Raw genomic sequence first — 72,089 nt, 5'->3', positions numbered from 1 at the left:
CTTCACCCATTTGCATTAATCTTTGTATCATTAGAAACCTGGTAGTATTTTTGAGTGGTCGTGCATCCACCCTCATTTTCCCCTGAGATGAGAAATCTTTGTATTTCTAAGTCTCAAAAGGAAGGAGCTTCCAGTGACGCAAAATTACGATTTTTGCGTCACTGGAAGCTGTTGTGGTTAGCGGGGTGAAACTACAACGCTAGTTCCTCATATTTTAGACCAGAATTTAAACTTAATGTCCACCATATTGCTTGGAAGCTATGCTAACAGGCTCTATGGAGAAAGCTGATAATGGAGAAAAAATATAAATATAGCGGCGAGACAGTTGCTGCCGACAGGCCAGTCTTGTGACTTGGCTGCTGAGGACGAGGAGCCGGGGCCGGCTCGAGCTGGGGCGGACTGGTAGTGTCGGTGCTCTCACTGTTTGTCTATGGACACAGACATAGAGTCTGTTTTCTGTCAGGAATTTCCAAGATCAATTCTGGAAGAAATCTCTGAATCAGTTGAGGAAACGGTCTTATGTATTGAAGTAAATATGTCTGTAAATGTTTTTATTTCTATATTTCTACTGCTATACTGTATATTTTGGAGAAACTGTATCGATCGAATTTTCCTCTGGGATTAATGAAGTATTTCTGATTCTGAACTAGAGGACCTTAGTGGGAGTGGCCTGCGGTACTGTGCATTCTGGGATTTGGTGTCTTTCATCAACATAAGCCAAAAAGACACTTTCTGCCTTTTCACGGCCAAGAAGGCACCAACTTCAAAATGTATTTCACATTTCTACATATATGACCCAATGTCAATACAGATTCATGTGTCAACAGGTGAAGTATCCCTTTAACTTGAGACTTTGTATTGGTAATTGGTAATTGGTAAGTGGGGTGGCTGTGGCTCAATTGGTAGAGTCATCACCTCTCACCCAGAAGGATGAGGGTTCGATCCCTAGCTGAGCAGCGTGTCCGATATGTCCTTGGACAAGACACTTAACCCTGCTCCCCCATAAATGATTGAGTGTATAAATGTATGAATGGATTAGTGTTGTACTTACTCTCTGATGTACGTTGAAACATTGGTAACTACAGGTGTTGTACAGTTAACTGTTAAACCTTCAGTGATTTGTAGTATCCCTATTGAACCATTTCTCATCATTTTGTTGAGAATATGTTGCACTACCTCCTGTAAGTGAAATTTGAAACACAAACATTCTAACATGCCAGTGAAGAGGTAGTAATCCTCTGCTTATGCAAGACTAAAATTTGCCAAATTCAAAACAGAGTCCTGACATCTAATACTGGTGATCAGCCTGGGAAACTGGTCATAAAGGAGAGAGAGAGAGCGAGAGAGAGAGATAGAGAGAGTTTAACCCTCCAAAGACTGAAAACTGAGAAGAGCAGCTGTAGCAAAGAACTCAAGAGTCTGAACATCAAAGCCAGGCAGCACGGTGGTAAGACGCACAAAGATGTCTTTTGTTTCCTGCTCTCTACTGACTGACAAAAAAAGATTGTCCACATCAACACGCTGGAACAAAAAGATGACAGCAAAATTGGAGGCTGGCAGAGAATAAGAGGAGAAACACACGGAGTAAACAGACTTAAAAGAGCAGACGAGGGAAGTGACATCACTGGGCGCTAACACCAGACAGAAGGACGTCTTAAATGTCTTTGTTTAAGCACGATGACCAAAACTGAGCTTCCATTGAAACTTGAAGATTGCTATATCACAAAACGGAAACTTCCTTGAATTGAGAATTGCCTTCACATATTTTGAAAAGCATGGACCAATCACATATGAAAGAAAAACAGTCTGTATGGAGAGCAAAATCTGGCGAATGAAATATGACATCCTGGCTCCTTTTGCAATAATCTGACAACTTTTGTCACTTTTTCTTTCGCCATTCCCTGCACATAATATCTAATTCCCTGCATAGTTAATTTCATCATTCATTTTGTACTTGTATATACCCCCTACGCCCAAATTTCCCCTCTGGGGATCAATAAAGTATTATCCTATCCTATCCTATACTACCTTATAATTTATCTCTATAAACAGTTGTACGTGTGTACAGCTGTCTAACAAACCTGTTTTTGATCAAACTTCTCGGCTTGACACTGTGCAGCAGAAATTGTTCCTGAGTTCCTAGAATTCATCAGAAATGATCGATCAGACCTCCATTGAAAAAAAAACCCATTGTATTATTGTTTTCTTCTCTACTTGAGGACAGAGCTGACGAAGCAAAGCTCGACTTTTACGTCGTAAAAAATATGCATCATGTTGAAGTTATTTCGGCGATAAGTTCTGTTCTCTGTTAATTTCAACAAAATCACTCCAAAAAAAGTTGAAGCCAGCCCTTCAATATAGCATGTATCCTTAATGATGATAGGGTTATTATATCATATTATTTAGTAGATATCTTAAATATTGAACCTTTATCAAAATAAATTGGATAATTGACAATCCAGGTCTACACTCCCTCCCGCCCACTACGCTCTGCCAATGAAAGGCGTCTGATCCAACCTTCACAACAGGGTCCTAAGATGCTAACTAGACCCTTCTCCTCTGTCGCCCCCCGGTGGTGGAATGAACTTCCACACTCCATTGGATCTGCAGAGTCCCTCTGCACCTTTAAGGAAAAGCTAAAGACACATGAATACCTACTAACTTAATGATGATGGGCTCCATATTATTATTGATGATGATGATGGTAATGACGATGGTTTTTGTTTGATAACGATAACTTATAAGATGGTTTCTATGCTGATTAGAGCTCTCAAGAACTGCCCTCAATGTTGTGCTTTGCCTCTGGTCACTTCCTGTCAGCACCTGTGTGTCCAATCAGACTCAAAGCTGATCGTTTGCTCTTACTGACATTGTTCCCTTTTTTCTAGATCCTTGCTTGTGTTGTTCTTACTCTCTCATGTACGTCACTTTGGTATTATGGTATTATTACATATATGCTAAGGTTCACATAAATATTATTATTATTATTATTATTATATTATTATATTTAGAGTGTGTAAGTGAAGCTGCTGTGTGTCAGGCTGTGGCCCAATCTCAATGTAAATGGTAAATGGACTTTTCTAGTCTTCCAACTACTCAAAGCACTTTTACACTGCATTGCACACCTACCCATTCACACACTGATGGTAGTGGTTGCTATGTAGTATCATCCAACAGAAGTAACTTATTCAATTCATACACCACCACCAACGCAGCAGCGTTGAGAGGTGACGACTCTACCAACAGTCCACCCTCAGTGACTTTGATTAGCGTGAGGGTATTACCCATAGTTCATAGCATTGTGCCATGAAACATATTATTCCCAGGGGAAGCCACGCTCCATTTACAGTCTACCAAAAAAGTATATTTAGAAACTGCAGCCAGTTCAGAACTCTACTGCAAGAATGTTAACATAACAAGAGAGAATAATAAAAATAGAAATACCTAAGGCCACATGAAATCATGCTGTCATGGTTACAGAGAACTCACAAAGTGCTGTCCCCTTGGTTTCAAACCATTAGAGCCCTCGCAGCCTCGTGCACTCAATCATTTTCCAGGTGACGTCAATAAAGTCTGTAAGGGCTCAGAGTCCAGGGAGGAAATCGAGATTTAGCCCCTGTGTCTGTTCAGCACATCACACATGACTTCCCACCACCTTGTCACTTCTTTGTTTTGTGGAGTTGGCCTTTGACCCTCAGGGGGGGCAATATGTCTCCCCCAGATCCCCGCTCTTCACTGAGGCCAAACTGATACCCAGACGCTCTCTGACCGCTGCAGTCCATCATGACCCATCAGCTCCTCACAGGGAATCTGCCACACATGTTCAGCAGCGACCACATCCTCCTCATAAGTCATCGCCTGCTCTGTAATTCTGTTGCGGGGAGAGAAAAAAAAACAGTGGATTTATAGCCGCCGCATGCCTGTCTGATAAGAAATTAATGAGGGTGATAAAGTAACTGTAGGCCTGCATACTTCCTGAGCGATCAAAGCAGCGAGAGATGACTGCTCGGGTGACTCAGAGAGAGCCTTCATCCTCTCTGCGCAGCACACTCAGCATTTCCAGGAGGCTGTCAGCCGTGCTTTTCATATTTCGGGGGAATATGTTGCATTAAAAAAAATGCTTAAGAGGAGTCTCAGAACAAAGTACTTCAGCATAGTTTAGAAGAGTCTCCCTATTTTTATACAACTAATTACATCCCTCTCTAAACATATTTTACATCAGGTCAGGTTCCACACTTACATTCTGTACACACACGTTGCGACAATGTGGCACCCAGCCGTCTGCACCCTGTGCTGCGAGTCGTGGGGGGGGGGAGGGGTGTAGGCTGTGGGAGAGGACGCCTGCTGTCCACATGTTTTACAACTCCAGCTGACAGTAACAGTAAACACAGTCACACACACTCTGCTGCTGTTTTTTTATGGAGTCTGAGACACAGTTGAAATAAGAACCAGTCAGGTTGGTTTCTGTGTCTTTTACTTTCTCGCTTGTTTCATCTTCACTTCAGGAATGCAATCAGTGAGAAGCTCTGAAGTTCTGCTAGCCACTGACATCACAAACCTGTCGTGTATCTGCTGGGGCAACATGCTCCAACTCAGCAGATCGGTTAGCGGCCCCTGAAATATGGCCACTTAGCTTTGCCTGCAGCATCCGTTTCTACACGTGCACAGGCTCCCAGGACAAGTGTGCAATGATAAATATGTAAACTGCAGTGATAGCAATGTTACGTAAGGCTTCAAAATTCGAAAAATTAGTTTTTGATGTGGAGCAAATATAACAGGGATAGCCTTCCTGCCATCTAAAGTCTCAGAGAAGCAGCTTATTTTATATTTTCATAAAAGGCTCCTCATGTGGTTTTTAAAATAAAAACACTAAAACAGTACATCATGCTTTTTCTGGAGCCTGTTCTCAGACGCAGATCAATACTAAGTGCTCGGTAAGTATTGTGAACACGGTGTGTGTGTGGGATGGCTTCAAAGTAAGGAACAGTGTGTGCTCATGGTAATGGACAAGCACAACACGGTTTTCTTTTTACGTAATGGAATGTATATTTGGACAACAATAGAGCTCTATGTCACAGAGGAATTAAGATATACGAGTCTATAAGCACAATGTTTGTTTCAGTACATTCACACAGGGTTTCAGATCAATGTTTAAAGCAGGGTATGCAAATCATTTCAACAGAAATGATTGTAGTGGCTGCAAATCCACAACTCTCATGTATACAGAAACACATAAAGAACTCTTAAAAAACAAAAACAAATGAGTGACACTAAAGGACAATGATGACAACGAAATATTCCACCAGTAGTCAAGTGAGGCATCTTCAGTTGTTTGAGATAAGCTAAGGCAGTTAGCTCGATTTCAAAAATAAAAATATCAATTTCACTACTTTCATGAGATTTGACCAACCCCACTTTAAATGTACAGGAATATATTGCTGTGGATCAGTGGACCTCAAATCTCTCTTTTAACCCTTAAGATAAGCAGGTTTTGCACTTTTCCTAAGCTCTTAAGACTCATTACCTCCGGCCATCCTCTTTATGTGGTACTTCTGCTTCCCATGGTTGTGACTGAAAAGTCTTTTTTTTAATTGCTCTGTTTGCTTTTTACAAGGAAGAAAACTGAAATAATTGAAGAAAAAGTGTCCTTGTTTTAGCAGTGGCTCTAGACCTGGAAATTGTACCTTTGCAAATACAAGTCCGACTTAATGAGGTAACCCTTATGGAGATTTTTCCTTCATGACATCACAAAGGGCAGTAACCCCTCCCCCAGATGGGTGACACTCCCACAGCTAGGTGTTTGTTCTGCCCTCTGAGTCTGCCTTCTCACTGTAAACAATAGGACATGGAGCCAGAAAGACCGAGACACTCAAGCCCTTCCAGAGAGGGGGCGTGGTCAGACGCCGCTCATTTACATATTTAAAGGTATAGACACAGAAACAGTCTGTTCTGAGCAGGGCTGAAATAGAGGGCTTTATAGACATGATCAAATACAGGATCAGAGTGGATTTAGAACAAGAAACTTCATACACATGTTTTGGGAGCTCTGAGACTTATTTAAACTGGTTGAAGAGGAGGAGAATATGTGACCTTTAAATCTTAATTCTAAAAACCTGTCCCCTTTTGATTTATAGAAGTACTTAGATGACTTTTCTGTTTCAACAGACATGAATATAGCAGGTGGGTGGGTTGCACAAAGTAGTCTTATTACGAGAATATTTGATGTTTCAAGTAAAACCAGGTGCTACTGCTGTGCTCCACTCCTCTCATCTCCAGCTCAGTCAAAGAGCACAGGACTGATTCTGCTCACAACTGACAAAAGCGAAGAAGAAAGAGTGAACAAGCTGCTTCTTTATTACAGGACCCGGCACTTTGCTTCATGGCCGACTGTGGAGAAATATTGATCAGCGCTCGGCCTCTGCTGACCGCTGCACAGATAACAGTAACTAAATGATGGATCTTTCAATAGGATCCCTGAAGAGAGCCTTTGGAACAGATCTCTGCTGTCTTCCAGCCAGAACTAAGTGCCGGCAGTCACCCGAGGGATGTTAACTCTTATCTATGATGTATCAGGCTGTGTTCGTGACTGTTAGCAAAGCGCTATAGGCTGTGTTCCAGCGCCCGGGGTTATAATCTCAATGACTGTTCAGGCTGCGGACGGCTTCCTCAGATCTGCCTCCTCTCTACCTGTCAAAACGCCACGCTTCCAGCCAACACAAACGCCTGGTTGGTGCTGATGGACAGAGACAGCTGCTTGTGGAAATACAAAACGTTTGAGTGAGCAAACAGCAGACTGTTTAAAGAGGCTGAAACCAGAGCTGCAGCCCAGATTAATGACTTCACGTCCCAATTAGCCCACTCAGCAAGAGAGGAAATGATCTGACTGGCCTTCTGCTTCCTTTCTACTCTGGGTGGGTGTGTGTGTGTGTGTGTGTGTGTGTGTGTGTGTGTGTGTGTGTGTGTGTGTGTGTGTGTGTGTGTGTGTTTCAACACAAGTAGGAGTGTGTGTGTCGGCTCTCTCTGATCTGATTCTAAAGAGTTCAGCGCTGCTCCCCGACAGCTGCCCACTAGCTGTCACATGTTGCCACATCCTGTTCATGTTGAAACTCCTCAGAGGTCTGGAGAACTCCAGGGGGGTTTGGAAGTGTGTGTATACCCGCTTACACACAATGTAATCCAAAAGAACTTTTGAACTCTCAGGGTGTTTTAGTGAAGGCGTTTGGCGTTAGGGCTGCACAATAAATGGTGATATTGAGAGTTATGGCATTATGAGCTTTCTCAATAAACACATCGCAGGGGTCTGGATTTATGGATTTAAGTATTTTATGCAAAGAAGCACTGATTTCTCACTCTGCATGAGTACATCTTAAACGTGCTCACATAATTTTCATATACACTCAATAAACTACACACTACACTGCACAGCGATCACAAGTTGATTTTACGACCCGGTAACTGCAGTTGTTGTTTCTTGTGTTTTGAAGAATAAAGGACTAAAGCATCTTGGATCTGGAAGTCATTCACTGTGATGCATGACAACACTATTTTCTTTAGTCTTTTCTTTTTTTGACGACCTGCTAATGCCAGTGTAGCCGCTATATTAGGGTTCTTTCTCTCAACAGATTCCTTGTATGTATAAATGTACTTGGCTATAAACCCCGATTCTGACTCTGATTCTGATATCAACCAAACCATTCCACTTCTGAACAACTTGCATTTTTGCACACAAAAACGTACTCTCTCTCTCTCTATAACTTCTGTATCTAGATACATTTCTTTTTTGCACTACGTATAATAAATGTATACTTTGTATACTGTATATGCTAACTGCACTTCATAAGTCCATGTACAGTAGATCAGTTGATGATGATTTCCACTTCACCTCTTTTAGACGCTTTAAATTGTTGTTTCTCGTTTAACTGTTTTTACATCCACAAAGCTTTTTTTAACTAATTTAACAATGTATAGCCGCATTCCTGTCACTGCATCTAATCTCATATTCCAACCTGTTAAATTTTGAATTCTCTATTGTCTTATGTAGCATCACAGTCGTAGAGGAACAACATTTTATCTCCGTGTATTTTGTATATGGTTGAATTGACAGTAAAGAAAACTTGACTTTAATGCAGTCAGATGAAACTCAAGCTTGCTATCAGCTCCCCTCACTGTTATTGTATCAGTCTCACTATATCAGATTTGGTATTGTGCATCACATTTTTAGTGCTGGCCTAAGATACAAAAGTCTAAAAGTTCAAAACAATTAAATGATGATTTTAAGATTCAAAGGTAAATTGGACATATTTAAAACTATAAAGACTCACTTGATTTACTTCCTGTTCTCTTTTCATAAACACAATATATATTGCAGGAAGGAAAGATATCGTAATGAGACTTTTTTTCAAATATGCTTCAGCCATATTAGGTGTATTTAAATCTTATGTTGTCATGTATTTCAAAAACACCCGTTTTCAATATGGATATTTTTCTATGAGGTCACTTTTTAAGTTTGTTCTGTTTCTAATTTCTACCCGTCAGTAAATCATGTTCCCACATGACTTGTAATAAAGTAGCTAGCTATGATAGCTCGAGCAGAACACGCAAAAAAATCTAAAAAGAGAGAGAGAGAGAGAGAGAGAGAGAGACTCACTTCCCTGCTGTTTGTGCATTGATTGTGTGCGGCCTCTTCTGTTCTGTATGGACATGCTTGCTGCTGTTTAAAAAGCTTTAAGTGCATCTGGTCGGTCCTGTTTTATTCAGTAACACGTTTTGTTTGTTTGGCTCTATTTTAGATGCACTGCATCAACAACAACAACAAGCCTCCTCCACATTGGACTCACCGGTTATGAGAAGTGAATCTCAGGTGAAATCATCAGAAACAGAAAGAACACCAGTTCTAACATGAGGACACTTCACATCCGTCATGGGAAAGGCATCAGCCGTTTAGCAGTTGTGTGTCTTAGGAAATCAGTTAACCATGACTTCCACCCCTATTGAGAAAACATTGATTAAATGCACACTCTCATGGCACTTGTGAAATGATCTGTGAATATTGGCACACACTGAGTTAACAGTGTCATATGCACTGAGAACTAAAACTCAAGTCTTTTTGATGATGATCCTTTATGATGCTGCAGAACAAGCCTTTTAGCAGTACTTGCATCGACAGGGAACAAAAGGCTCCTCTGCCTATTAGATGCCACAGACTCAGATCTCAAATAATTGTCTTATGTAAAAGCGTACATCTTGCAGGTTGCTCTCGTTATCTACTTCAGAATAAAATCCACTCCAGGAGTCACCTGACTGAGGTTGGTTTGATAACTCAGCAGATGGACAGGTGTTATACCCAGTAGAGTTCAATTGAGTTTACATTTTATGTTTAGCATCTGGACTCGTATCATCAAGGGGAAAAATCCTCGGGGACTCTCCTTATATGAGAAATGTAAGTTGTTCACGGACTATATTTCACTCTATAAAAAACTATAATTCAACCATAAAAAAAAAAGTTTGAAGAAAAATATTATTAATGTAGAGACTTACAACAAATAAACACGACAGTGAGTAGACAAATACTGTCACTTGCAGATAAACTGTCTAGGATTTCTCACTTGCATCCTTCGTGCATTTCAGGACAACTCCACTGAACACATCAACAATTTAACTATGAACTATCGGCCAGTCCCGGGGAGAAAATCTAACTCCATCACTATTTTTTGTTCAACTCCCAATTTTTCCACTCTAGAAATTTGCTGTGTGGAACTATCCTATCCGAGGCCCAAAAAGTACCTTTCAAAATAAAAGTCCAAGTGCATAAGGACAAAGCCCTTCAACATTACGATAGATTGGGATATCCTTCAGAGATGCAGAAACATATCTCATAGTCTGAACCTTCAGTATTGTAATGACTAGAATATGGCCCCTGCACACATGAATGTCTACAATCACTATTATAAATATGTTATTAATCGGCCAGCCAATAATATCGGTCAATATTAGCTTTTCCAGTGATTATCGGCTAATTTTATTGCAGATATACACCGACATTATTAGATTTATTCACTAGTTGAATAGCATTTGATTTGGGTTGCATTGTATTCTAGTTACTTTCCCTTTGAGTGATCATCTTGTCTTCATTATATATCTATCTTTTCCACAAGGGTTTGATCACTGCATTTGAGGAATGAATGCAATACATGTGTTTATATATAATTATCTTTATCTACAGATCGAAGAGAGATCAAATAAAGATATCAGACAATATATCTGTATTAGATTCTTTCTATCCCTTACAATGATATCGGTCAAAAAAAAAATCCCATATCTCCTGGGCCTTCGTCTGCTTCCCAATAATACAACCCATGGAGCTAATCACACAATCTTTAACAATGCAAAAACTTAACCATGAACAGTGTACGGTAGCACTGAAACTGCACAAAAACACCAACGTACTGAGGTGAATGGAAAAAAAGTCTTATCATTTGTAGAAATGAGCGAAGTTTAAAAGTCATAAAAGATTTTAGACATGACATAAAGCTGTCAGCCCGCTCCTGATTCACTGGAACAACCTGTAACTCCAGTAACACATGCTTAAATAACCTGAAACCATACAATACAAGGAAGACTTGATAATTTAATTCAGAATCTAAAGTTTAAAATGACTACGTTGTGCTCATTAATTATCAAAACGGAATCCTTTTAAGTTGACGGGCTCTGTAGTCGTCAGACTCCCTCCCTCCCTGGGATAATGAATAAATGACAACGTAGAGAAAGAGTTCAGAGAAGTCAAAGTGAGTGTAAGAGCCGAAGCTATCTGAGCCATCGATTTTCCTACAGACAAATCTGTAGGTGGGATTGCTCTTAAAGTACACGATCAATCTAAATATACCCCCAAGTAACCATGTAAAAAGAACTAATGTGTCTTCCTGTATGTTTTTTTTTCCTGGAGTGTAAACTGAACGTTTTTGCAGAAGCTTGATGGAGCTCAGAATAAATCCTGAATCTTTGCAGTTCTGTTTCTGTTGAACTCTCATGAGGTTCCCAGCCGCCCTGTGCAGTCTGTCTGACAGCGCTCTGTCAAGCCCCGGCCTCGTCTTCATCCCCCCCTCCCCCCCTTTTGTTGCCATAGAAACCGTCAGCCTTGTAAAAGTACAGGCGAGTGGATAGTCTTGGAGAAGGACAGTGAGGGGTAGCGATGGTCGGGCCACACCACGCTGTGAGAGCTGCAAAAACAAAGACAAAAGTAATTGGCTTTGAGGATGTTTGTGTAGTCTGAGAGACCAAAGGCAATGTTTCACGCTGCTGAGGTCGGGTTTATGGGACGGTGTCACATCCTGATATTTCTGGTGATTTGAGAAGTTTGAAGCATGAACTAATTAGAGGGGGGTAAAGTAGATTCATTAGTCATGCAACCTCCCCAAAGTCAGCAACAATAAAAACAACCACGACCACAAGAGATCCAGGAAGTGAAGCGTCTTCAAAGGACAGAGACTGCATGTGCATTTGAAAAGTTCACATCCATGCTTGTTTGAGTCACTTCACTGTGGACTGGGAAGGATAATGAGTAGGATGATTCTCATAACAAAGAGATTCTTGATGATGTATGTGCCCCCCCAAAAAATGATGTTTTCTGTTCTCCAGTATGTTGTTCTCTGCTCTTTTGTTGATAGTGCGGGACAAATATTGTCATTATAGCGTTGCATAGTGAACTGTATTGCATTGTCACGTCTTGCCTCAGGAGACCTCCAGCCCCCCTCTCATCAGACAAGGAAAGTGTTCAACTGTGAGGTGCATGTGTGAACGACAAGATCAGGAGAGTTTCAGGGGCAGTCCTCCTGAAATTCTCCATCTTGAGTTGTGATATATTTTATTTGTATGTGTAATCATTGAAATGCAACATTTTCATGATGAGTGTTTGGGTGTTTGCAATGTTGAAATACATGTTCAATTGTCATCATGGTCATGCAACACCTCGTCCCTGTAAAAGTGCCAAATGACACTTTCACTTTGACATGGGGAGCGAGTGCAAACATGTAGTTTCAACTTTCAGATCGTTCATAAAGAGGTTTCAAACGGTTGACATCACACAGTCATGCCTTTATCCTCACGCTGCAGGCATTCAGGTTCTTAAGGAGGCCTGCAGTTAAACTGAAGCTTTAGTATTTAGCAACCTGTCATTTATCTGAGTGAAAAACAAGGATTTATTTTATACTCCGCCGACATTTTTTCAAATAAATGCAAAGTAAGTTCAGCGTTCATGGAGCGAGAATGAAAGTGAATTTCTAATGTGCACAAACTGAAAGTTCTGGTTTATAAATCAGATTTTTCTGCAAAATTGAGCAGCAGGTTTAAATAATAAAACAATAAACACCCCAATAATAAGCTAATGAAGCTGAAACTTCTACTACTATACTAGCCAATAATAATAATAATAATATAATAGCCAATCTGTTTGTTTGTTAACAGAAAGTCAGCAGGATGACAGGCTGATCAGTGTTGCATGTCGCTCTCATTCATAAAAAACACTTATGAATAGCTCACAAGCTACACATTTGTTATGCAACCACACAAAGTCTATTTAGGCCATCTTCACAGGGATTTTTATCATCAATAATGAATGTCTCGCCCCTGTTCCAGAGTGGGCTGGGTGTAATCTTTATCACACGTTCACAGGAAGCAGCGCGGCTGTAGCCCGAGAGCTAATTTACCAAACATTAAAGAGGCACTGTGTATAGAGCAGCTCTGCAGAGCGTACACAAGCTGTTCCCTTTGGAGCTTCATGCTCGACCGTGTGAGGGTGTGATCTCACCGTCAGCTGCCACAGATTTTATAATGAGCATCTCCATTCTGAACTTCTATTTGGGTTAATAATACAGGCTTGTTCTACTCTCTAAGACTTAGAGAGAGGGGTTTCCAAACTCCAAAATACTCAAACTGTCTTATTCACAAACAATGGCGCTAATGGCCACAAGCAGAGTGAACATTTTACCGCCTGCTGCGAGTTGGTGGTAAACGGTGCTGCTGTATTTATAACCAGTGAAATGCGCAAACTCGAAAGTGATCATGAAAACAATTCTGCCTCTGTGGGAGCTCAAAATAAATGATCTGTAAATAAAGATACTGGCAACCCCACCGGCAAATATGAGCACACTTTAACAGGTTTTTAAAGTCGTTTTTTGTTTTGTTTGGACTTATCTTTAAAGTCAAGATAAATATAATATATTTTTATCTGGCTCGCTACGAGGAAGAAGTTAAATTTAACACTGATCGCATCCTTTGAAAAATGTGTCAAACTCTGTTTCCATCAAGCAGTCAGGTTTGGTTCAGTACAGTTTGGTACAGTTTGATACGGTAAACCCTGAACTTGGTTGCGTTTTCACAGCCAATCGTACCCTTGTTTGGTAAGCGGAGTGTATGCCAGATGAGATGTGTGTAATAGTGTGACATCATAGCAGCCCAACAGACTGTAGCCCGCTATTAATTAAGTTAAACGTTAAAGATGAACAGGGACATATTGAACAAAAGGGACCCTTTAGGGACGGATTGGTATCCTTGGCACCTCAACAGAAGGGTGCCAAAAAAGTAGGACGGTGGGACCCTTATTTTGGTACCATTCCAAACTTCTGACGGTGCAAACGCCAATAAATGGATACTGTACCGAACCGAACCATGAACCAAGCATGAGCAAACTGCACAGAGCAGCTTTGTACCTGAATACCATCAGCACCTTGAGACCAAGCAGACCGGCACTATTGATGCGCAATTCAAGATATTCTCTTTACTACATCAGATTATATATCACGTCTAGGATAGCTGGAGCAATGTATTTGAATATCTCGTATTATTTATATTGAAGTTATTTGGACCCTGATGTGCCTTTAGCGGCGCCGGCGGTACAGGGAACCTTTATGTGTAACTGTGTGAGGTCCACGCAGCCAAACAATGAAACCTGCAGATTGGAGTGATAGCTCTCTGTAGATTTATTTCAACCCACTCGTTATTTATCTGTGACACGTTATACAGTACAGTGTTAATTACAGATGTTGAAACAAACTTTAGAGAAGTAGGGCTGATGCTGAAGAAAACTGCAGCAGATGACTTTTCATCAGTATGACATGTTTTCAAATAAAGGCAGAGTTTAAAGACATTATGAGCAGTGCAATACTTTGCGTTGAAACATGCAAAACAGACTTCAGAGGAGGGATGATGAATTATACATACAGTGAGTGTGTGTGTGCTGAATGCATCGCGGCGTCTCTCTGATGTGTTTCAGAATCTGTAAGAAAAATGTTGTAACCACTTTTGCAGTTTCAAAAGGTTACAGCAGATGAAAAAATCAGCACGATGATAGACGGTTTGGATTTATTCATAATGTAAACGTGAATCACAGATCTACTGCGTTCTGTTCAGTTTTAAAGCAGCATGAAAAGTGTTGTTCAGGGGGACATTTGGACAAATGATTACAGAAGTAACTGCCTGTGCCTTGTTGAGGGCGGATAAATTGATTTGTGAAAAGATGTATTCCTGCATGCTGAAATGTTTGATTTATTGGGAAAGTCTCCGACTGAGTATTGTCCCGAGCGTCGGCTGTGATAAGCGATGTTTGAACTCTTGAGAGCCTCTTTTTCTCCATCTTCAATCCTCGATCGGTCTACACAATTTGTTCTAAAAAGATTTTAGACACAGCAGTCCCACAGTTCATTGCTCCTGCAATATTTTAAAGATGAGGCAAACATTTTACATCTGATACCAGCAGTGTTGTTAATGGAGGACCAGTATCGTTTGATAAGACTTCCCCCCCTTCACATTACTCATTGATCTCCTCACACTTCTTATTTACACCAAAGAAAGAAAAGGCATTTATTAAAAACTATTTATGGCTCACAGAAAGACTTTTTTTTATACAGCCAGTGACTGTATAAAATATGGACGTAGTCTCAGTGATGTCACCTCTCGGGTCCTGAAGAGGCGTTTTGAAGCCAAACGATGACTGTCGCCATATTGGAAATGCTGACTCCAACAAACTTTCAGTCCATCTACAAACAGGCAAGGAGGTAAATAGTAAATGGACTTGAGCTTGCAAAGTTCTTTTCTTGTCTTGTGACTACTCAAAGCTCTTTGACACCGCAGGTCACACCTACACATTCACACACAGGTAGAGGCTGCTGAGTAGTGACATCATCAGAAGTAACTAATACTGTTCACAGGTATTCAAACACCACCGACAAAGCAGCAGGAGCAACATGGGGTTAAGTGTCTTGCCCAAGGGCAAATCGGACATGTTGCTACAGGAGCTGGGGATCGAACCTTTGACCTTTCCGATGGGACAGACGACGACTGTACCAACTGAGCCACAGCCAAGAGGTGGAGCTGAAGCAGAATTGCCAACACTCTTGTTTTTCACAGTTTTCTTCTGTATTTTTAAAGCCACCTCCACTCTCTGGTTTTGTTAGTTCCGTGTTTTTCACAACCTTATTATAAATTATTTTTAGGCCAGTTTGGGTCTCTATCACCAACCACGTTCACAGGGTGTGCCAGTTCGACTTCTGGAAATTAAACTTAGTACAGATACAGTCGGACTAACACGTTGACAAGAATTATAAAAGTCCAGTTTTATTTTTTAAACATAGTGAGTGTCATCCTTCCTTATTTAACCTTAGGCTCAGATTCTAAACTGATAATCAGCACATTCAAATTCACTCTGTCTGTTTTCTCTCCTTCTCTGCAGTCTCTGAAACATTCATAAATGTGACAGTATTGTTCCTGGGAGAGAAATGCATGTACCTGTCTGCGAGACAGAATATTAAGAGGCGGGGGGTAAGAGAGCTGAAAGAGGGAGAGATGAGAAGAGGGAGGGAGATACGGGAGGAGGGGGAGAGGCGGTATGATGACAGAAAGAGGAAGTGATGAAGTGTGTTAGATTACAGGGTGACATTGAAACAAGCCTCTGTCCTTTTTTTTCTTGCGCCATCCCTCTCTCGCACTGCTCGCTCACACTCACCCCCGACACATCCCCCTCCCCCCCCCCTCCCCCTCCAAGGGTCTCCTGGCCGCCTGGTGGCAGCGCACGAGTGCCCGTCAGCGCTTCGGAGTGTCACAAACATTTTCCCAGGGCAGACGTGAACGAGATGATTGTCCTTTGCCAAAACGCTGCACGGCAGGGAGAGAGAGAGGGGGGAGGGGAAGAGGAGAAGGAGGTGAAATGAATATGAGAGGACAGCTGACAGTAGGAGGAGAAAAGTAGAAGACAGTAGAGGAAATGAAAAGGGAGAGAAGGAAATGAGAAAATAGGAGAGAAAGAGGAGAAAAATTACACGGTTGAGGGAAGGGAAGGCGATAAATAGAGGGTAAAGGGGAGAAGAAGAGAGGGGGGAAGGGTATGGGAACAGGGGGAAAAAGAGAGGAGGAGAGGAAAAAAAGATTTAAGGGAGTAGAGGAGATGAAACACAGGAGGAAAGAGGTGAGAAAACAATAACAGAGAGGAAAAAAGGCATAGAGAGGTGGTGGGAAAGGATGGAAAGAAAAAGGGAGGATGGTGAGAACCGGTGAAAAGAAGAGCAATCAGGGGGGGACAGATAGCCTAGCGGTTATGTTGGGCGCCTTATGTACAGAGGCTTTAGTCCTTGTTGCAGCGGCCATGGGTTCAAATCCAACCTCGGCCCTTTGCTGCATGCCATCCCCCACTGTCCTGTTTCTATTCAGCTTTCCTATCCAATAAAGGCAAAAAATGGAATGCAAGCAAATGCTCGGGAGGAGGCTGAGGAAGGTAAGGAAAAAAATCAAGCAGAGAGTGTATACTTAAAAATGAGAGAAGTAGAATACAGCCTACTTCTAAAAAAACTGAAAATGAAGAAGAGCATGTGAGGAAAAAACAAAATCAGAGAGGAAGAAAACTAAATGTAAAGGTTGCAGATGATTGAAGTGTAAAGTTGAATAATTCAATTTATTAATCCAACTTTCATAAAGTGCAGCATTGTAATCTCACTGTGAATGTCACAATTCAAAACAGACTCTGAACGTGAATTATTATCCAATGAGTGCAGATCCCAGTGTGTGCAAATCTAACCTGAAGCGCCATCAGGCACACATTATTGGGCGACATGCATCCAAGAGATATATTCTATCTAAAGGGTCAGTACAAACAACAAAGGATTCATTCATGTGGCAAACATCAGGCCAAAGATCTTTGAAAATCCTGAAAGGAACACCCGTATGTGGTGCATCGCTTCAGGACCGTGTTGCAGAAACTGAGATTTAACTGATTTATCACCATCAGAACAACTATTTACAACTACCCTCGATCATCTGATGACGACATCTGCCTCTGGGAACAATGACCAACTCCTCAAATATAGAGTGCATCAAGCATAAAGGGTCTGAAGTGTTTCTGGTACCTGCTGGTCTCACTCAAAGTCTCTCATACTGCACATCAACACAAGTTGTACATTTAATAAGTTTTGTATGTTCTTAGTAAGTGGTTCATAGACTCTTCTCAGCAAGGTATCTCCATCTAATTACATCATTCTGTAATAGATCTAACTCAGCATTTAACCTGCTCCTGTATGGATTCATTTTCAGTTCATAAGTCAGTTGTGTGATTTCAGTTTTTAAATCTTTCTGCAGATGTGCGATGTGCTGTGAAAAGGTGATGCAGATCCGGAGCTTTTGCTAATTAACTGTTCACTAAGTCAGTTCCCCTGAACGATGATTACCTCATCAGAGCTTTGCAAATGTAAGCGGGCAGGGCAGGTCAGGTCAGTGTAGCATTGAGGGTTTTTTTTCTCTACATGTTGAAGTGGTGTGTATTCACATCTCTCATCACTAAATCCCTCGGCGATCGTACGACAGCGGTATTTCCTCGGGGAGCAACTTTTGTGGCTTTTGCTGTAGCCAGCAATTAAATGACAATAAGTTGTTAAACAACTAAAGACTTGCTTTCTGTGAGCTGCCATTGTAAACAGTCCAATTAGCAACTTGAGAAGTGATAGTGTTTTCAGATCAAAAGGGAGGAAATACTCCTACACTATTGATAAAGACTATTAAGAGCTGATTCTGTTTATTCAGGAACAGATAAAAGTCAAACTAAGAGACTTCAAATGTTCTGAGATGAAGTCCTGACAGAACATTTCTCTGATGTTGACTTTCAAATAAAGTTCTGTCCTGAACTCCAGGTAATAAATGCGAAGCAGGAATCATCTTGAAGGCAGCGTTCAGAAGCAGCCTGCTGTCTCCTGAATGTTAAACACACTACACCACTGAACAAAGAAAAAACCACCAATATCAACTTAACATCCCAGATATCAGATTTAACAGCTAACAATAAAAAGCTGGCACTGCTTCCCTGACCTGTGACTCCAATGAAAGGCTTTCTTTGTTCACAAATCCCAAACAAAGATGGGGCCAGTGTTTCCACAAAGCTCCGCCCTCCAAAGATCAGCTGCTTTGACATCAGGACCGCATGACTCTTTCTTCAGTTTTTAATAACATGTTACTGATCCCGATTATGGGAAAGTGTTGCTTTGGTCTCTGTCACAGGGATCAGTGGAGACGATTGTACTGTTTACTGTCAACAGAAACTAATCGGCCCTCTTAATCCTTCCTTTTCTTCTGAAGTTCAGCAGAGAGACTGTTTCTTCATTTCTACAATGACGCCTCCAAAATGAATCAGAAGTTTGGTTGAAATTGTTATTTACTCATATATGAGCCACAATAACCTTTGAAGAGAAGTAAAGTCAATAAATGTACATAAAAACATGATTATTCTTACTGGATGATACTCTGCTGTGTGCTGCAGAGATCTTCTGTAAAGTCAAATCAGAAAAGTACTTGTTTGAGGATGTTGGGATAGCATGCAGGTTCATCTCATGTCATGATTTTTGAATCAGAAATGTTCTGGTTTGTAGTCCGTCAGGTATTTGCTGTTAATAAAAAAACTGTACGCGTGGAGATCAAAAGAAGCAGAGTTTATCACCGTAATGCAGCACTGGAACTTTTTGATTTCACCGCAGATGATTAATCTATATTAGTCTCACATACTGTATGTGAAGATAATAATCTGCTTTTAGTCATCACCTCTCGATTCTGTCATTGTGTCTTTATCAGTCAATGGTCTAAAAACCAAATTATGTGAATTTAAATGACCAATTGAGATTTTTTATTCCAAATTGTTCCTGATGCAGATGTTATCTGACATTCTTCTTGGATTTTTTTTTTTTTTTTTACAATTTTGCAAAAAAAAGTCCCCACTTTGGGAATTAATAGAGTACATCTATCCAACATTTGAATTTGAAATAAACACAAAGTACTTCTTCCTAAATGGAAATAAGCACCCAGTATGGAAACCCTTCACCCAAATGATGCCTCCAAGTGACAACACAGAGATCACCTACCCTACCACTTGGCCCAGCATCACACATGACCAAGAGGGGCAAAGACAACACAAGAGGAAATAGAAAGACACAGGATTGATGCTGTTTGAACCAAAACTGGGTTACAATCCTTTTTTTTTTTCTTCCAAATAACCATTTAGACTAGAGATTAGAATAAAATCTTCTAAACAGCTGTGCTCTGGTGTGACAGCGACTCAATATAGACAGGATTTAAGTATCCAATGATCCTTGTTATCCATATGTCGTCTATTTTTTTAAAGTTAAATAGAACTTTAAAAGATTTTCGCATCACAGTTTTCATATTCTCAGAATCGGGTTTTATTGCCAAGTACATTTACACATACAAGGAATTTGACTTGGTGTATTGGTGCTAAACAATTAACAGGGAGGTAAAGCAGAACGAGCAACAACTTAAATAATACAGTATGAGAAGCTATTACTATATATAAAATAGAATTTAAAAATTTAAAATATAAAAAAAACAAAAAAACACAAAATGTACAAAAGGTGCCATGTAGGAGCTGTGCAGTGGACTACGAGAAAAAAATCTTAGTGTGCTGCTGAATCAACGTGTATTCATATGAAAATGTCCGTGATGATGGTCGTCATATATCTCTCATCAGGGAGGCAAAACAAAACCCATGAAGAGCTTGTGAACAAAAGAAAAACATGCCCTGGGGCTGTTTTCAGTCTCCACATTGTTTAACAGGCACACGGCAATGTCAAAAGGAGACGTCTCACTTTCAATTCACGCACACACACACAAAGCAAACACACCCGTACCACAGGCCCTACCTGCATACGCAGATAAAAGCCGCAGCCTTATTCCTATTACATCTGCCGGCTGCTGACTCACTGTGTGCTGATGCTCATTCACATTCCTGCACACTGAACAATGTTTGAGTTTATCCTTCAGGGTGGGTCTAACAGAGAGGAGCCTCCTGCAGGGAGAAGACGGGGAAGATTAGCTGTAATTGGAGAGGATTGAGTGGGAAAATGTCAGATGCCTTTCAAGGACAAAAGGTTGTGTATTCGTACAGATTTGCGCAAATGTCAGGTCAGCTACTTGTTGTCCCCCGAAGCCACTGAGTAAAGGACACGTCAGCACATGGTACCTCCTGTGTCTGAATCTGACTCATCAAACACGTTTTCATGAAGTGAGCCGTGCAGGTCAGACACAGAGAAGCAGGCAGGCGGCGGAACAGAAAGGAGAAGAAATTAAAGGTTAAGCAATAAAATCTGTTTTTTCTGTCTTTAAGACATCAAAGCATGCAGGTAAAGACCAGAGATACACTTGTCTTTTTAACCATTTCTTCTAGTGTCACATTAATCTCCCTCGGTTTCAGACACACTCTCAGGTGAATCACAATGCGGTCACAGATAGTGCAGGTGACTACTGCACACTTTCCTTCCTGTTTAGGCAGTCTGCATGGAAAGAGAGCATGCACACGGTCTTTCTGGCTGTGCCTATAAATGATCACCCCTTATGCACACTTCCTGCCTCCAATCAGACCGTCCTCTCAGGAGAATGTTCCTCTCAGTCCACGTGGAGACGGACTGGAGAGATATTTTAAGGATTCAGTGTTTGTCTCCACACAGACGGCTGATCAACACGAGTCTGGTTCTGCTCGAGGTTTCTGCCTGTGCTCGGTTTTTTCCTTCCCAGTGTTGCCAAATGTTTCCAAGACTTTTGCTCCTGGTGGATTAATATAGTGTCTCTGTAAATAGCATGCATATGGACGCTGTGGAATCAGCCCACAAGTTTTTTCTAAATGTACCGTCTTTAGAAGTGAAGTTCAAACATTAGCCGTTTTCACATCTGCAGTCCTCAAAATATCGAGATCATTTCAGGAGGACTTCTCCGGAGATTCCCCTGACCTGGCTGTTCACACATGCACCTCACAGTGGGAGACTATCCCTGTCAGACGGGGGGGGGGACACATAACACATAATCAGAGAAGTGCATTAAATATAAAAAACACATTTCTATAAGTCAAAGGCGATAAAAAAAACAAGTTCAGCCCATATTAAAAAAATATCAACTAAACTAACCAGAATGGGCAAATTTATCAATAATGTGAGAAATGCGCAGTTTCCTCTCAGTTTAACAGAAGGCTCCATGACAATTCAACTCTTCAGATCAGCAGATCAGCAGATATGATTCAATTATGAAGGAAATAAATCCTGTTCAGCCTTAGAAAATGGAGCCAAAAGTAACAGAGATAAAATGTGAAAACCACTTAAACGGATGCATTTGGAAAAACCCACAAATCCCTCTCAACTTTAATTCATTTCCTTTTCTGTCTATACCCTTTCTTGGGAAATTAGATCCACAGCTGTTGAAGAGAAATAAATAAACGAAGAAAATGTTCTGTTAGTTGCAGAACTGGTCTGAACTGAATCTCTATTTGTCGTTTTTCAAATAGTCTGCAAAGTGTTTCGCCTTCATTTGCATTGTTTTTAACTGCTGTTTGGCTCGTGGGAGAAGATAATCCCGGTGTAACAGCAGTGTGTTATCTCATGCAAAAGAGGAACTGAGTTTTTCACACACGCAGAGGGAGGTCCGTGATTGGCTGAGAGACAGATGTCGGCCCTATCGGCGACCTTGAGGGAGGTCGAGTCCGCTGAGCCGCCCGACTGCTGTTATCACCGGCAGACATCATATCACCTGTGTGTGTGCAGACGAGTGGGCGGCTGTGTGTGTGTGTGTGTGTGTGTGTGTGTGTGTGCCTGTCTACGTGCCTCAGTGCATCTGTCTCTGTTGGTATTCAGGAGTTTACACCACCTGCATATTCATACTAATAGAGGTGTGTGTGTGTGTGTGTGTGTGTGTGTGTGTGTGTGTGTGTGTGTGTTGCAGTAAATATGGTCCTGTGTTTCAGTGAGAGGGTTTGTGTGTCATAAATACACACCAGGGTTTCCTGGTTTGCTGACCTCGTGTCTTCCTGACTGCTGACAACAAAGGAAAAGGTGCACAAAGTAAACTGGTGTGTGCGTTGTTTCTCATCCCTGCTGTGCTCACTCAAAGTCTCTCAAGCAGCCCGGGGAATGCATGCAAATGTACTCCCACTTTGCAAATGTAATGAGCCGTTTTGTATGCTTTTATTTGGTTGTTAATAGACTCTTTTTCTGCGAGGTATCCTCCAGCTAAATACACTTTTTTTTCCTCCACATCTCTACCTTTGCATTTGCACAGAATTGTTTCCAGTGACCTGCTCAGGGAATGATTACATTTAAGTCTTAAAAATCTGATTTCTACATCAAACAGTACGTAGGTGGATTCTGCCATTTCAGTTGTTCAATCTTTTTTTGCAGATGTGAGGTTTAATTTAAATTTTTAGATTATATAACATATACAGAATACAAAAACGCTGTAGCCTCACAGCAAAGGAGGTTCCTGGTTCGATCCCCGTCAGGGAGGGCCTCTCTGTGTGGAGTTTGCTCGTTCAGTTAATTGTTGCCTGTAGGTGTGAATGTGAGTGTGGCTGGTTGTCCGTCAGCCCTGTGATTGACTGGCACGAGGATTTTCATCTCTGAGCAGTTATACCCGTAGAACTCACAAATAGAGGTCAGTGATAAAAACATATTCTCATAAATCTGTTTTACAGAGCGCTCTGCTCTCTGTCAGGGTTTTATGGACTTTCTAGAAACAGCAGAGACCAAGGTGACATTTCTGCTCTTTTCACCCACTTCCTCTCTCTAATCAGCCAGCTGAGCAGCAACGCTTCTGCAGCGTGGATTGGCAACAGGTGCTGCAGTGTGTGTGTGTGTGTGTGTGTGTGTGTGTGTGTGTGTGTGTGTGTGTGTGTGTGTGTGTGTGTGTGTGTGTGTGTGTGTGTGTGTACGAGATATGGTCTAGGACTTCAGCCAGCGAGCACAGAGAAGGGGTCAAAGAGCAATGAGATGCAGGAAAGCCAAAAACTTCAAACAGACAACAAACACTCCAGATCCTCGACATGCACTCTCCCTAAAACACACAGTGTTCTTACAAGCACTGTTTAGGGCTAATGTTAAGATCCACATATGATCCTTTAAACTACTTTGTTTCTGAAGCCATGAATATCAAATGACAAGATGAGATGGCCAAAAAAAAAGCTTTGGACAGATTTTTAAAAACCATAAATGTCAAGAGCTTTTGTAGACATGAGAATGATGATGAGTCATATTACACTCTGTGATAGAGAGTTGAAGGTCAACAGGTTTGCAAATTGCAATTTTGAATTTAAAAAAAGCTAATATGGCTGTCTATGTCTATGCTATAACATTCTGCACAGATATTACAGTGGAGACAGGGGGTGGCCCTTAAGAAGACGTGACCCTCTAAACCAGAAAGTCTATAGCCTATAGATTTTTTTTTATTTATAGGGACATAGCATATTAATAAACATTTCAGTAAATATGCCAGAGTTAGCCAAAAGGCTAATTTTCATCTGTTGTCCCTGGCCAGATTTTATAAAAGGCTCCCTAAAAAAACAAATTCAAACATCGCTAAAAGCTACAAATAGAAATATCATGACATTAATGAAGCAGACAGGTAAGCAGCCACAGGAGAAAATACATAAACCATGCAGGATACACATAAAGCAGCATTTGGTTAATATAAAAAATGTATTTCATGCAGGACAGACATGGAGCAGACATAACAATGTACCAAAAAAATAAAAAATAGCTGCTTTCTCACCTGCACTTCTGAAAATGTCAAATTTGAGGACAGCCTTCCCCCTGAAATGTTTGCAAAGTTGATATTCACACACGTCCCTCACAGGGAGAAGTTATTATTACCACAGGGAGGGGGGGGTTTCAGGAAGCAGAGCATGACGTGATAAGGAAGCTGCTTTCGTGTTGTTAACAAGTTAGCCAATAGCAGTCAAAGCAGTGCCTTCATAAAAATGCTACGTATAATGGGATGTCTTGACAGCATCAACAAGAAAGTGGAAATGAACTCACTGGCAAAAAGAAAAGTGTATGAAGCAGCTTTCTTACATGCAAGACAATCACACCGGTCACTCACTAGTCACTGATCCAAATGTCACCAACCACCGCCGTGCACTCAGTGAATTTTCCGGTTTATTACCAGATGCATTCACACATCGGCTCACCCAAAATTCATGTGGAAATTATACCAGGCAGGCAGCTGGCAGGAGAAGTTGGGAGAAGAGAGTTCGGCCGTTAGCTTCACACAGCTCAAAAATGTTCAGGAGTATTATTCAATGGACCCGTCTAACTATGAAAGAACATGGAGACATTTTTCTCCAGACTAAAAATGTATTCCTCACTGCATCACAGAAACATGAGCCTTTTGGTGAACTTAAAACTCAACTGAAAAAAAACACTGCAAGGACATTTCAGCGGATGCAGCAGAAGTTGGTTTTCAACAACAAATTCTCTCTCTCTCTCTCTCTCGTGAGGGAACGCATATGATGGATATGATATGAAGACCACATGCACCCTATACATTTCCCCTTTTCTCACTGGAGCTCCATTTGGCCACTGCTGAGTGTTAAGTGACTAAATCAATGAAATATAAAATCAAACACACCTCCATGTGTGTTCCCAGAAACAAAACAAGCCCCTGAATCTGAATCACAGAGATGGTGAATGATGACCTTGTACATCTGAGCTGCTCTGCCTCCCAGACATGTTTGCATACAACTGAAACTCCAGTCGACAGCCACACACACACACGCACACACACACACACACACGCACACACACACACACACACACACACACACACACACACACACACACACACACACACACACACTCACACACACACACACACACACACTCTCACACACACACACACACACACACACACACACACACACACACGCACACACACACACACACACACGCACACACACACACACACACACACACACACACACACACACACACGTTATTGTGAAGTGAAACCGGCAAAACAACAAGCTGAAATACTTCCTCCAAACAGCAGCTTGCATTGCTCATCATTTTCAGTTTGTTTCACCATTTGGGTCATTTAAATGGAAAGTGTTCAACACAGTCTACTACGGAGCAGATGGCTAAGTATTCCTGGATTTTAATATCCTGATAGCACACTGCACAGGCGGCTAATGGCTAATTATGGAAAGTGTAATGGTTTAGAGTCAGAATGGAAATCTCAAGTATGAGATTATCCTTTTTTTTATGTGGCCCATAATCCTCGACTGCAGCACAATGAATCATCTCCCTCTATTTTTTTTCAATCAGATATCCACAAAAAGGCACAAACAAGTTGGACTTGATTCTGTCACAAAGCCATAATTAAGCACCATAAAGCGATTTCACACCTCTCCATCTTACGCCCACGCAGTCAGGAAGAAACAAAACAACAATCTGCTCTTGTTCTCTGAGCTGATGAGCTGCTTCACTGTCTGACGGAGTCCGTGATGTCACACTGACACCAGATGTCCCACAATAATGTCTCTCTCTCTCGCTCTCTCTCTCTCTCTCTCTCTCTCTCTCTCTCTCTCTGTGTACCTGTTATCTCCTCCCCGGCTACTTTGAACGAGAGGAGATGTGAAGCCGCTTCATCCTCATCTCCGAGCGACCTGTGATTACGAAATACGACGGCGATAAGAGCTACTGCCGCGTCCGTGTTATCTGAGTAATGAACATCCTGAAGATGATTACAGCCATTATGCAGCGTTTGAAAAGTTTTGTAAAACACAGAGAGCAAACATGAGAAAAAAAAAACATCACAAATGAGAACATTAACTCTCGGCCCTTTGCAAAGGTTGGCATGGCAACCAACAAAAGCGCATGGAAAGTAATAGATTAGCAGTGCTGGTGGGCATCGCTGACCAGTAGATTGCTTGGCTCAAATGAGATGTAAAAAAAAGAATAGGACTTCAACAAACAAATAAATGTCACTGTTTCTGCTCTCAGTTAAATATTCAGTGTGCTGCATGATGCTGTGCTCGCTCATGCATGAGGCGTACACTCATGCACACCACATATGTTTCATGCGTCATGCTAACACATTAGCAAAGTTTCTGCATCAAGCAAAGACCCTTATCAGGGCTGGCTTTCCGACCAGGCATCCAGACGATCTGTGTGAATCAGTCAGGTTTTTGACACAAATGCAGGAAACCTGAGGCCAGGTAGCCGAGGGTGGACTGTTTCTGTCTCTGTGGATATAACAAGGTTTCCACAGTCTGCTGTGTGCAGTGAACTTAGAGGAGACAGTGCACATGCATCATGCAATCATTGCACCCAAAGATGTTGAAATCCTTTTGAAGGTGGTAAATTAATGTTAAAGCTAAGTGTTTATCTTTTTTTTTTTTACAACTCTCTTGACATACTGGAAATGATCAATACTGCCGTGCATAGTATGAAATTAGATAAATATCATAGCTGAATATCAGCTCACACAGTATGACCCGATTGTCAAGCACCACCTCAGCGCCGAGGTCAATCAGGATGGAACACTGACAATAAAGTTTCCTTTGAAAACTAGGGAGTAGAAGTCAGATATACGTATGTGAGTTGTCTCATATACAAACACTGTCAGAAATTATTTCTCTCTCTAACACACACACAGTCAGCGATTCCGAAAAACACATGCTAACTAGCAGCTAAATCATAACAAATATTTATCAGCTGGAGGTCAGCAGCTATTTTCTGGCTCTACTTTTCTGTTATTCTTGTTTTTCATGATGTGATGGGGTAGACACATCGCTGTTTCCATGGTGATTTCAGACACTGTCTGCCATCTTGCGCGGGTACGTTGGGGAATGGTCTTGTGGCTCTGCTGTCACTGTGCGAGTGTCTGCAGTCGTACGACCAGAATTCAAAAACATGCCTGAAATTCTTCTGACCGGTCAGCTGCAGCGAGATAGAACTGCAAGACGGCCTGAATTCACACAGTGTACGCCCAGCCTAAGTCAAGTCCAATGCTTTGACAAATAAAGAAAACTATTAGCTACCTGTTAAAGAAAAACACCTGTAGCTGAATCGTTAAGTCAATCCTTGACAACTGTACTTTGTTACCATGACAACAACTATAGTGACACACCCTGTCTACTTGCACTGTTGTTAATTTACTGCTCTGTGTGCCTTTGAATTGCCCACCGTGGACAAAAAATGTTTTTTGAATTGAACTGTTTTATCACTTTGCAGTTTTAGCAAAAAATAAAAAAAATACTTTGCATCACCCCACTTTACCAAACAGCAAACAGGCATAGAAAACAACTTGGATGTGATTATTAAATTGAAGTGGCCAATCCGTTTGTTTCAAAAGGAATTGGGCGCCTGTGGCCTTGTGGTTAGTTTGTGCTCCCCATGTACAGAGGCTATAGTCCCTGAGGTCGGTGTCCCGTGTTGGAGTATGACCTGAGGCTTCTCTCCTGCATGTCACTCCCCACTCTCTCTCTCTCTCGCTCTTTCCTCACTTCCCCAATCTATCCACTGTCCTGTCCACTCAATAAAGCCGAAAAAATAAATCTTTAAAATCTGTCAAAGGGGGCAAATGCTGCCCCTGTCCACTCCTCAGGACCTCCTCCTGCCTTCACTTTTCACCTTGACATTTTTTTGATAAAAATACTTAAGGTAACACACTGAATCAACACTATCAGACACTGTTCTGTTTGTTCTCCCTTTTAATTGGTCGTAACAATTAGTACATGCTCCTGAGTGCAGGATGAGTCATGAGCATAGACTGTAAATATTACTGGACGAACCCTGACCCGTCTGTGACATAGGCAGAAAATGAGTCCAATCGACGGCCGCATCCATATTGGGCGGGACCGGCGGGACTTAACTCCGCCCATTCAGCTCGACGTTAGCAGTCCACTTCACAGCATATCTAACAGCTAGGCTGCTATCATCAACTATTCCTGCTCATCCTGAGAAAACTCTATAAACAGTAAGTTAACATTTAACTTTTCTACAACACAGTTACAACTAATTATATTCAACCCAAATATTTAATTAAAGTCTTAAAACTACACTTTTTTAAATATACAATCATGGTTATTAGTTATTTGTCAGAGCAGTTAGACTTTGTCAGTGTTAGCAGAGCAATACAATACAAGTTTTATCCATAAACTGTAAATAAATATGAGACATCCAGAAGAAATCAATATTACAAAGCATACAGTTCATGTTACTGTTCTGACAAAAAGAGGAATGTCTGTGTTTTATATTTACTGATGTCAACAGTGATGAGGTGAACATGACAATTGAAAAATAATTATTTAGTATTTATTATAAGACATTTGTTTTCTATTGAACCCTGTGAAGTCATGGAGTCTGTGGTCAGTGTCAGCTTCACACCAAAAACTTTAGTATTAGAAAAAATAGTGTTTAAGACTAGCATCTATTATGATGAGCTGCAGCTACCTTGTTCAATATTATTCCTGCAGATGTGGCTCATAACAAAAAAACAGCCTGAGCTGTCACATGTAGTTAACTGTACATTTTGTCTTGTCTGAGGCATTAATTGAACACCTTTGTATTTCTCCTGTAGACACAGTGTGGATTATTGGTGACTTGTCCATCGAGGTGCCCAGAGAGCTGCAGAGACAGAGGAAGAAACCTGAGCCTCAACAACATCTGTATTTGTTGGTTCTTCTGGGGTGGACTTCGGTTGCTTCTCTTCAACAGCTCGCTGTGAGGGAGGTCTCCCCCGGATGGCCTGAGTGATGTCACCCACAGGCTGAGAGCTGGAGCTGAGGCGGGTTTTAAACCTCTTGACAAACCGTTACACCGCACCCGCCTGTCAAGCTGGTCAGCTACACGCCTTATTGTGAATAACTCTTATTCTTCATCAAATCAAAACTGATGAGTCATCAAAACATTCACCACCCGTACAGTGTGTGTCCATCGAGACATGAGCTAATCACACCTATTTGTTTGTTTTGTACCAGGCTGTAAACATGTTAATCTCTGCTGTAAAAACAGACTTTTTTTAATGTTGTTTTTCAGATTAAATAAATATTTCTATATAAATGCACTCCTTTATGTCTACTTATGAGTATACATTTCAGATTTGAAATGACAAGACTAAAATGTGCATTAATGCTCAACTCAATAGCTAAGGGAAGGAAATCTACTTTTACACAACTTCTTATTCTTTCGACATTTTTTTTTACCAAATACTAATGTAGTTAATTTCTGAAAGTGGGATGGAACAGAGTCATTGCAAAAATATGACCTTAAACACAGCCCCATTCTTAAATCAAGATACATCAAGAGTAAATAAGATCAATAACTTGTGAATAAAAACACAGTTAAAAATGATTTAGAAATGTAGTCTTCCCTGATCTATATCACATAATATCAACTTCTCCCATCTAAACTGGACAAAGGGTTTTAAAATGGGAAGAAAATGGTTTGATTGCAAGTTGTTTGGAGGAGATCTATTTTTATTTGAACAGCTGAAGCATGAATACAGTCTTCTAAGGTGCAAACCCTCCTCCTCCTCCTGAAGCCTGTGGAGCTCCTTCATGTACTGCTGTCTTATCTGCTGGCCATCTTCTCTCAGCAAAACTTTGACTGTTGAAAAGTCATTCAGAAGAAGCTTGAGCATGTGACATGGATCCAGGAGAACATGGACTTTTAGTGAGGGGTCTTCAGGATGGCAAAGAAAGAGAGAAAATATCAGTTATTCATTAAATCATTTTTTTTGTTCTCATCTATTCTTCTGTATTCATCTGTGTGTAAGAGCACATTTATAAATTCAACAGTGTACTGCCCAGACAACAAAGGTACAGTATTCAGGTAATCAACATCTATTCAAAGTTAAGAAGATAAACATTATTGTAATCATGCTATTTTCAGCTCTCTCACTCACACAATGATATTCCACATCAAATTGTCTCAGATTTTGTGTGAGGAAAAATTCAGCAATTTATTGTGGATAGTACTTCATCTTAACATGAAACAAATATAATCTGAATTATTTAAATCATTAACAGGTCCCAACTCTCTGTACTTTAGTACAGAACATACAGTAACTCATTTATTATTAACATGAGCTCAGTACATGGCTGTATTCTTCAAACTATTTCTTATACTTTATATCTATGTGCTTTATATCTTATTTTCATTCCATATGTTATTTATATTTTATATTTCTACAGCTATATTCTGTGTATGAGTTCAGTGAAAATTAATATGGTTATTAATATAGTTCTTAATGGTTACAGATGCTCTTACAAAGTGAAGTTTTTTTTATTTGTTAACAGTTTGCTCAAATCTTAAGACACTACATCAACCATGTAACATTAATGTCATCCTCTATAACCTACACAGCACATTAGGTTCAGTTCAGTTTATGTTACTGACGGATAATTACTACACAAAGTTTGTTTTTTAATGTCCACATTTACGTATCATGGAGTATAACATTCATCATAACGTCAGATAACCACCGAGCTGAACCTTTAGCTTCTAACATCACACAAACTCATTTTCAACATCTTAACAACAAACATTTCTAAACCATTGACTGTAACTAATGAGCTACACAGTTAGCCGACTGGTTTACAAGCTAATGCTAAACAAGCTAGGTCTGTAAATATAAATACCGACACACAAGTATACAGTAAATATAACACTACTATATCACTTACCGAAGAAAACTGAAGCATCAACTTGTTGAATGGTCTGTTAACCGCACAGCAAGCCATGTATGTTGTCAGATATGTGTTAAACAAACTCTCCAAACGAAGTAAGAAAGAGGAGAAATCAGACGGATCAAGCTGTTAGCCTCCTGACCTGCTGACCTGACAGACAGATGCAGCGAGCAGAGCTGTCAATCAAATCTGACACAACCAAATATGGGCATAGTCGTTTTCCTTAATAGAATAAAATCCGATGAGTTATAAAAAAATTCACCCCCCCCCCCCCCACAGTGTGAGGAGAAGGGGCCGTCAACTTCTCAGATATATCTCGTTTTTTGAACCAGGCTGTAAACATGTTGATTCCTGTGGTAAAAACCGGCTTTTTTGGCTGTGGGCTTATGGCACTTCCGGCGCTTCTGCAGCCAGCCTCAAGTGGAACCTCGAGGAACTGCAGTTTTTTGTACTTCCCCTTGGTCATGAGGCATTTGAAACAGCAGGATAAAATACGGTGATTTAAAAAATACTCAGATAATAATTTATTGAAATATATTGGGGCAGATAAATTAACATTTTACACAGAAACGCTTGATTAAAACTGGGGAAATGTATATTTCATCGCTTGAAGTTATATTCATTTATTGATCAGTAACCTTCTAAGACTCTCTTGTACTGCATCATTCATAATGTGCCTAATCAGATACAGTGGGTACAAGGACGGTTATTGATTACTTAGAATATCCGGAGATTTCTAAACACATGAATGCAGAGCGATAAAATCAACAAGGCGTGACAACTTTCATGCACTGTGTGACGGGCAGAGCTGTGGCACACATACAAATGGTCTGTTTAAGTGGCTGGACAACGATCCACAGTCTCTGACAGATGCTAGTCAGGAGATCTGGGAGGGGTGCATGTGAAGAATTCATTTTGAAGACTTGAATTTCTTTAGGAAATCAAAGAATGTGTGAGACCGAGGTGATGGGTTATGTCGCTGACAGGACGCCACGGGGAAGGAGAAAGAGAAGTCAGAGAGGATTTGATTCAACGCTGTGTGTTCGTGTTTACAGAAGAGCAGGACATTGTGGCTCGGAGGAGGAGGAGGCTTGTCCGTTAACATAACTTCATCATGATGGCCTGTTGTCGCCCGGACTGACCACAGCTAGATAATGACGTAAACAAGCAGTCCAGCACTCGCCATCCATCCAGAGAGGCTGCTATGAGTCAGTAAGGCCAGCTCTTCCATGGGTCCTGAAGTTTGACTTGAAGCTTAAACAATCTCTCAGTTATGTTTGAGGGGTATTGTTCCATTTTGTGCTACAATATGTCATACGTCTATCAGGCAACAATTATTGCCCTAAAAGGTTGATTGAGGTTTACTCGCTGACACACAAGTTTCCTTAACTGCTTGATCTTCAACGTGCACTCCTGATGAAGCTTAACGCTGAATTCATGAATTTTATTTTTGTGTTAATGACAAGTTGGTTCGTTTGAAATTGCTGCAATATGCATCAACCTGCAGCTTCAACGTGACTGAAATGGCTGAAATGTTCTATGTTATTACATATGCAATATTTAGTTATTTGTTTGTTAAAGGCTTTATATGTGATTTTTTGATCCAGCAGATGTCGCCCTTGAGCACCAGCACGAAACCAAAACAACTCGCGGTGCATTGTTGTGTTAGCATGCTAATGCTAGTGATCTTTATTATGCTTGTATCTTCACACTGCATGTAAATTTACCTGAAATGAGCGTGATCTAGAAACACAGTTAAGCAGTGAGTACAGTATGTTGTTCTTCTTTTCTCTAGTCCCTCAATTAAACAACTTTTATACATGAGGGGAGGAGTCAGCCGGCCGTCCTGGCGATGTAAACAAAGTGAAGATAGGACTCTGAAAACTCTGAAAACATTACAGACAGTGGGACTCAGGTGTTACACCCATTGTAGACAGTCATGACTCACAGAGTTATTTTCAGAGGATATACTTCATTTATTTTACATTTAAGTGTGAAAAATCACATAGAAAGCCTTTAAATCTATCAAATTTGGAAAGTGCACATTGATCAAAACGGGAGGTGGGGTACACTCTGGACTATTCTCAGGGCTGACATATAGAGACAACGTTTTTAAAAAATGAACTATTTTGTGTGCATAAAAACTTCAGCAATACTCAAATTGATCTTCACTCTCCTGCCAGAGGTCAACAGGTCAATCTGGGATGATTCCCTGTGATTTAGTGAAGGGCTTATGCTGCATTTAAAGCGCTTCAGAAGTGACACACCCGCCCTCACAGGTCCGTCCCTCCTCCGGATCACACAGAGATGAAGATGTGAGGAATACGTTGGCGGTCAGCCTACATGCCAAGACGCCGGACCCACAGAGGATTCTTATGTAATGTTTGAAGAGCAGCTGCGGCCGTTCAAAGAGACTCACCGACATGTTTGAGAGATGTCAACAACGTAGGAAGGCTGAAACCTAATCATGTCCTCAACGAGCTTTTCTCCTATTTTGTGAGTTCACTTAAACACTGACTGTGATTTAATGTAACAATCTGTGGAAGAAAGGATTACATCTCTCTCTTATTGCTCCAATATGTCCTAAAAATATTGTCAGTTTAGTAATTGTTCGATTATTAAAAAGCAGTCATCCAATTCAGTCGTATGTCCCTCAGAGTCGTGGTTCTCAACTGGTGGGTCGGGACCCAAAGGGGGTCACGGAGCCGTTTTCAGTTGAGGCATAAAAACACAGAAGTTGAGCTTGTTGTTATTTGTTTCTGAGTGGATTAAATACGTGGCTGCTTGTTTGTTTGTTTGTTTGTTTTGTCTCATAATTGAGATTGTGTCGCTGTTTGTTTTTGTTTTTCATATATTTTTTATATGTGATGCATCTAAACTGTTTATTTAAAAAAATCTTTCACCGTTTAACTTTAAATTAAACTGGAAACTTTAAATGCACAGCATGTAAATTCCACCACCAGGGGGCTCTCAATCAAATCACAGCGAGGCTGGCGGGGAATCATGGGAGTTCTCTCTGCTACTCCATCCCCGATGAAAACGTAGTCTGCGCTGACCGTAGTCAGGACAACCGGGTGAAATCGACCTGAGGAAGAGAATATATTTACCAACGAGTATAATTTACATGATGTTTTAATCACAGCAGCACATCAGGAGCAGCTCACGCTTCCTTGCAGCGGTCTTTGACGTAACATCAAGTGTTTCCATGGCAACAATAAACATGTTGTGTCTGTCGTGGCGGCTCTGTCATATATCAGGTCTTTGTTTATCTAAATTCACTCCTTCGCGTGGTCTGGTATAACCAGCAGCTTGTGGTGGAATAAGCTCAGACATTTTAGATACTGTTCCTGCACAGTGTTTAAAATGTCTGTTGCCTAATTTTACGAGGCTTCTCTTTATTTGGGCACCTGTTACTTTAAGCTTTAACTAGAATATCACCCACTGGTTTGTAGACTGCTATTCTAAGCCTTTTTGAGGTTTTGCATATTGAAGTGGTTTTCAAGGCAAACATACATGTAGCAACTTGTCGATCAGCCTGAAGAACTTGATAATAACAATTGAGACCATAAACTTGTTTGTAATAAAGGGTTACTTTGACAGAATAATCATCTGCCATGTAAATTCATTTTCTGGTAGACTTCAGCTGTTTTCACACATGCCCTCCTGAACAATTCAACACATTTCACAACAACCTGCCCCTGAAATCCCCCTGAAGAGCTTTTTACACTTGTACAAAATTCCTGAAAAACTCAAATTTTCAGGAGGCGCTGTATATGTGAGAACGCAAAACAGCCAAATGTTTCACTTGGACTTCACCCGAAGTTTCTCCTGCCAGACCCCTAGTTTTTTTTCCGCAGCAAGTCAGAGTGAGCTGATGTGAGAACGCTGCAGGATGTTATTCTGAGAATTCACCTCGAGCCAATAGGAGGGGTGTTACATTTATATCCTGTGACTGGAGTTAGCGCATAATATGCACGCGTCCGCAACAATCTCTGTGCGCGTAATCAAACTGCTGCATTATGATTTCTGTTCTCCAGTATGTTCTTCTCCCCTCTAATATTGTGATTATGTTGAACTACATAACATGGATATAAAGGCACATTTTCCCATTACTGCATCGCATAGCACACTCAGTTGCTTCATCCACCACTTCCGCATTGTTCTTTTTTTAAGTCATGTCTTGCCTCAGGAGACCCCCGCCCCCCCTCCTGTCACACAGGGATAGTCTCTCGCTGTGAGGTGCATGTGTGAACAACCAGATCAGGAGCATTTCAGAACCAGTCCTCCTGAAGATCTCTAGAAAATGTACAGAAGTGCATGTTTGAAAACGGCTTCAGCTTCTTATTCACACATGTCCCTCACAGCATGATGGGACGAAACGAGACGATGAGACTAAGCGAGAGAATCAGACACAACAATGATTTTTTTTCCCTTTTTATCAATGACACATGAAATTGGGAGTTATTCACAGTATCAACAAATGAGGGGTAAAGAACTTAAGTCTGGATGAAGTCAGGGTAAAGATTTGTGGCCGTTTGCATTCACACGTGCAGCTCGTTTTGTGCATGTGTGAAAACAGCTTTACATATAATAGGACTCGTTTTTTGCAACCAGTGGAGTCACCTCCTGTTGGTCAACTGAAAGAATGCAGCTTTCAGACACCTCCACATGGACCTCACGTTTCACACCAAGTCCTCTGCATGCTTTTAAAAGTATTGCCATTTTTACACACTGCTGCAGCTGATCAAGATAGTGAGGCATTTAAACCTGACACTAAAGGTTTACAAAATAAATGTAATGTTTTAAAAATGACTATATGATGGTTTTTGATTGCACCATGAGACGTCAGTACTGAAAAGAGGAGAAGCTGTATTCAAGGACTGGAGAAGAAGGTGACTTTTAATTCCAGACTGTAATATTCATGGAGACAATCTGCCTCCTGACACAGCGATGTTCCTCTCCAGCTCAGCGAGACTCTCATGTGTCAGAAAGGATGCCGTCATGTGCGCCCAGTTTAATTGAATTAGCTCGGCTTTAGACCGGAGAGCGGCCGGAGCCACGCGTGCATTTGACATTACGTGCTGGCAGTTTATCTGAGCGGCAACAACTGGCAGTGAAACCTAATTCTCCATACTGCGAGCTACTTTTAGAGCAGGAAACAGGAGGTGAAAGGTTCAGTGGTTGTACAGCATGAAAGGGTTGCAGCAGCTAGTTACACCGGTCACTTAGATGACCCCGCTGACCCCGCAGGGCTGTGAAATCCATCTGTACACAAGAAGGAAAAAAGAAACCACAGAGACACCGTGCTGTTTTTTTTGTTTTTTTTAATGGAATGTATCTTTTCAAGGTATGAAAATAGATCTCACGTTGAAATAAGAAAGAGCTATAACTGTGTGTGTAATGATGGCAACAGGCAGGCATGTCAGAGAAGCATCACACCAGTCGCATTAGATAAAGGGCACAGCTATTACCCTGTGTGGGAGATGACAACAACACTGAGGCATGTGTTGGTTGGCTGTGATACACAGGCGAGAGGGGGGAAGCAGTGAGAAACACTTCCTAGAGAAAAAGAGGAAATAACACGAAGCTTTGTGAAATGAAATGTTTTCAGACAGCAAGACATCCCTCCATTATGAAAAACAACCACACTGAGGCTGAACCACAACACAATCACACAGCAATCACACGTTTCAGTCTGATCTTTGCACAATGACTTTTTTCCACTCCCTTGCTCTGTTAAAAGTTGCAGTTTTTGGCAGAGACCAAAAGAATCTGATTGGTTGTGGTAATTGTGATTGGGTGAGGCCAAGTCTGTGTGAGCTTAATTTAGCAGGTTGGAATGATTGAATTGCAATGAAGAACCCCTTTGCAATAACAGCAAAGTCAACAGAATTTGTGATATTTAACAAGCAGAAGCTAGTTACAAAGTGTTTATTTTGTACATTATTCAGTCTCCGTTCTTCCACCGTCTTAAGGGCCTGTGTGCACGGACACCATTTATTTTTGCCCTGGTAGCACTCATTTTCAAAACCAATGCAGTTCAGCATTTTCTGCATTCAGTATCCGAAGTGTTAAAAAAAGCCCTCATCTTGAGCTGGTGTTTTTGTGGCTGCGCTCATACAAGCTCAGTTAAAAACAGTTCAACTTTTGTAACACTGCCACAATGGTCAATGTAATTTCTCCCTCGTAGACCAATCAGAATGAAGAAGGGGCGGGACTTTGGATACAGTTTTTGTCAACAACAATGGTAGAGGAGAAACTACTCTGACTTGTCTTTTGGAGAGTGCAATGTTCCAGGTCTAAATTAACAATTACTTTATATCACTTTCATGTTTTCTTTGTGATATTTCTTTGAATAACAGCAAATAATAAAACACACAAAGCATTTTAAAACAGACCTTACAGTCACGAGCGAGGGAAGCAACAGTGCTGTGAGCCAAATTTCATAACCCAGCGACAGTAAGAACTGGTGAGAAGCACTCTGAAATTTAGGTGGTCACACTGCTAGTTCAAAAGAAAAAGCTGTTTATGGCACCTGAAGCTTTTATTTAAGATTTTACTTTGACAGTTAGGAAACAGAACCCTACCAGGAAGACTTACAGGAACGCTTACATTGCTTTTGTAAATTCAAAATGTCCGCCTTTGGGTCCAATTAACGGTAAGCTAACGTAGCTCGCAGATTAGCATGTCGGGATCATGCTAGTGTCACTTTGAGATCTTTGACAAGCAAGCCAGTTAGCCCCTCAACAGTCAGTTTTCTAACTTGTTAGATTATCCAACTAGCTAAAGTTTGATCAAGAAGTTTATCACAGAGGAAGTGTTGTGGTTACAAGTCGGAAGAAGGATTAGCTTCTTTCATCTCTTAGTTTGAGACTACTCATACACTGAACCAGACAACACCACTCGCTAAGTTGTCCCCAAAGATTGAGAATGTGTGTAACCACTTATAATGACTTCTTGTTTGCACATCATCAAGGAGAACATCACTTTAATGGGCTAAAGTCTTGTTTTAACAAGATTCCAGACCTAGCATAGGCGGACTTCCTAGACTTGTTTTGCTCCCGTCGTTATAATTATGGCCACTAGAGGGCACCAACTAGCAATAAGTGTCAATACAAGTGAAGATATGTCCTAAAAGGCTGCTTGCACAGACAACTGATTAGAACTGTAGGTTAGTCAGAGTATCTTACTCAGACTTAAGACTCACAAAAAGGTCGTAGATAGCAATTTTTAAAATCCAAATAAAATAAAATGGCGGGAAAATGGATGTACAGAATGAAAGATTCACTGTAGCGATGAATAAATCAAGTGATCAAACAGAGTAGGTATTGAGCGTGCAGGTAGCTCATTGTATATCTAGGGTATGTCAGTGTAGTATATTCTGAGCTGTAGCTCTGCATGAGAGCGAGAGAAAGGCCTGGAAATGATTCTTTGGTTCAGTTGAAAAATGAAAATATGGATAAAATGACACATTTTATCTATAGTTAAAGGATTTGACTGACGATACATCTTTCTCACATAACTATATTTACGCTTTTCTCAGCGAACTTCTTGTCAAACATGTCAGCTACAAACCTCCACATTAGTGTTTCCTGTTCCATTCTAGCAACAACCACACTGAACGTTCACCAACAATTTAACATTTTATATAGAAAATATATATACACATAATAAATAAGGGATAAACCCATCGCACGGTAGAATTCAGGTGTTTCCTCACATGCTTTTAGTCCATCAGTCTTTGTGAAACAAGTCTCTGTCCTGAACAGGAGAACAGGAAGGGGGGCGCTGGTCAGTGGGAACCACTACATGGAAGAGGGGGACTCCTGGAGAGAGGGGGGTAGAGATGCAGACCGGCTCGGTATCCGTCGTCCGGCTGACTGTCCAATTAACCTGCGGATGCAATCAGTTAGACGTACTGCAGACTGATGGGCCTGACACAGGAGGCAAAGGTAATCTGAAGTCACAAGAAACATGGACTCAATATAGAGGGAGCTCCTCAGGCTGCACATTTCACTTCAACCGTCTGAGTCAAACCATCTATGCAACTCACCCTGATAGAAATAAGGAAGTTTGTACAGGAGATATTTAAGGCCAGGATTGGGCCATCTTTGTTTTTTGTTCTGTATTATGATAATAAAGTCAAAATGTATATATAAAGTTGAACTTTTCACAGGAAGTTTTTTTTTCTGTTTGCATTTTGAGAATTAAGTCTAAAGGACTAGACTGAATTGGAAATAGTATTCAACCATACACTGCGAGCATGTAAAGCGGGGCCAGTAATGCTGATTCTAGAAGAACATTTTTCAAAATCATTGACTGTGTGTTAAGATGGACAGAGCACCAGCTGACTGGGGTGAAGGCAAATGATTTATAGCTCCCCCTGCTGACTGGCTGCAGTATAGGTCGTAAACCCCGCCTCCTCCATGTTAACAGATTCGACATTCAACTATAAAGTTAAAACACAGGTCAAATACATTTTGTCAAACTTGGAGCCTGTTGTAATGTGACAGAGCTGACGTGACCTCATGATCGACAGCTTTGTTGACAGTTGTGGCTCCTTTCAGCGTTCTTTGTCAGAAAGCAAGAAAAATCGAAAGTTAACCATACAGTCATTGAACTTTCCATAAGTGTGAGTGTCTGTTACCCACCTGACGGATCTCTGATGCTTTACCAGTGATTTATACAAGTGCTTCAGTAAGGAAAGGGGCCGGACGTCTGGCTCTACATGACGTCACCAGTGCTAGATATCAGCGCCCTTAGTGGGAGCATTTTGGCTTCACTTTTCACCAGACAGTGACATGTTGTCCATATTAATACACAGTCAGTGGTCAAAATTCACGAGAATTCAAATTTAAAAAATCTTCCTGTTCCAATATATTTTAATTGTATCTGACAAAACTAGAATTGCCACAATCTGAAGATTTACTTACATATTTTTTTTAACTGCTTAAACCCACCAAATCCTTATACATAAGACATGACCTCTGACCTCAATGGAAGCTGCAGCCCTGCAGCTCACCTGGAGTTTAGGAAACATCAGCCCACATATTAAGAACACATGAATCATCTCTTATTGCCTGTTAATGATGAACTGCCTTTAAACTTCATATTTAATTTTTTTGTTTGTGCTTCTTAAATAAGATTCAGTTAAAGTGGTGATGGGTCATGTTCTTATTTCTGGTTGAGGGTCCAATGGTTGATGCTCATAATGTATCACAACGACTGCATTAGTGAATCATTGCTTCCATATATTTAGTCCTTCCTTTTGTTTTGCTGGGATGAAATGTTGGTGTGACAACAAATCACCACGTGCATGGAAAATACTGTCCAAACGCAAACAAAAGCAGCTTATTTCACCGATTTGCACAAGTTTGAGTGAGAAGGACAGTCCGGGTGTTCAGCTGATGTGTGAAGCTGCACACACTGGCTGTGATGAGTCTGAGCAACAGCACAGATAAGAGCAGTAGTGTACATTTTGGAGTCATATATGCATCAACTAACACAGATCTGACATTTAATTAGACGTTTTGGCGCAAGATGTGTGTGCGTCTTTACGCTAAGTTGAGTCGTCAATGACTATATATGTTTAACATGTTGAGGCTTTGCATCCTTAAACATGTCCAAATGTTAACTAGAAGTAATTTCAAAAAGGTTTGTTTGGACAGATATACATCTCGCCAGTTGTTCCCCATCATGAATATTGAAAATCTGCCAATCTCTGCGCGTAAATCCATGCTTAGGGTTCGGAGGAGCCCTCCTTGGGTGAAATGTCAAACCTGCCTGGAAATGGATATCCGGCATGTTTTCCTGCAGAGGATTTCACCTCCATGAGGGGGGACATACAAAGAGAGTCCCAAACTTTTCTATACACAAAAATAAATCCACATTTTGCTCCCTTCTGGAAGAACATTCACTCAGTTTTAGATCTGTGAAGACCGCACGCTGTGGTGAAAACAGACGTCCTCGATCAGGGCACCAATATCCAGGGAATAAAACAAAAAAAAAGGGTCCTTAATTATGCGAGGGGATCCCCAGGTGGTCCCCGGACCTGGGGACCCCCTCCTCAATAACGCTCTCTCTGTAGCTGTCTTACCGCAAATGGCGCACCAACGTCCACGGGTCTCGCCGCAGGTCACGCAACGTTTGGCGCGCTGCGGACCGTCTTCTGCCCGGGCATCTGCACCACGAGCAGCTGCTGCTTCTGCCGGGTGGACTTGACGGCCAGGATCGCCTGCCGGTTCTTGTACTGGACCATCTGCAGGGTGATCTCCGCGTTCCAGCCCTCGTCCTGCGGGCACCTGAAGTCGATCTCCTTCCCCTCCGTCATGACCACCGTGAAGTACACATACTTCCCCTTCCGCTCCACGCAGTCCACCGTCTTCATGTTGGCGAAGTGCAGCTCCTTGACTTTGCCCACGTCCCCGTGGTGGTGCTGGTGGTGGTGGTGGTGCTGCGGCGGGTCGTGCTGTTTGGGCGGCAGCAGCAGCACGCCGTCCTCCGTCAGGACGCAGTGCTTCTTCTTCCAGAGCTGCAGCAGCCCGTCGCTCCGCTTCTCCAGCAGCCCCTCTTTGAACACCTTCCTGCCGTTTTCCAGCATCTTCATCTGGACGCTTCAGGCTTCCAGCTTCCCGGCTGCTGCGTGTTCACAAGGCGGAGGAGAAGATCGCTCAGTGGAGGGATGGAGCCGATGGACGCACGATGCGGTGGCTGTAGTAGTGTTAGTGGTTGTAGTGAGGAGGCAGTCTGCCTGTCTGACTGTCTGACTGCCTGTCACCGTGTGTGAAGGGGGCGGGAGGGGTCTGCTGGAGATGTGCACCGCCCCCCTCAGTGACACCCAGCCCCCCCGAGACACTGACTACAATAACAGACTGCTAAGAAGGTACTGTTTCAAAAGGCTGCTACTTAATGATTCTTAAAATCTGGATTTAGTATTTAAAATGCACATTGCAAATAAAAGATTTGGATGTTCCAAGAATACAAGTAGTCCCAGTTTATACTGTTATACTAAGAGCTGTGTGGGGGAGACTGGGGGCAGTTTTCACGTTTTTCTTCCTAACTCATGTATGGAAGCCCAAAGAGGACATGCATAAAGTAAATATCTTTGAGTCTTTTAATTGAGACCTTGACTTAATTAGCCACTTATCTCGAGATATTAAAGCTTTTTTTTGCGTTTGATTTTTTTTTTTTACCCAGATCTCAAGAAAATGTCTCAAATCAAGTCATGATCCAAAGAGAAAAGGATGAATTAAGTTGATATAAAAAAACAAAAACAACCAAATGTACGTTGTTATCACGGGAAAACTTATTCAAATAAAACAGATTACTTGAAATGCACTTGTAATCTTTTAATACAAGAAATATGAGTAAACTAATTAACTAAGCTTTTCTCTTTTTTGACTAACAAAGAAATCATATCCCCTCGCCCCCTCCACCCTAGAGCCAATTCGCACGTTGGTTGCCATGTGGTGGACTCTGAAGCTTCAGTGTTTATCCAGCTCTGCATGGGTCTGTAAACCTTTCTGTGTTCTAACCTCTCTCCATTTTTCAAAAGCATCTCCAATATTGATCCTAGTTTGAGCACGTTTCTGCTCGTGGAGCTTATTAGAAACATGCAGAGGCTTTTTAGGTCGGGTACAATCACTTCTATCTGAACCACTTCTCTTACACGCTTCCATCGCTGCAACACCTGTTGACTGATAACTGCTCTCATATCTGGCAAACCGGGGCGTCCAAAACGGCCGTGTGGGGGGTGTCCTTAAATGTGCCTACCTTCTCTGGTCCAAACAAATCCAGAGCATTCAGGAGCAGAATCTAAAGTTAGAAGGAGGACATACTGGCTGCTGCATTGTTGTCAGAGAAGCCAGCACTTCAACATAGCATGTTTCCTTAATGTCTGATCATATAAGATCACTTTATCAATTCATTCAGGAGCTATCTTACAGATTGGACCTTTAATATACAATCAAGTCAGCAACACAAACTCCATTTACTGCTCAGCCTCTCTGAGTTATGAAGCTTTGTGTAAATAAAATTAATTCTTGGATGCAAACTTCTCTCTAAAGCACAAATATTTCCATAAATTCAGATTTATGTGACTGAAATCTGGCTCACTCGTGTCAATACATGTATGAAGAAGCTGTTTTTATCTTCTTTTGGGGAGTGCATATACGTTGAAGAGAGTAATGACCCATAATAAATCAAGGTGACTCGATCATGTGATAACGATAAGCAGGAGGAATTCATGTCACAGCTCGCATTAATTTATGCATTAAACGATGACTCATGACCCTAATTGTTAACCCTTACATAAGTCTATTATTTTAGCCTTATAGTAAAATCTCACCATTCTTTTATTCTAGTCAAATCTTGAATGCAGATCTTCTGACATTAAATGGATTATTTAAAATGTTAAAGAATATTTTTATGACCACTTGTAGTTTTGTGTTAAGCTCGATTAACACTTTGCGGTGTTGTTGTTAAGTCGTCAAATATAAACCGTCTGGTCTGGTCTACTCTGGAGTTAGCATGTGGACTCAGCCAAACCATGACGTCTCTTCACACCTCTCGTTATAATTACTGCAGTGTTACCATGTGTAATATAACTGCTGAGGCAGATCTTTCTTTTTTTAAAGGTCATCTCTGTTGCTGTCCTCTCCACGGTTAAGTCCACCCAACAGCTCTCTTACAGAGTGTGTGTGGTATTTAATGTTGTCACTATTTCATTACAAACCAGATTCCCCATGGAGGCCAGTAGGTGTCAAGTCCTGAACTGTCTTACAGCAATGGCGCCCTCTACTGGCCATGTGCAGTATAACCTTTATAATAATGATGTACTGACTTTTCTAGATCTAATAAAATCAAAGGTTTGTTTTATTGTCAAGCTGGTAATATTTTCTTTTTGAGTCTTTCAGTTTGATAGTGAGAAATCTTTGACCCCAATAACATCACTAAAAGCAAAACATGTTGCAGGTTTATTTTTGGTTGTCTTTATTATGACCATGTAGAGCAGACTATTTCTTCTAACCCTGGTTCATTTTAAAGAGTTTCTGACACTTTATCGTCCAGGAAAACTAAAAGGCTGCTTATTGAAATAAAGTGTTTTATTAACACATTTTAAAGAGGACAAATTCTCCCCCTTTTCAAATGAAACATCTGTGCTGTGCTTTGGTCAAAATATAACATGAATCAAGCACCAGAGGAGGTTTGTGACCCTGTATAAACCAGCTCTCTCTGAACGCTCCGTTTTGGTGTGTGTCAAGTTCAGAGCGTGTGACAATAGAAAGATGAAAACACAAACATGTAGACCACACCACACATGTTTAACCAATTTATTCATGAACATACACGTACAGTTATTGAGTACATTAGTATTTTTGTAGCATAGCACTTTGCCTTGACAACAGCTGCTCAGAAGGACCCTACAGAAACCCTCTCGTCCTTTTTTTTTTTTTCTTTTTTTAAATTTTAAATCCGATGAACATGATGTGAATACTCCCTGCAGAATGAGAAGTACCCTGCTCTCCACTGTGGACCGCCGACACAGGGCCTTTTTCACGACTTCAAACAAAAAAGGCCTTGAAGGATGGACAGGGAGGGAGGAGGGCAGGCTACGGTTCCTTTTTGGTCTCCCTCCTGGCGTTAAGTATTGCTCTGACATGCTTCTCTGTGGCCTTCTGGGTAACACAGAAAGGGGGTGGGGGGGGTATGGTGGGTGAGGGAGAGTGGTGGTTCATTGGCCTAATAACGGCCTTATCACACATCCTCTCTTTCTTTCACAGTGATTCTTAATGGAGTGAGACGTCGGGGGTCGGCGTGAGTCACACTGACGACACAAGAGGTAAACTGATAAGAAGGGGGGAAAGGGGGGGGGGGGGGGGGGAGAGGGGCTTGGGAGTTTTGTTATCCTGTCTTTGCTGTGCTACATCTGCTCAAAGCTTTCTCTGAGGACGCCAAGTGTGCCTCCTGCAGTGAAGAAGCCACTTCAGAACCAGTAGCACATGTTGATCTCTCCACAGAGCGCACCCCCTTCTCCTTAAAGCAAGGGGACGTGAAACAAAAGTGCTGCTCACAAGGAATACTCAAACAGCCACCCGATGACAGGACGCCACTGGTACACAACACTAGTACAGAGTGCTAGAAAAGGACGACGGCGACGCCACTGTGAGAGCCTACGAGGAGCCTGAAGCACTCGGTTACCGGTTTGCCCCGTTAATTCCCTCTTCATGTCCACATTTGTTTTGGTATCCCCTGGAATGTTAAAGAGACTCGACCAGGCTGTGCTGAAGCCCTGGGAGCGATAAAGCCACTTCCTGTCAATTTTAAAGGTCCAGATTTTAAGAGAAGAGGAGCCTAACGGATGGTGCCGGCCAGCCTGCTTACTGGAATGTATCAAGAGCGGGGAAAGTATGAGCAGGGAAAAAATATAACACCGACTCCAGATCCCACGCTCAGCAAGATGAGATAGTGGAATAGACACTCGGCTGCAGGTCACACGTCCATCTCTGCTCCGTCACTCGACCTGGAAATGCTACAGTGCTTTTACAAGTGCTAAAGGCCCCGCTAAGAGTTTTTTTTTTTTTTTTTAAACGACGAACAGAAGGGACCAACCTGGAGCTTTTGTAGGAGGAGGTGAAGAGGGGGCGGGGATTGTTAGAAATTGACGCGATGCAGTCTTAACCACAGCTGTTGTCTAAGAGCAAATACAACAAAAGACTTCACAAGAACCCAAACTAGTTTTTTTGTTGTTTTTTTTAGCAGTGAAGAAACAAGTTCATGCTGTTCCAGGGAGATTTTTTTTTGTCCTGTATTCTATCTAGTTATTGTACAGAGAAGGAGGAAGAGAAGGAAAAAACAGGTCTAGTAAAATACTATGTATATCGAGCGACACAGCTCCCAGTATATTACCATTTTCGTAACAAAAATCTTGAAACTTTTTTTTTCTTCAAATTCTCTACCAAGAAAAATACAAAACATTATAAGGCGGTAAGTAACTATTTTTTTTTTTAAATGTTTTTTTTTTGTTGTTGTAATTTTTGAAGCCGTTACAGTGCAGTCGATCCTCAAGGCAGCCGGGCCGGGCTTCACTGCTGCTTACACTCAGCTGGGGGGGCTGCATCCTTCTGTAAGAGATCACAGGGGGGGCAGGGTTAAGACCAGAACGACTCCATGAAGAAAACACACACACACATATACATACACACAGCAAAGCCATTTCAACAACTTAACAAATCCAAACAACGTCTGAAAAGTGTCGAGACAACATCGTTAACATGAATGAACGTGGAGACTATGAGGCAGCCACATCAGACAAACTATGACAGCGATGGGGTCGAGACGGTTGCATCCTCATGAATGCAACAGGAAGCTGGTGCAGGTGTCCCTTCAACCTTTTCTGTCTTTGTGTAAATCACTGGAGATACATGGGTAGTTTGACAGTTTTGGGAAATTCACTTCATTTGAAAATAAGAAGCACAGTGACACCTCTTTTATTTTGTCTTTTGAGAATGAAGCTGAAGTCAGGAGATGGTTCGGCTCGCTCAGTCGTTTTAACAGTGAAATGCGTCGCTCAGGAAATCCCTACAAACAAGAGACACAAAACTAGTACTGACTGCCGGGACAGGTGACAACGAGCTATGGGATGCAAACATTTTGAGCTTTCAGTTATAAGCTCTTCATCCTCTTTACTTCCAAATTTGGCTGCTCTAATAGTATTTCAGACACTTCACTGCATGCAGAGAAAAAGCAGAATTATTAGAACGGCTGTTCACTGGCTTTATCACCCGAATAAATGACAAAACCCAAATCTGTGATGGAAGAAGACCAAGATAGAATCGGGTGAGCTAGTGACTAGCTACTGACCAAATAATCAGAGATAAAGTGCTCCTGACTTTGAGGAAAGACGAGGGGTGCTGATCTCATTGACTCCACCAAGAACATTATCAAGTGTATTTCACAAAAAGTCAAACTATTCCTTCAGCCAGTCAAATCTATACTTCCAAGTTGAAGTTACTGAGCACGTAAGAGTTGAGGGAGGTCAACCTGAACCTCTAAAGCAGAACAGAGGCCAGTTTTTCCCTCCTCTCCAAGTGTTAGACCTCTCCATATATCCCTGCTCTAATCATAGTTTCCTCACTAGCTGCTGAATTTCATGTTGCTGTTACAGGGACACGAATGGAAACACTTCAAACAGAACCTCAGGACATGGTGCTAAAATCAATTAGCTGCCAAAAACAAAGGAAACAGTCGAGTAAATAAAGGATGAGAGATCATTAACAGCCCATCATACAGAGAGAGAGAGAGGGAGGGGGAGGGGGGCGTCCTTCCAGCACACATTAGACTCTCCTGGAGGTGATGGCACTCTGCAGCTGCTCTCCGCGGGCCTGATGCCACACCGACTGAGCCGTGTGAGGTCGTTGTGGTCACTGTGTAATACGTTTGGCTGCAGCTGAACTCGTGAATATTCAGTCTAAAATTAGTTCTTTGTGCGAGACGATTTTTCATCAGAGCGTGAGAACAGCTCAGCGATGATGCGGCATCTGTTAGAAGACTTCTCTCAACATTTTCTTATCCACTACAAGCAATGACGTTTCTATTCAAACTTGAGAAAATAAGGTTAAACTTCTGACAATGTCGGCAGCCCCAGGGGAATATAACACTTAGATGTCTTTTATTCTATTTTGGTAATCCGCCAAATATAACCTGGTGCTTATTTTAGAACAGAAAAAGATGTTAAAGTCGGTTATTTAAAGGAGGACATATTATCCTCCTTCTCCACCTTTTCAAACAGTCCCCTGTGGTCTAAATGAAACATCTGTGCTTTGGTCAAAATATAACATGAATCAAGCACCAGAAGAGGTTTGTGACCCTGTATAAACCAGCTCTCTCAGAACGCTCCGTTTTGGTGTGTGTGTCTCTTTAAATGCAATGAGCCGCCTTGAGTTTTCCTGGTAGACATCACTCCTTTGCTGGCAAGAATAAAAATGGTGGACTTGCGCTAAAGTTTTGTTCTAGTCTGGGGGTGGAGTCCATGGGTGGAGATATCAGGGGAGGTTTTTTTTTGTTTTTTTACCAGAATCCCACTGTGACATCACAAGGAGAGCACATTTGAAACAGAGCATTTATCTCTGTGTTGTAAGACTTGTGCAGACCACAAACAAAGGACTGGATGGGTTTATTTCACATTTTGTGGGTCTGTAGACACTCAGGTTACCAAAATATATGTTCAAAAACACTGTACAAGTGGAGTTTTCATAATATGTCCCCTTTAAGAATTTAGAAGGAGCTACAGAGTGAAAGCAGCTGAAGATGACTAATGTGAACAGGAAGGAGGATATACAAGTAAAATGATGCTTAAATGGGTATTATAAACAAACATCTTAGACAAACGCACAGATTATGGAAGATTAAATCACAACCCGGACAAAAACTGAAAACTAGACGGCTTTTGTGGATGTTCAACAAACAGAAAAGGGAAGGTCCGACTCGCTTCAACATACAGAAATAATACAGGCGCAAATGCGAAACTCACTATGGGTTAAACTGCAAAAAAAAAAACACCAAACGGATGAGTTAGTAAGAGGTGCAGCACGGCGGCAGAGGAGGAGGGTGCTGATGTGGAGGGGGGTGCAGAAAGAAAAGATGGAGGGATGGAAAAACAGAAGAGGAGAAAAGGAGGGTGGTGGGTGTGATGGTAGTAAGCTGACAAGTCACAAGCTGTACCTACCAGGATAGGGTTATTTTTCTACTGTCACCACTTAAACCTAGTGAGGAAAAATTTAAAGAGCAGCTGACAAAAGGTGCCAAAGTGACCGGAGATGAAGACACATTAATGAATAGGAGAAAAAAAAATAAAAGCAAAACTAGCAGAATACAGAATGTCAAAGGCGTTTTTTGTTGTTTGGCCAAGAAGCAAAGGTCATGCTTTTTTTTTTTTTTTTTTTAAATGGCGGGGTGTCAAACTGTCAAAGCTGCTTCACAGTCAGGTGGAAAAAGCCGAGTAACCCAATGAAACTACACCGAACTAAAACCCTGAAGCAGATCATGTGGACTCATGACATGCCTCACACAGTGTAAAGCTTAAACTACACCATGTATGAGGAGACTTACACCTGTGCAAGCTCAACAATGCAAACATTAAACTGATTTTATTCGTAAAGAAGGCTGTGAAGCAGTAAATCAGCTGTCTACAGGAGGGGAGCCGTTATCTGTTAGCCTCAGTTAAAGTAGAAGAACAACCTCTCTGCAGATTGGAAATACAAGAGTCATCATTTAAACTAATTACTTTTGTGTCATACATTATTATCCCACAGCTTCTTGAAAAACAATGATTTTGAATCAGGCCCAATCAAGCTGAATGTGGATTACATTCCACACGAGTCCCCGTCCTGATGTTAAAAGCTACATCCACACTGCTATGTTTTCAGCTGTTGAGGTATCTTAAGCTAACACAGAACTTCCACCAGATACGCTGATGTGTGTTGCACGCCAGCTCCGCTCTGGTAGGGCTCCGTGCTTTCTCGCCGTCAACACCCAAAGGCTGTGTTCTCAGAGCACAGCACGTAGCAGTACGGTCTGACAACTGGAGTGCAGAGACAAAGGAGCTCCCGCAGTAACAGATTCATACACGACAGCACGAGTATTAAACTGTAAAAAAAAAACAACCTTATAAATACATCAACTAACTCACATAAGGTCAATGATCCCAACCGTCAAAACAAAGTATTTTATTCTGAAAATAAACCGGACATTTTAATGTTGTTTCAGTGTCTGACTTCCTGTCCTGCTGGATCTGCTTTGTTGTAGATTAATGCCCCGTGCTCTGGCCCGTGTATCTGCTGCAGAGAGCTCAGAGAGAGCTGAACTTTACGTGCGTCAGCTGGAATCTATCAGTTATAATCCAGACCAGGCTGCAGGTAGGACGAAGATTTGGGGCATAAGGACACTCGCTCTACTAGCAGAGCTTTTCAACAACCAGCAAAAACTGAGTTCTAAATAAATAAATCTACGTTGAGTTTAGAGTTTTTGCACAGTTGCATAATTACTCACTACAATAACAGGCTCTTGGAACAAAAAAACAAAAAAAACAGTACATGACTATTTTTTCCCTTTTGCACCTGTATGCATCAGTAGAATAAGAAAATCTTGATTTTTTTTTTTTTTTTTTAAGAATATTTTTGGGGCCTTTCGGAAAGCTGAAGCTAGACAGGAAATGTGAGTTGGAGAGAGTGGAGTATACATGCATCAAGGGGTCAGGGTCAGGAAAGTCCAGGACTGTGACCTTGCTGTAAGGGGCGCTTGTTGAAGGAACAGCAGCTAGCTTAAACATTAAGGTCAGCAGGGTCTGCCTCAGGCCTATTTGTGGGGTTCGGCATTAAACAACGTCCAACCTTTTTCATCCCACATACTAAAAACTAATTTTAACTAAAAGGATTCCCGCAGTGTGATCAGTGTGAACGGGTAGACGTAGAAACACATACGAGTGTGGATGTAGCCTTAAATTGACCTGATCTGTTGTTTGATTTGGTTTAAAATTTAGTAAAAACATGCAGTTAGACTTCACTAACAGGGAAATTAATCCTGAAAACATGAGTTCAGGGTTCAACCTGGTTAGGGCATAAAAAGGTTAAAATAGGGGACATATACTGGGAGTTGGAGAGTTTATTTTTGTGTCTTTGAGCCAAATGAAGATCACAGCAAAAATATAAAAGCTGAAGCAAACCAAAGCTGGTGTAGAATGAGATGCATTTGACAGTATGTATTCTGTATGTTGAACTCTTTGATTGTCAAATAGATTGAGCACAGCTGTTCTCTACCTGCAGCTCAGAAACACCAGGAACAAAAACACGTCTGTAACATCAACAGCGTTTGGGCACGGCTCTGATCGACGTTCTCTAAAAGGAGCTGCTTTTACTTTTTGGGAGAGAGCCGACCGAGTAGAGAAGAGCTGAGTCAGGTCTTTATAGAGACACCAGAGATCTTTACAGGGGGAGGGGCTGTATGAGTGTGTGTGTGTGTGTAGAGGTGATCTCACCTTGGGATCATAGTCGGGGTCGTTCTCCTCATCAGCCTCCTCCTCACCTTCCTGCACACACACAGAGTACAGAGACACGTCAGACTACTAAGTCAACACAACTGCACCAAGCATAACGCTGCGGGAAACAGATCTAAAATAAAAACTAACAGCCTGAAGAGTATCCGCTCTTTGAAGCAGAGAGGCATCTATCAAACAAAGATGTCTACTGTTTGTTTTGATAACCCTGTTTCTACATTTCTGATATCGAACCATAACATCAAGCATCATCTGATATTCTATATAATCTTTAGGTGTTACAGACCCTACACTCATAAAAATGAACATAAATATACAGTGATAAAAAGTGTCTGGATCAATGTGTCCTGCTTGCATTGGATGAAAAAATAGACCCAATATTTGTATTTTAATTACAGCAGAGAGAATCACTCCCATAATTCCCCGCCAGCCTCTACATCATCTTTTGTTATCGTTTTGATTGAGAGCCCCCTGACGACGGGTTTTAAATACTTTTTTTTACAGATTTGAGAATTAAAAATAATTTTGTAAACACAAGAATGTACCTTTAAATTTATCAAAAACAACAGTATACATGTGTAGTTTATCTTGCAGAGCTCCACATCTATTGCTGCTCTTAATAGTCTTACCTCATCATCTGCCTCCTCTCCCTCTTCATCATACTGCAAAACAAAAACATCTCCATTAGATTTTGAATATTTCACAAAGACTCACACACACAGCGTTAATAAACGAGGAATCCTACATGAGAATATAGTATTTACTGTGACGCCACAACAGGAAGTGGAAACATGAAATGATGTCTCTCTCTAAAGTCAAATGCACAAAGTTCTTAAACCTGAAACCTCACTCATGTCTGTGTTTGTTTACTTTACAGCCAGACTAAAGAGGACCAGACCAAACTCCAGCTGAGACGGCAGCACTCACATCGTCGTCGTCGTCCTCGATGGCCTCTCCTGTGAAGTAGAGCACAGCCCGGGGAACGATTCGCTCGCGGATGAAGTGGCCGATTTCAAAGTCTGCAGCCAGGACTGCCTCCGAGTCCTCGTCCTGAAGACAGACAGAGGGGTTAAGTTCTGCATTTTACAAACTGATGTTTCCCTGTGCTCCTTTTTGAGTATCTGTAACAAATCTCTCTTGATCAACAAACATCGGGGAGTTAAGAGGAACCTAATCTTTGCAGTCAAAAACATTGAATTTGAAACCAAACTTCTTTCATACTTGTTCTTCTCCATTATTACATTTATGCAGTTTTACACTCTGACCCTGTGGTTGTTTTGGTGGTTGTGAAGTATCATAGACATTTTTTTAACGGTCTTTAAACAACAATGTCGTCATCTTTTGTTCAGAAGAGGAAGCTTTATTGAAGCTTACATAAACCCTTTACTTATTAGGAGGATCAGGGCATTGTTGGTTTGGTCTTTTCAGGAGATTTCTGGACGAGAACAGGAGTTTATACTTTTCCCACTCATCAGTTAATCTGCTCGCTGCAGAGTCAAATACACGGCTGGTTGAGTGAGGATGAATTAAACAGTGAAAGATTAATGAGTGGAGACAAAGATCAGAAGTGAATCTTTGTCATTAAATGTTAGGCCCTCAGGAATCTCAGCATTTTGTTATTTTGACTAATCGGCTGATAAAACTTTTGAAATCTATAAATAAGTGTAGAAGAAGAGCTCAAACTCACCAAATCGCCATTTTCTGGAACTGCAAACGAAAAGAGAAAGTCACAAATGAGTTCAACCACACGTAATCATCTGAGAGTCATCAGGGTACCAGTGGTTCAGTTTTAGTGTCTTACCCTCTGGCGGGGTGAAGAAGTTGAAGAAGGAGTCGTTGGGGACCGTTTTGGTGACCGTCCTCACCGTGCCGCGGCCCTTGTGCTTCTGTTTCTTCTTGATGGTTTTCAACGTGACGTTCTTGCCCTTCGTCCAGTCGATCGTGCACCTGTGGTGAAACATGAGGAGGCGGCGGCGGCGAGAGAGAGCAAGGTCAGTGTCGCAACATGATAAATGTCAAATCTAAATGAGAGCTCGGAGCATCTTTTCAGAGCGCGACTGGAGATGATGATTCAGAGGGGGAGGAGCCAGAGACATGGGGTGTCGGGGCTTTTATCAAAATGACAGCAGTATTATAAAACGATATGAACATCTTTGACAACATCACATCTACAAACGACAACAATCCTCAGCATTCAGGGCTTTTTGACAGACCAACACAACAAGTGAAACCAGCATGAAAACAAATATGTTAATTGATTCTACTCTTTAACGGTCCAGGGACCTAATATCGTTTGGCCAAAATAACTAGGGAAATGTGTACATTTCTTTTTTATCTTCAATTTAAAAAAAAACACATTTGATTAAATTATATCTTACTTTGGTGACTGTGAATCTTTTTCAGAAATCCAATTCTTAAAATGCTCCCTACAAAGATCCTGTGTATCTACAATCAAAAAGCAGTTACTCTGCATTTTTGGTAGTTTGGCAATATTGGGTGTCTAGGACTTCTATTATGTTGCCATGGTAACAAAAGAGTTGTCTTTATTTTCACAGGTATCATATCTAAGTTAACATTTCCGGTATCATGACAATGCTCGTCTGCAGACATTAGTGAAGATTTACTTTATTGAAATTCTGTTTTCACACTCTTGTTAATGAGTCATGCAACACATGATGTAATAAATAAATTAATAAATACTGCCAAGACTTTGACAACTGAATTAACAAAATGAACATAAAGCTGCAATCTGAGATGCTCACCCTGTGCAGCACATGATCTCTGGTCCATCAAAGGAGAAGGGGTCGCTCTCGTCCGGCTCTGACCTCATCTTGTAGGTTTTCGTCAACACTGTGTTTGTGAAGAAGTCGTTGGCCTCAAAGTGAAACTCTAACGTGAAGCTCTGAGGAGGGAGACCAATCAGAGTGGAGCATTTTAAAGAAAGTAAACAAGGGAATCGAACCGTTTAGAACAATGTCAACATGAGAGTCGAGCTCACTCACCATGGGCTGTCCTGGATCTGAGAATTTTACTTTAATATCTTGTAAATGTTTAAGGATGGGTTCATCGTGTTCCTGAAGAAAAAAATAAAATGACAGCTTTTAGAAAATCATCCTACACTTAAGGGTTGCCATATTTCTTCACCATAACACTTTACACAACTTCGGCCAGCAGGGGGCAGCAAACCCTGTTTTTTTTGTTTTTTTTACTTTAATGACCCAACACCGTCTGTGACCTATTTTTTAGCAGCAGTGTGGAGGAAGGTACCTGCAGCATGTCACTGAGCAGGTCCACATTTTTGAAAACTGTTAACCAGAACTCGGGGATGCCTTTGGGGTCTTCCTTCTCCTCGTCTTTCTTTTCCTCCTCTAGCTTGGCCTTCTCCTTCATCTCGTCCTGGTAGAGGAGACAGTTTCTCTTTAAAATAATGCATGCTCAACAACATTTACTTTCTGAACATCACATCATGTGAAGTGGAGCCTTTGACAGTCCACATGCTTAAAGACAGGACTACAGACTGGGAGACTGAACAAAGAAACACCGACTGACTTAACGGTGCAAAAATAAATAATCTAAAAAAAAAAACTAAAAAAAACCCAGTTTCTCTTCATTAGATTTATGCTTTAAGGTGGGAAAATTCTCTTCTCAATGAGCCTCCATGCTACATGCATGAAATGTGTTACTTGTAAAAACAAAAAGTGAATCAAAGTGACGAGTCAGACAGGGAGCATGCAGGTGTATACGTCACCTGTACCTGCTTACTTACTGTCAGCTCTTCCTCTTCATCTGCCTTCCATTCACACTCCTCATCTGTGGGCTCGTAGGCTGCTTTCACAATTTCACTTCTCTGTGAGAACGGGAGAAAAGATTGAAGTTAAAGTTTGTACCAGCTGATCAATGTTACACCAGATTTCAGTTCAGCAAGCATTAAAATCCCACGTTTGCTTTCATCTGATGGTTTTAATAAAAGGTGTGATTAGTTTCAGTGGCAGGTGCGAATGTATATGACATCTCTGCTGACCTGGACCACCGGACCCAACCAAACCCACTCTCCTGCCCAGTCCAGTGCTTTAAGTCCTGCGGGTTCTCTGAACTTGGAAAACCTGCATTTTGCTTTTTCGCTCCAAAAATGTGGAACAATTTACAACACTCTCTCAATATTGATAATATTGCTTCTCTTTGCAGTAATCCGTTTTATTTTTGAGCTTTTGAGTCGATCAGACAAACTGAGCTGCTTGAAAAATCCTGACGTTGTACTGAACATCAAAGGTGTTGTGTGTTTGGGAGAGAGGGAGGGCTTTTTTTTTTTGACTGTATGTACAGGAGTAAGTAGGAGTTAAAAAGCTTTAACACGGCACAACACTCAAGGATCCAAAATCTGAGAATGCAGCAGACATGTTCGTAAGTCACAAGGCCTTTATCAACAGCCACATTTACTTCCAGAGTTGTAAAAAAAAAAAAAGCTGATCCAGTAATTAAGTAGTGAAAGATATGCATCAAATTCGAGTTCCTAGAAAAAGAATCATGACTTCTTGTCATACGAGTCTTCCTAACAGATACAAACTACACATAAACCAGTTTGAGCAACAATAGAGAAAACAACGTACTTTGTCGAATAGGGGTTGGTAGAGCGCTGCGTACTTTCTCTCCAGCTCATGGACTTCTTCGTAGAACTTCGCCTCAATGTGGGCGCATTTGACCTGCAGGTTCTTGAGGGCGTTTACACGTCTCTTTACAACCTTTGGTAAACTACAACAGAAGAGACAAACACAGAAAGAGACATGAGTACATACTGGGAAATAAGCAGTAAAACGGCAGTAATTATCAAGTATTAAGAGATGATTTTTTGAAGGGGGGGGAGGGGGTTAAAAGGCTGGAGTAATTTAGTGAGAATTTGATGGAAAATGAACTCTGCTTGCCATAACTGCATCTAGGTTGCACACCCAGGTAGATTTTAGCTTTGCAAAATACTTTAAAGGCTTTTTTTCAGTCAATTATGTCAGCTTAAATCAGTCATTGGTTGATTGGTTTCTAATCTGTATCACTAATGTGCCCTACAGATTCTTGACTGACATGTGCCTGTGTCTGTACACAGCCATGGACCATGGAGAAAAACACGATCCTACAGGCCTCAACTGTATGATTGAGATGTGTGGTTCAGAAACAGAGATGCCTGACATTTGAAAATGATTCATTTCAACCTGTGGTTTTATTTCATGACATGCTTCATAATCCACTTGTTTTGCAGATTTTGTTGTAGTAACTCAATATTGTGTTAATGTGGGGTTAAAGCCTTGAACAAAGACGATCGTCTGGATAGTGGTTCCCAGACTTCAAGAACTTTAACGATGCTGCACAGAATCAAGTTTTCCCCCACACTGTGGGAAATCAAAACGCCCGCACTATGCTGGCAGGGGAATTCATGTTTGGTCCAAATCGCTGGGATGTCGTAAGTGTAGGGTTTGTTGGTGCCAGACACTTGACATGTTGATCAAAGAGCTGCTTGCTGATGGTTTTTTTTGTGGGGAAGAAGAGGATCAGTGGGTGGCATAGCCCTGCAGCCAAGACACACAACCACGCTCACTCAGACGCTAATATCAAAGACTGAACCTCTGCTCGTGGGTTATTTTAACATTTTAGTTTCTGGTGCATTCTGTTCATCCATGAGTATGATAAGCCGAGTATTCACATCATCCTGGACTCTGACTGAAGTATAACACGGCATTAAACTTTAAGACGAAAGTGGGTACAAGTTTAATCAACCACTTAGGAGACTCATCCTTTAAACTCCTGAAGGTTACAGATGACAGAACAATAATTCTCCTCATTAGGATGATTAAGACTCTCCAATATGAATTGGAAATGTATCCTTACTACCTGGAGCTGAACTGGCTTATAACAGGAGTTCACTGTCCTCCATCACTACAGATAACAGTACAGTTACGTCTTCTGTTATGGAAATTATTCCCAGGGCATGAAGTGGGCTTAAACGGCAGACAGAAACATGTTCTTCCTGCAGCAGCTCAGGAAGTTCAAGCAGCCTCAGGATCTGCTGATCTAATTGTACTCCACAGAGATCCAGTCTGTTCTCTGAACATCCATCACTGTCTGTCCTCGCTTTCTGTCTAGTTTGGTGAATGATCCAAACCAGTCAGGACTGCAGGGGAAAAAAAAGAAAAAAAAAAGACCTCAAGGTCAACCTGTCCTCCTTCAGGGCGTAAACATCACCAGAGTCAAAAGGCATCAAACTAAGACAAAAACTAATCCCTCTTCTCCCCTCTGGCAGGCGCTATAGACCTCTGTATACCATAAACTCTCAACCATTTCGTTTTGCTTTCAAGATATGAAGAGAGCTCCAGATATATCTCCTCATCAATAACCGTGTTTGTTAACATGTTTTCTGCCAATAAGTGATTCTGATCTTTTTTGTTTTCATCTTGTCATCATACACAATGTCCTGCACATTAAAACACAAGACAGCTGCAAATTCCCATTGTGGCCTGTTACAGGGAATTCATTAGTATGATTCTATGTACAGGCTTTATAATGCTGCATTTTCACAGCCATGTTTATCCCAGGAAGCTTTTTTTGTTTTGCATTTCTGTGTGAAAGATTTAGAAGGGGCATTCTTACATCAGTAGCTATGTTTATTCAGGGGCTACACCATTGACACCTGCTGGTTTTATAAACAAGCTGCAGGGACCTGACAAACTGGAATCCAGCTTTTTGTACTCTCAGGTCTCCCCTGCTTGCTTAGCCATTTTTGTTTTTAAATCAAACGAAGCTAAACAACGGGCAGGTTTTAAGCACACTTCATACGGGCTGTCTGTTTAAGCTGTTCTTAAAGTGATGCCTGTGAAGTTTGGCCAGATTCTCCTTTTGCTGCTTTGCTATTGAGATGACCAAATGTGGGCTGAGACTCAACATCATGTGAGCAGCTCAGCGGTCACAGTTAAATCTTTGTGCTGAGACATTCAGTTTGGGTTAAAACATTTCATTTGTCTTCACCTTTGGTTTTAATAAATGTATCTGCTACCAGACACTGCAGCTAAAATGAATCACTGAACTTCTCTTGAACTTGCATTGCTGCTCAGCGAGGCAGACTAAACACTCTAAAGTAATTATCATGTAAATATGCAAACAGAAAGCAAAAACATCCACCTACCACTGAGGTGTTTGCTCGTGTTTACAGCCTACAACTAATACCCCACAGCAACAGAATTTTTCAGCGAAGTAGTGCATTATTTCTGATTAAAGAAAAGTGTTTGGCAGCATTTTGCCAGACTTAAATGCACATAGTTTGTTATAGTTACACGTATCATGGATGTCTGAAGGAAACTCATTTCCTTGTTAGTTTAACAGTTATTAAAACTAAACTAGTCCAAAGTGAGAAAAACAATCAGTCAAACTTGAGCACAATATAATTAAAACTGTCTTCGGGTGAATGATGCATTTCGCTTTGCTGAGCGTGGCTAACGTTAGCAGTGCTAGCACCACCAGCCTTTGGTGGTCCCTGCAGGTTACCCTCCAGATGCCTGGGGTAAAATGTGGATTCGCACTGCTTCGGTTGATATGCCAGTTCAACCTGACACAGCCTTCATGTGTTTTTTTCCTCCATTTTCTGGATCAAAACGCTGCTAAACAGCACTGCATGTTCCCTGCTTTTAAGTCCTTACAGATGTTCAACAGCTGCTCTATGGGGACTCTGGGCAGGGACACAGCTGCATGTATCGTTTTGAGGATTAAATAATCACTTAAGACTCGTTCATGACTCACCTCTCGATGTACCCTGACGGTGAGCCGTTCAGACCGTCCAGCCTCTCCTGCAGCGCTGCCAGGATCTGTGGATTCTGCATCATCTGCACGGTCAGCTGGCGAGCTAAAGACACAAACAAATACAGTCAGATCGAGGCTGATTCATTTGACTTTGAAAATTAGTTTTTGGGAGGTTTGATTTGATCTTGGACGAGAAACACGAGATGCACAATAACACCACATTGATTAATTCAAGATGGTTGTCCTGCGTTTGTTTGGACCAAAATCAGAGCAATATTGTTTTGAGAGATTTAGAAATTGCAGAAAATCAAAGGAGTTAAAGGCTTTGTGTAATTCATCTACAGTACATATAATAAAGCTCTCTTATCTGTGTATTTCTAGTCATCTTGACACTGCAGTTCCTGCAAAATGACTTTAGCACATGAGCACCAGGGAAGGTATTTCAAACAACAAGACTAGCTGAAAAGTCACTGGAAATATTTAACGATTATACGAAGAACGCAGAGTTTGCACGCGACACTTTCTTTTTGTCAAAGGAGTTGTCAGCTGGAGAATCTTCTGCATCCTTCTCTTGTCCCAAATCTTACAGCCCCACACCTGTTTTACCTGCACCTAGTGCTAATGCTACTTTCTTTTTGTTTTTTAATGCCAGTTAGCAAACTAGCAGCAATTACACAATACATCAAATCGCTGAAATTCCTCCTTGTTTTTATAAAGTAATGACTATTTGAGTACTCCAAAATCATGATGCATCCCTTATTTGAACATTTGCAATAGTTAAACAATGTTACTTCATCCTCCCTAGAAACATCTAACGTGCATTACCCATCTCATAATTGTGTTTACCAGAATATTTGAGCAGGGCGGAGCAGAGTAAACCAGCACACAGTCACATCTCAGATCCATTTAAACATGTTTTTTTTTCCCCTGATTATTTGGCCTGTGGTGTAATTTGAAATAAGTAAATAAAACCCTGAATGTATGCATGTTGATACATTGCACAGACTGAATTAGCAGTAAAAGGCTGCTCTCTTGGTGTAAGCAGACAGGTGACAGATGGTACCATCCCAGTGTCCGACACACCGCCTGCACCTATCAAAGCTCCGTGAGAGTGCTGCTGGCAGGTGAGAAGATTAAAAGAAATTGGAAGTCACTTTTCCCTGTTGGCATTTTTGCTTGTAATGTGTTATCAGCTAGCATAGATCGGCTGTCCAAGGCTCAGCTTCCAGTCAAATAAATACACCTCCGCTTGTCTGAATTCACACAACACAATCCGTTTCCTGGATGCTTCGATACAAAATGCTTCTTTTGGTGAATACATCAGTGAGGGGTCAGCTACTGCAGGGCCACATGTCTTTTTGAGAAGACAATGAGTGCTTTACTCTTTGTTTGCCTCTTTTGTCCACCAGGCAGTGTCCCTGCTGAATACCAACAACTTTCTGACTTCTACCCAACTAAAACTTCAGAATTAAAATGTTCCTAAATTACCGTATTGACCCGAATATAAGAAAAGTTTTTTTTCTTATAAATATATCTGAAAAGAGGGGTCGTACTATATTCGGGGTCTAGGCATTTAAACAGCAATATACATCCACAGCAGCAGTTGGCGCTAAATCCACGAAACCTGAATGTAACTCCTAGATTGCCAGCTCTCTGCCCAACTCCGCTGGTTTGTAGCACAGGTACATACATGTTAAGAGTTTGGTGCAAAAAAAAAAAAAATAGGGTGTCTCTTCAGATGTGCGATTGTAGATCAGTCACACTCTGCAATGACATCTCAAATAACCTACAAGGCTACCTTAAATGATCTTTAAGCAGTCTAACTGAATTTCATTCTGGAGTCAAACCCACAAGTTTACGACAAGCAGTGCGAGTTTGCGCTGCATGTTAATACTGTCAGGCTGTAACTGTGTATTACTCATGCATTTATAATCTGCCTCATGTAAGGCTTTCCTCAGAGTGTGGTCTCGATGACAGATTGGTCGTAGGAAGCCAGAATGAGCCTTCTTTCAAGTCTGGTTTTAAATAAAGACTAATCAAACTTGCTATAAATAGAGATGACCAAACAGCTATCTATATCTGTATCCACAATGAGCCGGAAGAAGGCTAATATGTGAGAGAAACTGAATCATAAATTGAGCCATGAAGGCGGCATAAACAGCATCCAAGATCCCAGAATAAAAACACATATTTCCTCCCAGCTCTAAACTACAATTCAACATTGTGTCATGCAAATAATCCTGCTGTTTTAATACCTTGAAGAGACACAGAGGTCAGACTGACTGCTGCCAAAATGACACTTTTATGCACCTGAATGATTTAAAGCTTGTACACAGCTCTTGAAATAATCTTCTCCTTGGCACATAAACACATCAACACAACCGTAAATGAAAATATATTGGCATAAATCTGTAACATTTTCACAGAGAGACCAACCTTTGCTGTTTTCATCTTCTCCCGTCTCCTCCTCTTCCACATCCTCCACATCCTCCATATCTGCCGGGTCCATCTCAGCCTGGTCTTTACTGCTCCAGGAGACACAGAGAGAGAGAGAGAGAGAGAGAAACAGAGAGAGAGAGAGAGAGAGAGAGAGAGAGAGAAGGAGGGAAGGTCAGCCAAACCACAAGACACTTCAGTTTGTGCACAAAATTAACACCAGCCAACAAACTTTCCCTGGCATGTTTCGTGTCAGGCTGCCAGGGACTTAGGCCACCCTTCAAGCTGTTTAAGATACTCATGGGACAAGGAGAAGACCCCCAAGACTCGCATTTTATCCTGCAACCAGCGGCCAAACATTGTGATCAAATTGCCCACAAACTGCCTTATAGTCTCGCTTGCCAAAAATATTACCCACTCATTCGTGTATACCGTCAATACGTCCAATTACATGAATCATTGATATAAAGGCAAAAAAACTCAACATGGCATTTTCTGTTTTGTTTGCCAACTCCACACTGTCCTTTTGACATCATGTCATGCCTACAGCCCCCCCCCCCCCCCCCCCCCACACTGTTTGGTGCATGTAGAAACGTGTTTCCCACACAGACGATACCTGGGCGGGTAAATTTCCGACCTGTTTGTATTTAATCTTTAATTCATTCATAAAATTGCTGCGTGCACGAGAGCAAGAGAGAGAGCGCGATCAAGTGAAGACGTGCGTGAGGATTTCAAAGCTAAAAAAAAACCACTTCCAAACCAAGAGAGCAGAATCACATCAGCAGAGAGAGGTCCACCGTCTGTAGATCTCTTGTGAATGCGCCTTGCTCCTATCAAAACTGAAGCTTCTCATGGCTTAATTTTTTAAATGTCAATGTACAGCTGCTTGCTGCTGATTCTGTGCTGAACTCCTATAGATAACAGAATATCGAGTGGACCTTTAAAAAGATGCTTAGGTATCGCGTCATTCTGTGGGAAACACTGTAGAAACAGAGAAGTCGGGAAGATTTAAGTGGCAGCTTGTCCTGAAATTATTTATGAGCGCAAGTGTGAATAAGGATTTACACGGACAACACGGCTTTGCTGGTACAGCAGGTTTATGTTGTTCTGAGCTAAAAAAAAGAAAAGAACTTGTGATATCTTCGTATTAAAACGAACAAATCTGTGTTGACAGGAAATAAATTAACAGGAAACTCTCATTAGCTCTTAAGGAGTTAAAGTAAGAATGATCTGGTGCAGCTATACTGAAATGCTTCACTCAATGGATATCTGAAGGACAGGGCTCTGTCTTATTCTCTTCACAAACAATACTGCCCGTCTCAGCAGTTAAAGATCCAGAGGCTCCAGTGTAACTCCAGCAGTGATCAAAATTGCAGGCCTTTGTTTTTCTACCCATGGTGCTGTTCAAAGCACTGAAACACGACACCATGCTTTAAGATGCAGTGCTGCAGAACACAATGATGAACACAACACAGACAGCCTCCTGTCTGTCTGCAGGACAAAGCTTAACTTACAGAGTTAGACAAGCATGTGTGTGAGGCGGAGGGAGATGGTACCCTCGCTACTGCAGCATCAATCTTGTTTAGAAGCATAAAGATGGATGGACGGATGCCACACACGGGGTAAAGATAGCATCGTCACCCTTACCTGAAAAGACGTGTTGGTGAATGTTCTATCTTTCCCCCGGGTGTGGCGTCAAAAATAGCCCGGGGATAAGTAAACAGAGCGTGCTGTGCTTCCCTCCGTTTAATCATGTTGTATATCTGACCATGGCAAAACAAGGCAGGTCACAGCAGGGGATCCCTGGCATTACAAACTTTAGACCTACAGAGGAAATAAGAGAGCAGCCGAGTGTTTGATACAGGGCGGCACTGGGAGAAGATTACTTACTTGTCGATGTCTGCCATCTTCGCTGAGTCTCAAGTGATGCTAAAGGGAGAGAGAGGAGAAAGTAATTAGTTTACCTAAGGACACAAGCTCATTAAATTTTGACTAACATTTGACTGCTAGGAGATCTGGGTCAAACAGCGTTTGCAAATAACTCCTCATGCTAATTTTAAGCTGCTTAGAGAGAGAGAGAGTACTACGGGGTGATGCTAAAGTTAGTAACACATAAGAACAATGGTTAAAAACAGCCTCATCATTTTTAAAACAAAAACAGGTGTGTCATCTGAGAGCTGCAGATCTTGGTACATTTTTTTTACATGGTGTGTTTTATTCACACGACTTGAATTAAGTTTTGGGATGACCTGGGCTGATTATAAGGTTCTACTTTAAGGACAACACTGGCCTATTTTAATGGATTGCGCTGGCTAAAACAAGCACAGTGCTTACCTGACTGTACTCTGACTGCTGAAGTTGGATTGCTATGCTTGTTTACAAAAGCCAGGCTTGACATTTGAAGTGAAATAAGTGTGAATAACAGTTTGTTTGCGTCAGTGGGTGACCGATCTGACACCTGGTTGGTAGAATACAGTGATTGTACTCATGCCTTTAAATCAAATTAATAAACAAGGTAGCAACACATTCAAGAAAAGGCTTCCTTTTCAGCCAGCACTGACTGACCCTCCCTGAAGCTGAAATAAAAAACTGCAACGGCAGAATAAGAGACTTATTAACGGATTTTAACTCCACTGTTCGGTTTGTGTTTGTACAATACGACTTTGTATACTAAACAGGCAAATAGAGAATAAAGCTGTTGGGTGTGAAGTTACCAAAATAGCGACAGCAGACTCAGTGGCGTTGCTTTGCATAGCAGCCACGCTTGGCTTTAAGTGTTATTTTTTCCAATGTCAGTTTGTTGCGTCTTTATGCAAATCAACAGGCTGAAATTGTTTGGAGGCTGAAGCAACAGATTGTGACGAAATCTCACCTCTTGGGTAATATTTTTAACTTTAATGTCAACATGGGGACATGTAGGAGTTGGGTTCCCCCCCCCCCCCCCCAAAAAAAACTTTTCAATTGGTTTGATAGCATCTTACCCTCCTAAAAAAGTAAACTTCAAAAGATAAGGGTACAACATTGAAAAGATACTACAGACACACAGGGGTGCAAGAAAGATTATCTTTCAAAGAACGCACAAATACTGCCTGCTGACATGCATGCTACCTTTAAAAACAAGGTTCCCACAGGTCCACATTATGCACTCCATACAAGATATTGGAAAGTCACATCATGCTAAATGCACTTCACCATGTTTTTCTAACTCTAACATGTGTCCCTAGTCTGTCTACAAACCCCCAGATGATGAGAAAAGTCCATCCTCTCCATCTTTTGCCTGCTCCACTTTTCAGAAAGTGTGCTCAAACAGGCCGTTTGGAGATTTTTCCTTCATGACATCACAAAGGGCAGTAGCCCCTCCCCCAGGTGGGTGACACTCCTACAGCTAGGTGTTTGTTCTGCCCTCTGAGTCTGCCTTCTCACCATAAACAATAGGACATGGAGCGAGAAAGCCAGAGACAGAGAGGGGGCGTGGTCAGACACAGCTCATTTACATATTTAAAGGTACAGACACAGAAACAGCCTGTTCTGAGCAGGGCTGAAATAGAGGGGTTTATAGACATGATCAAAAACAGGATCAGAGTTTATTCAGAACAAGGAACTTCACAGACATGTTTTGGGGACTTCTGAGACTTATTTAAACTGGTTGAAAAGAAGGAGAATATGTGACCTTTAAGACCTGCTTATGGGATGCAAAGAACACTTCCTTTTCTATCCTAGTTTGTTTTTAAGTTAAAAATTTATAAATATCTAAATATTTTTAGAGGGGGGTAAACGACACTACTCCTGCAGAATACAGCTCTTTGCAATACCTCCTTTAAGAGGAAATGAATATTAAAAAGGAAATCCAGCTGCCAACAATACTTCACCAACAGCCTGCATCTAATAAAAGATCAAAGAGCAGAGCTTTCTTTAAAATAAGAAGAAAGAAACCTAACTGGCAGCTGAGCAAGTTGCTCTTTGAGATTGTCTCAAACTTTATGTGTCATGTCAGCAATACAGAAACATTCCTTCAAATGTACGCTGCAACTACAACTACTGAATAAAAAACAGCCTGGTTGTCACGATGAAAAGGTTTCTCCAGGATGCAGCCTGACTCAGCTCCGCCTCCTATGTAGACATCTTGAGTTTATGACAAAGTGTGTAACCAAAATAAGAGAACTAAATAGGTCCAGCAACATGGAAGGTTAATGTTCGCTGCAAAGGTTCAAATTTTAGGTCACCTGCCACCATGACACATTTCTTCTAACTGGTAAAGAATATTTTTGTACAATCAGGGAATCAGGCTGTATTACAGAAATCTATATTTGTACTTTCAGGTTACCGTGACTCAGTGTTTACTGTTTACAATTGGCAGGTGAGAAGACTCTGAATCTAAGACGATGAAACAAAATATTTACCCTGCTTGAAAAACGAGTGGTGCAATAGAATATCAGGTTTCAGTACTAATGTGTGATTTAGTGACTCTCCCTGATCCCAACACAGCACAAGATGGTCGTCTGTCTATATATTAAAAAACATTTTACATCATGTCTGTGCATCATTTTGGAAATGTGAAGTACTTAACATGGACTTTGGTCTTCTTTCAAAATAATTAAGTGTGATGCAGCAGCGCAATTAATAACATGTCAATTCTCAAAAAATGATAAATTGCATGATTTATTTCCTGCTCTGAGTGGATAACAAAGATTTAATTTAACCCTGATCTTGAATGATAGCTTCTGAAAGAAGTCCTTCTGTCTATTGGTATAGGCAGGACGGGGTCTGACTGTGACTCATTCCCTCTCAGAGGAGTTTTCCCTTCAGATGAGATTGATAACTATGGCAGTCTTTCAGAGCGGGGCAGATAGTGGAGACCAACACAAGAGGATCTTCAGCCATTGTGAAGAACAAAGGTATGAAGACTCGAAAGTTTAGCAGGAGTCTGTTTGAGACATATTCACTTTTCAAGTAAACTGGTTTTATGTGCAGTTCATTTGAGGGTAAAACTCACTGAACGGACCAAGATGTCACAACCGATTCTTGTTAAATTGACAAACCTCCAGATGTGTAATAACTCACTCACAGACTTCAGTTTAACACGTGTTGTATAACTTTAAGTGTTAGCATTCCTCCAGCCCCACATGTCCTGCCAGGTCCATAATTGATAAGAAAATAAAACTACCAAATCTGCAGCACAACAGTTAATAGATAAATTATTTTGTTTTCCTAGTTTCTATTGTAGTTTGATATTAAGAACACATCTGAAGCTACACTGGGTGAGGAAGGAAGTCTGTGACGTCTTCATCTCTGACTATTAACTTCCTGCAGCTGATAACTGCAGCAAGTTTCTGCATCCCCTTGCTACCAAATCATAACAATAGTCTTACCAGTCACTTGAAGTGTTGCATGTACTTGCAAAGCAATTTCTCTGCCTGATGTATGCAAACAATTGTGATTTAATCTTAACATTGCACCTCAGTTGAAGGTGGATCATTTCAGTTGCACAACTGACCTTTAAATCAGCTCACAATCTACACATTTTTTTAGGATGAGTAAGAACGAACATCCACAGATGAATCAAATGACATTTAGCAAAATAAAGCACTGACACTTTAACAGAGGTGACCTGTACCCAGAAGAGGATTAGGCAATGTTTCTAAACATGGCTTAGTTGCATGACATGCATAAATTATGTTACCTTTATTAATCATTAAAGAATATGGATTATCATGATTTTTATCTCTACATGAATTGCTTAATTCTAATTTAAACACACACATTCATGAGGAGCATAAATGTGACGTTTCTAGAAAAAATAAATCACCTGCTGCAAATGAAAATGAAATTTCACTATGTGGCAAAGGCTACTAATCCTGGTTTTCGACTGCCACCTTCCTGCTGACACGCCTTCCTGTCAAGTCATTAATTGCGTTCACCGGTCATCCCGAGGGAATATCAGTCCATTATTAGATGATGACACTTCAACAGCTGCACTGATCTGCATCCCGAGGGCCCAAAGTCAAAACCTCTCCAGTCACATATGATCAGAAATCAGCCTCACAGGCGACACAGAAACTGAAGAAGAAGCCCAAGATTGTTTCAAAAAATGAGCAAGACGGATTCCCTTTACGCAGAGCCATCACATCGACAGCATCTCCCTATACATTAGCTGGCCTACATTCAGCTCATACAGAGCTGATGTGACAGTTCACCAGGCGCTGTGCAAAGTCACGTGGCAGATCAAATTGTTTCTCCCTCCGTACGGGGGGATAACTGATGAAAAGAGCTGCCTCTGCTTTGTGGTTTTAAACATGTCCCATTTCTCAAAACCAGACATGCATCCTGTCGCTTTTTAAATACGGGAACATACTTGAACGCTTTAAGGACGATCCAAATGCACAAGTATGGAAGCAAATACAGAAGTGTATGCTCCACATCACCCAGAGAAAATCTAGGGTGACACACTAACTGCAGCTTTCTTGCATGGTCCATTATAATCTCTAATTATTGATGGGAAAGTACAGTAGAAAGCTCTTAGCAGCAGCCCATATTTTTCAAAATGTATACAGTTACATAAAATGTGATGACAGGCTGTTTCAAGTCCAGATCAATAGATGCTTTTTAAAAAGGACTAAAATAGTTGCAAGGAGACAATATTGGATGAAAAGCTTAATAGGGATGAACGGCTCCAGACCTTTTAAAGACTATAAATGATGATTATAAGAAGCACAAGTGCATGAACGTCATGTAGAAAATGAACATGAGGGCACATGCAATACAATACACTGATCTGCAATTTCAAAACAGAGACTCAGCTTCAAATCTCAGGAACAGAACATCTCAATGTGACATCATAAAGTCATTACCGAGTTGTGATTCTAGACATCGCTTACTTATACATGTTCAGTTTTTTAGGGTAAATAACACTGAACTTAAAAATGTGGTGGTCGGTGTTTTCACAACCGAGCTTTGCATGCTCACTATGATGTCATACGTTAAGTATTTCTGAACTACAACAAAGCTACTTGAGGGGAAATGATAGCGTGGTAAATGTAATCTACTTCATTCATATGGCATTGGGAATAAATCAGCTTAAAGAGTACATGTGACATAACAAACAACAACTAAGCAATTAAGTAACATAGGTCACACAGGCCATTACATAAACCTAGAAAATTACAAATGCCTGGCTTTGTGGGAAAATGTGAGGAATGTCCACTTTGGATTCGAGTACAGCGGATGATTTGAGTACGAGTGGTACATGTATGGGGGTTGCACAAAGCAGGATACCTCAGTGAGCCAGGTACATTCTGACAACATGCCTCAACTACTCTCCACATTTGAAATGAGAAATGAATCATGCAGGTCAGAGGACGAAACAGACAGGACTGGTCAAAAGGCAGAGCAGAGAAGCAATGCTAAAATAATATTACTTGTATTTTCAGAAGTTATTTTCACAACAGATGTTTGCCTTTCACCGTTTAAAGCTAAGCGAATATAAACTTAGTAGTTCAATTCTGCTGTTCTCCTTTCCTAAATACGGCTAATTCCTAAAGCTCAGACCTGTGTATCATCTCTGCCCCGACACAAAACGTTTAAAAAAATGAATTCATAAATATGAAATAATAATCTAGGTAGGGATGTGGCACCCAGCAGGTAACTCAGAAAGTCAGCATGTCAAAACTTCTGTGTTTGTTTACAATGCCTATAATTCTATACATAAAATTTTTTTTTAGGGCATGCCTGGTAGTATAGTAGTATTTAAACTTCATTGATACCCATTTTAATGCCACAGCAAGCCAAAAAAATAGTAGATCGACACTTGATATAGAGTATTTTCTTGTTGTGCAATTTTCAAAATATGGAAGTACAAATACTTTGGCACTAATATGATGCTTATGTCTTTATGCTTTTTAGATAAGTGTGCAGGAGGTTGCTTGCAATTTATTGATGGATTCATTCTTTCCGCTTCTGTGCACCATCACATGTCTTAACTACATTAATTTAGTTCTTTTTTTTTAAAGCATCGGTAGTTTTCGTACCATCATTAAAATAACAATGTGTCATTTAGAAAAAGAGTTATAGAAAAGTATCAAATTTAGACATTTAGACATCACTGATTATGCATAAATAATAGACTTTCTTTAAATCGTATTTCAGTAACAAAAAGCCAACATATTACATATCCAAATGAATATCCATCAAGCAATAGGTGTTCATCAGATGTGGGTGTATTAAAAACCTGTCTCTTTCCAGGACATGCTTTTCTCCTCTAATCCTGCACAGAGACCACGTGTTGCATGCTCAGGTCCATCAATGACTGACAAGACGCCCTGACACATTTTATTAAACTTTATTTTAGCCTCAACCTGTTGGCACATCTACCTTTCGAGATGTTGCAACACACGTCCACCCGCTTTCTTTGCACACTACCCCAAATCAGGGCTCGTAAACAGGCCAACTTCAGCCGGCCTGCCCGGTCTTGTCCCCGCACTGCCTGTATGTGTGTACGGCTAGTTCAGCTAAGCTAATGTGCGGCTAGCTCGATGCGCACTGAGTGGGAGGAACAGCTTCTCTGGACACGGCGCCGTAAGCTCGGAAATACGGGCCGGTTTAGGAAGTGGTGCCAACCCCATCAGCACCGTGTTTTAACCGGCCAAAGTTAAGCAATATCATCGGCTATTCAGTCAAACCTAATCCTCATTATGTATCCTTAAGTCCAGACTCACATCCCATGTTCTCCACCCTCCAAAAAAAAAAAATAAGGTCAACTCCAAAAAATAAAATTTTTAAGACACGTGTCAACAAATGGCCGGCATTAAAGACAATTACACGACATTATCCCTTTTTTTATATGCGTTTTTGGTGAGACAATCGGAGGACAAAGGGTGCACATAGAAATCCCTGTTTTTATTATTTTTTTTCCTCGTTAACACACATCATGGTGGAGCCCCAATGGCTGCTGCTTGTCTCACTTCACTAGCATTAGCAGAGCTCCGCCGTCTTCCTCTGCTGTCGATAATTCAAGCAGCACAATGTAAAAAATAACTTCTAAAACGACAAGCAACTTTAGGGCGTTGTCACCGAGGCCATATGAAGGTCCTGTCTCCCCACCCCCCCTTACCTTGGCTCTGTGGGCCGGGAGGCTGAGCTGGTGAGGCGGCGCTGCGCAGTGAAGAGGTCCCGGGGAAGAAAGAGACTCCGCTCCGATGGCGGTAAAAGGGGAGACAGATCCCGCCGCCTGCGCTCATATACATCCGACGTCATCACGTAAACCGGCAGTCACCGAGGCAACGCTGCTCTTGGGAGGGGCAGCAGCGAGGGTGCCCCATACAGGGGGGAAAACAAGAGCTTAGAGTTTCACTATATGTACACCACCACCATCATCTTCTACTTTTCACCCTCTTCATCACCTTTGTCTTCATCCTCCTCCTTTTTCTCATAATCATCTTTATAATCAATGTCATCACCAGTAGTTTTATCATCCCACCATCACTCATCTACCCGCTTAATACATGATGCAGTCATCTTCTCCACTCTTGTGTTTTATGCAGACTGTGCAACAGGAGTTATTTCCAGCATGTTGTATGTAGATTTATGTCTACAACAGGCATGTCCGTTTCCATGAGGATGGTTGCTTTCTTTCATACTACTCCGGAGGCAAATAAATGAGCGCAGCACAAAACATGTTTCCCCAAGGGGACAATCATATCTTATTGTGTCCTATCGTGTCCTATCCTACTGTACCCGATTGCATCGTGTTGTATTGTGTCATATCTTGTCTTATTGTATCTTTTAAGAGCTCACACTAATCATCATCATCATCATCATCTTCCAGTTATATTTTTTAATAACTAATATGGGCTGTGCTGTGCTGTGCTGTGCTGTGCTGTCCTGCCCTGTCCTATCCTGTCCTGTCCTGTCCTGGATTATTGTTTGATTATTATTGATTATTGTTACGATGGATTATTGTTTGCTTTTTCCCTAAGGAGACTATCCTGTCCTGTCCTATCCTGTCTTGTCCTGTCCTATTGTGTCCTATCCTGTCCTGTCCTATCCTGTCCTGTCCTGGATTATTGTTTGATTATTATTGATTATTGTTACGATGGATTATTGTTTGCTTTTTCCCTAAGGAGACTATCCTGTCCTGTCCTATCCTGTCCTGTCCTGTCCTATTGTGTCCTGTCCTGTCCTGTCCTATTGTGTCCTATCCTGTCCTGTCCTATCCTATTGTGTCCTATCCTGTCCTGTCCTGTCCTGTCCTGTCCTGTCCTATCCTGTTCTGTCCTGTCCTGTCCTGTCCTGTCCTATCCGGTCCTATCCTGTCCTGTCCTGTCCTGGATTATTGTTTGATTATTATTACGATGGATTATTGTTTGCTTTTTCCCTAAGGAGACAATCCTATCCTGTCCTGTCCTATCCTATCCTGTCCTGTCCTGTCCTGTCCTGTCCTGTCCTGTCCTGTCCTGTCCTGTCCTGTCATATCATACTGTACCCTATCATATTCCATTGTATTGTATCATTAAAGAGCTCACTCTCATCGTCATCATCATTTTCCTAACACAAAGAATCACCTTGCTGTAGCCATGGTCCTCCTCTTCACCTTTATCAGCAATAGACATTTCCCCCAAAAAAATCTGTTAAAATTTTTAACCCTAACTTTGAAAATATCACAATATGTTATAATTTCAATGCTACATAAAGCAATAACCTAGCTCAATAACTGACTGATGGAAGTCTCAGATTGCATTACTTTTGATTGAATGCATCTTTCAGTCATATAGGATAGGATAGTACTTTATTGATCCCCAGAGGGGAAATTCGGGCGTTACAGCAGCACAGACAAGAAAGCTCAAATAC

At 41.2% G+C, this 72,089-nt stretch overlaps 2 protein-coding genes across 4 annotated transcripts; both read right to left on the bottom strand.

Moving 5' to 3' along the window:
• Positions 1-36,292: 36,292 nt before the first annotated feature.
• Positions 36,293-41,889, bottom strand: phlda1 (pleckstrin homology-like domain, family A, member 1). Its single transcript, XM_020649532.3, has 2 exons — positions 41,082-41,889; positions 36,293-38,878 (listed from the first exon to the last, which is right to left on the bottom strand). Exon 1 carries the CDS (start codon positions 41,589-41,591, stop codon positions 41,121-41,123), a length of 471 nt encoding a protein of 156 aa, XP_020505188.1. The 5' UTR covers positions 41,592-41,889; the 3' UTR covers positions 36,293-38,878; positions 41,082-41,120.
• Positions 41,890-44,302: 2,413 nt separating this feature from the next.
• On the bottom strand, positions 44,303-70,475 carry nap1l1 (nucleosome assembly protein 1-like 1). Of its 3 annotated transcripts, XM_020649528.3 has the most exons (16): positions 70,354-70,475; positions 63,138-63,176; positions 61,248-61,336; positions 58,812-58,914; positions 55,643-55,784; positions 54,790-54,882; positions 54,303-54,431; positions 54,038-54,109; positions 53,798-53,937; positions 52,837-52,982; positions 52,723-52,742; positions 51,963-52,085; positions 51,665-51,697; positions 51,018-51,068; positions 48,711-48,747; positions 44,303-46,107 (listed from the first exon to the last, which is right to left on the bottom strand). In XM_020649528.3, exons 2-15 carry the CDS (start codon positions 63,152-63,154, stop codon positions 48,742-48,744), a joined length of 1,164 nt encoding a protein of 387 aa, XP_020505184.1. In that variant the 5' UTR covers positions 63,155-63,176; positions 70,354-70,475; the 3' UTR covers positions 44,303-46,107; positions 48,711-48,741. The 3 variants fall into 3 exon arrangements, with proteins under 3 accessions (XP_020505184.1, XP_020505181.1, XP_020505183.1); XM_020649525.3 differs by lacking the exon at positions 48,711-48,747 and having other exon boundaries at positions 70,354-70,474; XM_020649527.3 differs by lacking the exon at positions 48,711-48,747 and having other exon boundaries at positions 54,802-54,882; positions 70,354-70,474.
• Positions 70,476-72,089: the final 1,614 nt, after the last annotated feature.

The sequence above is a fragment of the Labrus bergylta genome, chromosome 23, assembly GCF_963930695.1.
Source record: "Labrus bergylta chromosome 23, fLabBer1.1, whole genome shotgun sequence".
Taxonomy (NCBI): Eukaryota; Metazoa; Chordata; class Actinopteri; order Labriformes; family Labridae; genus Labrus; species Labrus bergylta.
This window is presented reverse-complemented; position numbering and strand designations above follow the sequence as displayed.

Coding starts and splice junctions, on each gene's coding strand:
- phlda1 (XM_020649532.3), bottom strand. CDS start 41,591: ATGAAGATGCTGGAAAACGGCAGGAAGGTGTTCAAAGAGGGGCTGCTG.
- nap1l1 (XM_020649525.3), bottom strand. Junction 53,938..54,037: donor CAGATCCAGGACAGCCCATG/GTGAGTGAGCTC, acceptor CTCCCTCCTCAG/AGCTTCACGTTAGAGTTTCA. Junction 52,983..53,797: donor GAGATCATGTGCTGCACAGG/GTGAGCATCTCA, acceptor GTTTCACCACAG/GTGCACGATCGACTGGACGA.